Here is a 72089-nt window from a genome sequence, read left to right on the forward strand (position 1 = left end):
TTGAGGTCTGGAAGAATCATAGGAGCTAAACCAAAGCCGGAGGAAAGCACTTCCAACAACATTGTATCTAATCAAGTACCCACTTTAGCATTAGCCCTATCCAAGAGCTCAGCTCTAAGCTCATACTTCATGCACGATCCATCACAAGCCGACATCTCTAGTTCGGAAGACTTGATGAGATTTGACAGAAATCAGTGATAGCTCGAATCCCGAGGCCTCTATGGCCCCTAACTCTAGCTCAACCAGAACCTAATCCCCCACACCCTCAATCACAGCCAAGGTCACAGCTTAGGGAATCGCTTGCCAACATTATGGGGAGGTTTAGTTGCTTGACCTAGATATGGTAAACCAGGGTGCTTCAGGAGCTACACAATCCTCCCACAACATTTATACCAGGAAGCATGTGGAGTATTCCCATACCCACCTCATCGGTGATTCCTACAGGACCACATGTGTAGTTCTATGAGGGAGAGCCATCCTTCATTGAACCTTCGACCCAAGGATACCTAGCTATCAATTGTGGAATCCTACGATGCAAGGGATTGAAGAATTAGACTTTGGGGGGAACACACTACCACAAACAATGGCTCCTCGCCCCCCTCTGTACCCAGCTTGGGTAGGTGGCCCAAGAGACACTCTTTACCCCTTCACTCCACCCTATAGACTAATACTCAATGTGAGTATGCCTATGCCTATGCCATCAACGATGTAGCCACTAAGGCCAAGTCCACAACGAGTGCCAGTTCTAGGGCGGAGTGGGCCACCAATGCCATTTTTCCTTGACCAATAACTTTTTATAATCCACCTCTAGTGCTGCCTAACTATGGCACCATATGGGCCCACCCCACCAGTAAATCCTCCTGCACCACAAACAGGAAAGCAGGCCATTGATCAAATGGGTTTCTACTTAAATCACACAACAATAGACCATCTAGCTACATTAGGATGCGCCATCCCCATGCCACCCAAGGCAAGGTGAGAGAGCACACTTCTTTTCACCCACTATCATGCTTTGCCCATTAAAATTGGAGCATGGAGTGGTCAGAAAGAAAAGATCGAGTGATGCACATCATATGAAGTTCATGACATTGAAGAAGAGGAACAATTCACACATGGCCAGCCTATGCGCACATTAGAGTGCACTTTTTGGCATTGATTATCTAATGTATCAAACTACCCCAACGTCTTGAGGAACAATTCACACTTGCATGCCCAGCGTATGACAACATTAGAGTGCACTTTTTGGCATTTATTATCTAATGTACCATTCTACCCCAACCTCTTTATTGTCAACCGTAGAAATCCCCATATCCTACCCCAATCTGCCAAATGTATGAATCTACCCCAACTTATTGAGGAACAATTCAAACTCACATGCTCAGCCTATGCCAACATTAGAGTGCACTTTTTGGCATTGATTACCTAATGTACCAATCTACCCCAACTTCATGAGGTCAGCCATAGTAATTCCCATATCCTAGGTACCTTTTTATGTCTCTAATTTGAGCATAGACAAGAAATCATGACAAAATGCATGAGTTGAACCTTCTTATCACTTGGAGGAGACTATGTAATTTTCTCGCTAGGTCCCATAGGTCATGTCTCACTCGCCTCCTCTCAAGGATGCTAATATATCATCATCATCATCTCTCTCAAAATTTTGAAGTCCCAAATATTGAAGGTTTCTCAAAACAATCCATTTGGAATAGTTAGGACTACATATGAGGAAGAGGATTTGGGATGATAAGATGCTACACAAGAGAGGCTCTCTTCGAATAGGTATCTATAATGAAAGAAGATATATGATTACAAATGGACATGAGAAGGTATTTTTTCTAGCCTACTACTTTGCCCCTCTCCAATCTCTCATTAACAAAATTCATCATATCCCAAGTGAAGACCATTACTTTCATTTAAATAAAGACATTGGAAATTTTTTGGACCAAGGTGAGGTAATGTTAGCAAATGCCTTTAATGCCATAACACACTCAATTCAGATCTAGAAGATTCAGTCCTCCTTGAAGCTTGGGTTCCATTAATGGATCCCACGGGATATAGAGCATTCTCTGTTTCCCCTGATTCTCTGCCCAGACAAAACCGTGAAAGAGCTTGTCTATCTCTAGCCATTGAGTTTTGGAGAAGTGCCAAATGGAAGCTATGTAGGTGATCGAGGTGGCGAGGATGTGAGTTCCAGCTCAGGGCAACCCTCTCCACACCCTTAGCTTCCCCTTCATCTAGTCCAGAAATCACTCAAACCTGTGCCGCCTAGTCAAATGAATGCCCAGCGGGGCACCCATGTAACGAATAACTTTACCCTTTAGGACAGCATCCACCTCCAGAGCCGCGAGCTAGTAAGGTGCCAGATCATTGGAAGTGCTCAGAAGAAAGGTTTTTGCCTAGTTGCACTTGGAGACCGATGCGGTACAAAAGGTTTCCAAGATCTATAGGAGTTTTTAGACGTTGGGCATGTCTTCCTACACCATTACCATGGTGTCGTCTGCAAATAACTAATAAGCGATGTGCTCCCCCGAAGGTAGGGATAAACCTTTGATAGACCCTTCTACTGAGGCTGCTTTCATCAAAGAGATAAACGGGACTGGGGCCAAAGAGAAAAGCAGGGAGGCTAGGGGACAACCCCGTCTCACCGACCTTCTCAAGTCGAAGCGGCCGACAGCCCCCTATTTAGGCACAACACAACCGAGGCATTCCCAAAGAGACAGTTCACCTTGTTGATGAAGTCGAGCCTAGCTTTGGCTAAGACTCTGATGATGAAGTCCTAGTGCACTCTATCATAGGCCTTCTCTAGATCAATGCCAAAAAGGAGGAGCTTTTGACCAGATGTCCTGGCATAATCAATTGTTGTGGCCACATTAAGGATGTTCAAAGAAAGTCTCTCAGCCTCTGACAAACCCTGTTTGCTCCTTGTCAACCTCCGTGATCCGGATGGCTAGAGCTTTGGCAATAATTTTGTATGATGTGTTTAACATGGTTATCGGCCTCCAATCACCCACTTTAAGCCTAGTCTTTTTTTTGTGGGAAGAGTTTGACCAGCCCCGCATTTACATCCTGAGAGAGAGATCCCACCTCCATTGCCTGATTGGCCATGTTGGTCATGCCCTGTCTTACTAATCCCCAAAATGCACAGTAAAATTCTATCATCAAGCCGTTGGGCCCCGGAGACTTTTCATCTGACATTTCTAACAGCACCTCCTCTAACTCTTCTTGATTGAAGGGTATGCTAATTCAGCTGCGTTGGTATTCCGTGACACGAACTTCCAGCTTGCCTGTGGTGGCTACCATGCTCTCCTCCCACTCCATATCCTAGATTGCTGCTTCCCCTACAATCACCCCCAGCTCATTCAAGAAGACTTCTGCCATTCCAATCTTACTTGATGATGTTAGTGTTTACTCTTGATGAAGTATCATTCTCAATGATCCACCTCTTACATAGAGTACATGCGAATAACCTTTATCTCCCTTTGTGAAATATTTCCCTAGTTTTATGCCTAAATTGTCCAAATCTTATCACTTTTGTCATTCAAGAAAACTACTTGGACTTCAATGATGTTCTCTCTTGGATTTGATATTAATGCAAATTATTCAAATGCCTATATTTATAATATTTGAGCACTATTAAAAAGAATGTCAATCTTCTAGTCTTCCATTCACGTGAGGCATGCAGATCATGGAATTTTTCTCTGAACATTAAAGGAAGCAATCTTGTGAGACAAAAATTTTATTCTCTTTTCATCTTGGCTCTTCAAAAACAAGTCTTCAAAGGATGTCCATAATGATATCGAGATTAAATAAGACATAGGCCAAGCTTTATTGTATTAGGCTAACATCTATGAAAAACACTCGTCCTATATATGTAACATGTTTTTTCATGCTTAGGGTCTCCTTAGGTGAAGGTCACATAATGGAGAAACTTTCAATTGCTACATAAGGTATGAGTTTTGTTGTGAATGTTTCCTTTGTAATAACTATTTCTTGGCTCAAGGAGAGTTCGCCAACTCCTAGGCTAATACAACCTACTAAAACCAATCAATATTTAATTCAATAATCATTTGCATCTCTATCTAAGGTACTTTTAATTTGGAGTCAAATGAAGGTCTCATCAATACAAAATTTTTCAAGCTCTTAATCTCTTCATTTTCGAAGTTACCAACTTTGAGGTTTCAAAAAAAAAGATTAACATTAAAGATGATAATAGCTTTAGTTTACATGAAATATTGATAAGGGCATCACATTTGAAAACCCATCATGAACTATTGATAAGACCAAGCATTTGGAGACCCATCATAATTCAATTATACATGCAATCTTAAAGCTTTGCATTGATAATGCTTACATCAAGTGGATATCTTCATAGAAGGGTGTATGTGATCTACATAAATTCTTGCTAAGAGCATGATTCTAGCGAATTTGACCTATATATTCTTGGTTGTATGCTTGATCTATGCTCACATGTTAGCCATCGTGATTTCGGCCCTTTATTTTGATGTGATGCAGGACCAACCAAAGGTAACTAATTTAATCGTCATGACACAATCTCTAAACTAACAAAGCTTGGTGATGACTATGTTTGTTGTTGACTTCAACGTTTTGTGAACCCCTAGGTGCACATTGTGAATCACTTTCGGGTAAATCGGTCATCCATGTGCTTTCTATAAGTTAAGGAAAACATGATTCATCATATGATGGTGGATTGCCATTATTGAATTAAAAAACTAATTTCATTAGAGTATACTTTCAAGGGAATTTTATTGTATAGTACATCTTACAATATGAAAGATCTTGCTTCCCTTTAGGAGGTAAGAGAATAAGCTTTGCCTTAGGGTTGGTTACCACTGAAAGGAAAAAGAATTGTCGTGCGGGGCAACATCCAATCTACAACATTATTTAAACTTAGGCGCTCCTTCGAGGGAACCTCGACACCCATTTTATTTGATGCTTTAACTTCTTCCACTTATTAGTTTAATTGGGTTTTACAATATTCTTGTCCTATAATAAATTAAGAAATCGTGAACACCCAATTGTATGTGTGCTATACGATAAGATGGCATAAGTTTGGGTAATAGGAAAGAGACCCTAGTGGGAAACAACATGGAACTAGAGCCAACATTATAAAAGGGAAGCGTCATGATTTCACACTCCAAGATTAAGAGCGAAAGCTCACTAGGGGTGTGGAAACTCTTTTTCTAAGGAAATGTATTACCACGTTCCTACAATGGTACTAGTGACCATCTAAGTGCTCGGCTGGTCATGCCCTTCCTGGCCTCCCCTTCTTGGCACCCGGGACATGTTGGTATGTGAGAGTACAAGACTCAAGGTTCATAGTTGCAGAGTAGGACTATCATTGTGTAAGCATGTTCTCAATCAAAACCGAAGTTGTAAATTGTGCTTCTATAGCGTTGTTTTGTTGTTCGCTCGCCCTTTTTTAAAGGGGAAAAAAAAAACTCCTTTCATGAGCTCCATCCAATGCAGTAGCGACAGCCTACAGCCCCGTCATCTATTTTTATAAAGCATAAATTATTAAATGTGCGGTGTCGGTATCCTGAAAAATCTCAGTAAATTGACTGCCATTTAATTGCATTTTTGACTCGTCAACTTAGGCTTAAATAAGGGCAGCCGCTGCTAGCCAGCCCTAAAACAGTGATTGTTACTAAATAACGTTACATTAAGCGCAGCTACCACGCTCTGGAGTCTGGAGAGGGCACGCCGCTGGCCATATTAACCGTGCGATCATGCTTCCATCGACGGTCTGCCATCAAGATTCCTGTCGGGTGAATTATTGATCTACCATCCGACGGCCAATGAGCGCAGACGCAATCTCCACCGTCGATCCTCCACGGTGGAAGCTTTTCCATTCCCCGTAACACCCCGTTCAGTCAGCGGCCAATGAGAGCATTTTGCTTTAGTTGTAATCTGGTCGTTTTGATTAATATATAAGGAGACCTATTTCAATATATTTTTAAAAAAAGGACGCAGCTTTGCGGCCGTCAGATGACGATCATTCAGATGGATCATCTGACGGCCCCAAATCGGCACGCGCGGATTTACCTTCTTACATCCGGTCGCCGCGTATTAAGGGCGCACGTCAGGGCCATCCGACGGCCACGATGAGCCCCCGCAGAGCAATATTATTGAATACTCCGTATTATTTTTGATTCGCGCGCTGAAAAACAAGAGAGAGAAAAATCATTAAGGGGCTGGGGCCCAGGTGGGGCCCGCTTATGCCGAGTTTAAGGGAGCCGGGCGGGGATTGGCGCGTCTGGCACCGCCAGATAAGGATCCGACGGACACGAGCCACGTAGGCGTGTCAATGACGGCTGCCCCCTCAGCGGCGCTGTCCACTCGGGAACCGGCCGCACGGCTTGCCGGGGGACGCGTGTAAAAGAGCGGGCTCAGTGTATAACTGCCCCGTCTCGCCCGCCGCTTTTTGGGGAGTGGGCCCGTTGATTACCGCCCCCAAGTTTTAAGCGGGAGTCGGAAGTCCGGACGGCACGATTGGACTGTGAAGCCCGGGCTCCGGAGTCTTATTAACGCCTGCGCTTCCGTGCATCCCTTGCCGTCAACGTCTCGTCGCCGTTTTGCGCAGCCCGGACTCAGACTTGCCGCCAGCACGTGCATTCCCCGCTGGCCACCGGCAACTGGCCGTCAGCCTGTCGGCATCTCCCAGATACCGTCGTAAAAATAACATCCCCTCGCCCACAGATTTTTCAGCCGCGTGTAGGACCACTGGGAGTGGTCGCCACTGCCACTGGACAAAAATTGACCAAGAAATCATTGTCATTGGGTGTTTTCTTTTTCATTTACAAACGCGCTCGAAAAAATGGGGATATACACATAGGAATTTTGGGCCAATGACAAACCGAGGATCAATACTGATTTCTTTAGAAAAGGAAGGGCGGTGCTGAATTTGTCCCTGGTCGCCAACAACGTTCCCATATAATGAAAGAGCTTTGATAGACGTGATTTAGGAGAGGAGAGAAGGCTAGCTCTCCATTCGAGAGGAAAACGGGCGCTTAAAGGTTAATTGATTTCAAGGATGTTCCCACTTGAGCAAAAACGCAATGAACTTGGATAGAGGCCTTAGGCGGGCGTGAAGGAGCGTAGAGGAGCATTTTGGAGTGATGATCGTTGGATGCCTCCCTGCAACATATGGGACCTCTGTAAACGAAGAGTGCTCCACACATTCCGTACCCACGGGCAGTCCCAAAATAGATGTGTGATGGTCTCAGTAGAGGACCGACAAAATTTACATCTATCATCCACCTGAAGCCAGGGGACATGGCTACCCACTGGGAAGTGACCCCCAACAATTCTCCACATAAAAAAGTTAACCTTGCTGAAAGGAACGGCCTTCCAAGCCCGCTCAATTCTTCCCCTCCATAGGTGCTAAGGTGTTGGGCTTGGAGTTTATATCCAAAGGGGCTCTATGTTTGGCGCAAAGCTAGGCTCAGACAGAACTGAGCTATGGAATGTCATTAGATATGTGACATTACATAGGATATGGGTGGTTCGGTATGAGGTTTCATTTAATAGGACGTATGTTCTTTAATTGTTTTGTAAGCAAGTCGTTATGGATGTTGCTCTACAGTCTAGGTGGCTTTTGTTGCCGGTTGGCCTGATGAGGCACTTAGATCTCTCGGATGCAGGGCATCTTGTATGAAATGTCTCTTAGCAAATTTTGAGTAATATATGAGTAGACACTTTCAATTTAAAAAAAACATATGGGACCTCTGTAATGAATGATTTTCTTGACAACTCAGGAGCCTATTGGTATGAGAGGCTAGTGTCGATGTAGCATCGTACCACCCACTAGAGACTCATATTTTTCGTCTCTAGCGGGGTGGTGGAAAGCCAGCATGAAGCCCCATAAAAGATAGGGCAGGTCGTGGAATGGCTCTGGCGTGGTTGAAAAATGCCAATTCCTGGCATTTACACTCAGGCGGGAACGCCCTATCAGGAAGAAGAAGATTTGACATTGTCTGTGTGTAAGACAGGGAGAGAGATTACTCTAAACACATCCTTATTTCTAGCAAACATCTACTTACAAGTGGATGTGTTTAGAGTAATCTCTCTGCCGATCGCAGCGTGGGCTTAGGGTCTCCACCCATTTTGAGCCACATTTTGTAAAAAGCTAATATATCCGGCACCTTTGTTGTTCTTGTTTTTTTTTTTTTTTAAGAGAGGGAGAGAGACTTTTAAGGGCATGTTTCAACATAGGGGCATATGGTCCATTTGAATGCTGGAAGGCATGTTTGGAAGGTTCCCACGTGAGAGGAGTAGTGGGCAGGAAATTGCAGAGGGAGCCAACAGTGGCAGAATGAATCCATCACTTTTGTTGGATCCTTTGGGCCTCCTAGGTGCTACTTGCATGAAAGCTGAACCTCTAGCCTTGGGCAGAGCATCCATCCAATCTACTCTCTCTCACAAGTTCCACAAGCTCCAAGCGTAGGGGAAACAGGGTCAGACACAAGGAAGAATAACAGACCTCCATTTTTGCATGTGAACTGGAAAGGGGGTGGCGGTTTGGCAACCTCATAGCCACCAAAGGCCCTGAGGGGCAAGGGCACTTTCACCCCTGCATGGAAACAGGTCCTAACATCGGGGTACAACTGAGCCTCAATACCCCCAACAACAAGAATCACACAGGTTTTACAAAACAAGGATCACTTATATGTGGATTTTTTTACGTCAAGGTACAAACCAAGAGAGAGGACCTTGGCAACATGAAGGAGGGGGGGGAAGAGGCCTCTCCCCCTAAGAAAATGGCAAGGGGGCAGAGCTTGTCAAGCAATTTCTAAGGACTTTTCAACCATCTCAATGGCTTGCGGAGGTGGGTATATCTGATGGCGAATAAGGCTACAAGTCCATTGTGACCAGGGAATCAATGGCATCGAGAGGTGTTGAGACAATGTGACAATGACAAACACGAGTGACAACATGACAAGGTGCAAATTACCATTATGGTAGAGTTGAAATTGGGCGATGGAGATTTAAACTCCATTGACCCAAGCCTTTACGTGGTGACAAAAAGGGGCAAAACAGAGAGGAAGTGATGAAGGAGAGAAGACTTAGGAAAGACAAGTCATAGGAAAGGGGAGAGAGGTGCGTGCTTCGATAATGGACATAGGAACAAGAGAAGCCACAGAATGAGAATGAGAGAGAGAGAAAGAGAGAGAGAGAGAGAGAGAGAGAGAGAGAGAGCGAGAGAGAGAGAGAGAGAGAGAGAGAGAGAGACAGAGAGAGAGAGAGAAGCACGACATCACATTATCCCTATTTGCCCAATGTCACATCCCAATGTTGGTTTACCTATGCACCACAAAACTCTCTCTCCTTTGGTTTTTATTGGTCAAGCTAATCTCTAATGTAGGCTGCATTAAGTATCTACCATTTGCTCTTATTATTTCCCCTACAAGTATTTTTGGCACCTACCTTTTGGTGCATAGCAAGGCTATCCACATTCTTAATGCCATTTCTTTTATTTAACAAGAACTAGTCGACTTTTATTATTTACAATGCTGGTTAGGGTGTGATCTTTCAGCAGCAGAATGGAGGAGATTTGAGCGGCTACAAGTGATTATGGGCTCTAGGATGATTTGGAGTAAGCCCTCGGTCCCCCATCAGATAGTACATGCAGAGTTTGCCATGACCCCTCTCCAGGTTGATGCCAATTTTGTTCGATCTTGCTGAGATCTTGGGTCAGACTAGGTCTCTAAAAAGCCAGTGCTTGGGTGATCTAGCTCAGCACTTATGTCAATCTTGATCTGAGTTCTGTCTACTCTAGGAGTGTAGGCCTTGGGCTCTCAACCCCCACATTTGGCCAATTTTTGTAGGGGGAATTGTTAATATATTTGGCACTTTCTTGTTGGAAAAAAAAAAGGGCAAATTGCCCATGACCTCGAGCATATAGGTAAAGAAACTAAACTTAACCTATAGACAGACTAAGATCTTTCAAACACGTCCCAACCAACACATCCCTTCTTTCCACCACACGACTCATCTCCAACAACATGGACTTTGTTAAGGCCACTACAGTGTCTTCTCAATACCACACCCCCACCCCAACTTTGAAGGCAAGCTCATTGTGGACATACCACAAGGGCAGAAACACAGAGCACGCACAAAATGCCAACACACAATCAAGTTTGAAAGTAATCTGCTAACATCCCCCAACACCATCATCCTCCAGTTTGTTTTCAACGAGAACCTGCTCATCAGCCCTACTCTCCTAATTGTTGCAACTACTATACACCATATTCTTCTGATGATAGCACGCATCCACAACACATGCATGATATCTTCAATACATCCCCCACACAACACACACAACAGGTTAGCCACATCCCACTTCCTCATTAAATGGTATTAGCCCCCATATTCAATGGCATTAACCCTCAATCCCTCTTAGAGAATGTCTACCATGCCAATGCTAGCAATGTTTTGGTAGCACTTGCAATGCTGAGAGTCCCAATGGAGCGTTGGTAATGCAAATGTCCCCATGGCACGTACTACTAGGGTCTAGAGACCTTTGCTAAGTTTCAAGCCAATCTTTGAGCTTGTGTTCGCTAGTTTCCTCCAGCTTCAAGGCTCCTTGTTCGTTGTTTCTTCTTAGCTTTGCAATGCTAGGCATTTGATAGCAGCTAAAAAATTGGGCGCCACACACCCTCAATCTTGGCTGCAAGCAACTATAAAACAAGCTAAACATGGACATGGGTTCCAATCACAAGGGAAAAAAATGGAAGTCTAATGGCCTCTAGCATTGGGATTCAAGTCTTTCCCTACTCTTATCAATTATGTGCTTAGTCAATTGGAAGTTCACACAAACAACTATGATCAAGCTAAAAGTTCTACTTTGTAGCTCAAAAGGTCAAACAAAGATTGCAATCATTTCTTTTATTGAATGTGTTTGTACTAGTAAGATGGTCAGCACATCTCCATGGGCCTCCATTTTGTGGCCATCTAACCACCTGTTGAGGATGGTGCAAATTGCCTAGGGCATTAGGGGCAAACCCTAACCCTAACCCTTGTTCATGTTCATGTTCATGTTCAATACAACATAGTGTATAGGTAGCTATATCGTGCTCTCTCTCTCTCTCTCTCTCTGTCTCTCTCTCTCTCTCTCTCTCTCACTTCCACTATCATGGTATTGGAGCACCAAGCACTCCCAAGCCCTTACATCTTATTAAGGCACTTATTAAGGCACTAAGCCCTCCGTGTGCGAGGCATTCTTCAATCCTTGTTAGAGAGATTTTCATTGAAGGAGAGTCAAGCCCTTGCTCCGTCGAGGTGACAAGCCCTCTCTGTGAGGAACCTTCATCACTTCTCAAGCTCACATTGTACACAATGAAATAAAAACAAGTTTTATCAAAGTCTTGAGGATTGCAATGCCTAATTATAGGTGTTGTTAGATAGTAGGGCTACAAAGGTTGCAACACAACTACATTGTTTAAAGTACACTTGCTATGGATTATGGACTATTTATAAAAAAGGGCATCCCCCTTATATATACACTTTATTTATTTAAAAAAGATTATGGAGTAACAGGTAGTAGCATGGTTGATGGTGACACCTAGGATGTCCTTAACAACTACATAAGTGCTTCCTATGGATGGCAAACACTTCCTTTTTTGTGGTGTAGTTTCACTAGAGGTTGGAACTTGGCCTATGATGTGATAAGGCGATGTTTACATACCCAAAGAATGTGCTTTTTATGAAATGGTAACTAATCTATATCCTCTAAATCAATGGAACATTGGAAGTGCTACGAAGAATAATCCTAAATGTATTCTTCTTCTTCTACTTTTGTTTTATTTAAATGGAGAAGCTCTCCTAATGTTTAAAAAATGTTCCTCTTGGCTAAAAAGACGTGCATGACAATGGGTTCCTTTTTAAAAAAAGTTTTATAATGGCTAGGGTGTATGAGATCAAGCTTGGCCCATGACATGACTCATCCTCTCATTATCATTGATATTGACCCTTTTCCTCTTCTTGAAAGCTTGAAACTATCTCTAAGTAGCTACAATGCGTAGAAATGAATACTCATAATGATCACACGTCTTGATATCCTTCATATTTCATGGCTTGTCATTGTCTCCACTTTAAAAAGTTTATGCCCACCCAAGCCCCTAACACGATGAAGAAAATTTTCATCGCATGAGAAAACCATCATGCTTCAACTTCTCCTCCCTCTCATACAACCAGAAAAAATCAATAAAACCAACAATAAATGGCTTAGATATTCTACAAATAGTGGAAGATTATAGAGAAAACTTTGTGTGCATTAAGTGCTATGAAAACATCATCTTTAGTTGGCAATGCCTCAATTGGTTAGAAACTTGCCTTGATTTTGAAACTATTTATTGTCGTAAAAGCACCTCACAAAATTGGATCTAAGCATAGTTGTCATAATTAAAATGGCATGTTGCTTTCTTGTAAGGGCATGGTTAGTATGTAAAAAATAGTCCCTCAAGATTAATGTCCATGCATGAGAGTCCAAATGAGTATTTTTAGATGTGAGTGGGTGGGTGTGCATGTGCTACATGTGTGCACGCGCACGCGCACATGTGTGTGTGTGCGCGCACGTGTGTGTGCGAGTGAGTGAGTGTGTGCGTGCATGCATATGTGTGTGTGTGTGTGAGAGAGAGAGAGAGAGAGAGAGGTCAAAGCAACCAACATTATTGAAATAAATGCAAGAAAATAACCTTTTCTTGAATATACTTTGGTATATGTGCTCTTAGGTCACACTAGATGTACCATACATATTAAATTGAACTTATGGGCCTAAAAATTGCTTGGAAGAGCATTTGACTCCACATGGAAGATACACATGAATAAATGAGGGATGTGACACTACCTAAAGGGTTAGCCACTCTTATTTAGTGTAGATCTATCCGTCCATATCCTCATTAAGACAAATAAATCACCTAAAGTGACTCTAGTATGATGATGATGTTTTTTTTGTTGTGGAAATTGAAATTATTGTTTATCGTCGCAAAATTGAAAAAAAGGATGCAGAGTAGAATATTAGCCTCCAAAGGTAGGCTTGATCTTTAGTCCCGGGGCAAAGAATCTTGGCAAACTGTGCTAGCTCCATATTCCTCTTCATCGAGATTTTAGCTAGCCATTTTATCTCAATAATTTCCTCTTGATGACTTAGGGTCCTCTCAAAAACCACACTGTTTCGAAAGTTCCAGATCTTGGAGATGACCACTGCTCTTACCAGTAGCACATCATATGCACCGCTTTATTCAATCTCCCTCTGTCACCTAGGAGAGACACTTTCCATGATAGCCGAACGTTGATCCCATTCTTCTCAAGCCATTTGACAACCTTCTACCACAAACTACATGTGGCGGGACATTCCCAGAAAATATGAAAGTGGATTTCTCTTTTTGACTTGCACAACATGCAAAACGGAGATACTTTTGGATTCCATTTAGTAAGTCTATCTTTAACTAGCAATTTACCCACTACTACTCTACAGAGATGTAGATTGAGCTTATGGGAGGGGGTGGCTTTTTCTAAACTAGCCTAACTTATAAGGAGGATGCCCAGAGGGGCACGGAGGGAAGAATGCCTTCTAAGCTAGGCTCAGGAGGGGTCTAGGGACAATCCTAGGCCTAGGCAATAAATGATAAGGCCTAAAGAGGCATAGAGATCCTAAGGTCTATATGTAGATGGAAGGCATTTTGCCTACATAATGGCTACCGTTTTACTTAAAAATTCATAACATTTTATTTCAGCATTGAAAATTCAGATGCCAAAACCCCAATTCGCATTAAATTTCATAAATTAACATTAACATAAGCTAACATAAAGCAATTCTAATAAACTTTAGCTAACATAAAGAAATTCTTATTATCAGGTTCTCACTGCCCTATGGAGCCACATCGTTGTATGATCAAAGTGTGCAACCTTTTTCCACTTATTTTGAACCTCGCTAGTAATTGTTCTACTTCTATCATCCTTGAAATATTTAGCAAGCATACATGCAATGGCTTCCTTGGAGGCAACGCAAAGCCCCTATAACTCCTTGAGGGTCTAAACACCGTACTTGACAGCCAAGTTGCGCTTATACTATCAACTAGTTCGTCGACCACCATCCTCTCCCTCAAGGACAGTATGATGATGTTGTTATCATAATGCTTAGTATTTACCAAATAGTGGCAATAGTAAACTTAAAAAACAAATCAATAAGGGCACTAAATCACCACCCACCAAAAATATACGATCCTTTTCTAGGTAGCCTCATTTATGCATCTCATGAAGCTTTTCCAAATGCATTTCATCCTTGCTTATCAATGCAATGGCATAACCAAACAAACTATCATATACCCGATGTTTTATAAAGAAAAAGCCAAGGCCAAGCCATTAAACATGATGTTAAGTATTTGTCATGGGAATTTAAAGTGTATTTTGATAATCGATAATGCCACGACTTTAAAAAACTCACATAGTGCTATCATGTCTACTGACAATGAAAAAGACTAAATATCTAGCATATCTCATATGCCATGTAGCCTTACTTTGTATAATGATATAGCTCTCTCTCTCTCTCTCTCTCTCATATTCCTAGATTAGAAGATGCTATTCCTAATATGAATGGTGAAGAACTAATATTTAAAGGTGGCAATTATGGGATTTGGTTTCCCTTTGGAATTTCTTATTTAAAGGGTATTCTATTCTTAAAAAACAACTACATCAACCTACCCATGGTCATAGCTGAAGTAGATCCACTTCTTCCATTTGTATTTATTGAGAACTAACTATTTCCCACTTAGGTTCTCTCTTGTACACCTAATGTCATATTGCCTTTTTAGGCCTTTATGTAAGTTGGAATGGATTGATGTACCTAAATGCAACAATAATGTTGATGGAAAAATCGATTGATTTGGGTCATGAGTACTTCCATCCTTGATTAATTGGTGCCTAGTCAGTGACGTGAAGAGATGGCTGGTCTTTTTAATACCAAAGCTTTAAGTTCTTATTGCATAGTATTTGTGACGGGTTTATCTATAGTAAGATTGCATGTAACTCATCTTTATCACACTTTTTTATGATGAATTAAAAAGTGTTATATGTTAAATGGTTTAGCAATGATCTCATATTAGCATTTTGATAGATTGTAGCATAAGCATAGGTAATTATGGTTGAGGTCAAAAGCTATTGATTCTCCAATTTCTTATAATAGCAAACCTTAAAGTTACACAAATACAAGGGTTACAAGACATCCATGTTGCTTTCTAATGAAGCACATTTCTACCTATCACATATTACATCATTTGATCAGAATTTGTTGAGTCATGCTCCACTAGTCAAGGCATTTGTGCTTGGAGCATGTTTATCAACATTGTTTCCTTGTTCTATCTTAAATGATTTTATATTAAAATTGATTCGTGTTCCACGTGATATGAAAACACTTTATGATGGCTTAGGATAGAATTATTAACTTTTGTCATCCAAACAAAAGACTATATTGACTTTATTGCAATTAGTTATATTGGAAATCATCACAAAGATAAGGTGGAACAAATGAAGAAACTCGAGATGGAATTCAACAATATTATATGTGGCTCGTGTGCTTTCTTATTCACATAAATGTGGCACCCAAGACATATAACTAGTAGTGGTAGTGCATATGCAAAATATCTTTGTTTTTGTTATTGGCTTTGCTTTGCACATTGCCAAGCTTTAGGTGTTGTGTTATTTATAAGTACTCTCAACTAAGATGTATACATAATTCACCTTGCATTTGCCTTCGAAGTGTTGTTGTTATCTATTCAATAAATCTTTTATGGTGATTGTAAGATTGTGACCCCAACTATGCTTAACAAAAGATTGCTGAATTTATTATACATGGCTTTGTGATGTCATGATCATTGTAACAATGATAGAATAATATTTTGAGTTAGATAGTCCTAAAGAGGAACTTAAAATCTTCCTTATAGTATTATGCTTATATGCATTGACCTCTTACATCCCAATCTATTAGTCAAACTAGAATAGGTGGCCTATAAGAACATGAAAATTTTCTCATTTTTGCGCACAAAAATTTCCTACATACTTATGGCAAGGAGGTCCTTTAGATGTGAGAGAGGCACGATAGTATCCCTTTTAACATAAACCTACATTGTAAAATTTGCAATTGCATGCAATGCTAAACATAAAAGTGCAATATGCATATTATGCAAGCATGCTGTTAATGACTTTATTTACATTCATGGTTATCCATACAATCTCATAGACATTCATATTGGCCATATTGTATGCTTTAGACCACCATTGCTTATGCTTAGACAACATTAAAAAATGCACTTGCCTTTTACAAATAGGTAGTGTAAAACTTTTCAATTGAAAAAAATTAGGAGACAATGCTTGGTATGCATAGACAAGATAACGTAAACATATGTATCCTATAAGCTAAGATGCTGATCCCAATGAATACAAAGAGCCATTCCACTCACATCTTTGTGTGGAATGCACAATGCATCTGGATCCATGTGATGTCCAAGGATGCAGAGGGTATCATCATTAGGTGATTTTCCATAACCTCACAAGAAGTAGTACCCTTTTCTTTAATGTTCTTACTTCATTTTGTTCAAAGGAAACATGCATTTAAAGCATGAACTAAGTAAAGAGAATGTTAATGGCCATATGCTAGAATTTATTAATTTATTTTCCCCCACTTTGTGACAATGGGCATACTCGAACGTTACAATTACATGCAAAATTTGTTAATATATATGCCTATGTGCATGTATCCCTCAATGTCTTCTCACATGCCCATTCACTACATATGCACATTTTGATGCATATACACGCGTGGGAAATGTGAATGAGTGTGTGTGTGTGTGTGAGAGAGAGAAGAGAGAGAGGCCATTCAATGGTAGGCACAAGGACTACCACATATATCCTCACCTAAACTAATAACTCGTTACATAGGCAAGCCTATAGCTTAGTTTATAAGGAATGCTTGATAACACCAACAAAAAATGAGGGTTAGAATGATTAACTATTGGTGTTGAAATGGAAAGGATAGCATGGTGAGGTAGTTGGGATTTATTACATTGAAAGAAGCCTATGCTATTTGAATTGAATATAGCTTTATGCATATCCTTGAATTGAATGCACATAAGTTGTTTAATTTCACATGAGGAGGCTAGGCAATATATTATTTCATAGGGAAGCCTTAATAATGCATACACATCTTAAAGAATAGAGGTAGTGGTGTATGCCCTTCAAGCATGTGTGTCTCACATCACAAGAAAGACTTGTTGGGCTACACCTTATCTTTTCAATGACAAGACACATAGAAACGCTTCTATGAAGACAAATAAGTACTCAAGACTACCTCATTTCCACGTGAAGCATTTGATGAGTGACTCGTAGTCCCATTTAAGGGATCACACACCCTCCATTAGGAGACAGCTAGATTGACCTTGTACATTCTTGTTATACTCTATAAATTGAGTAGAGAGCTATGGATGTTAGTTCGAGGCCTTCTATATCTTGTTTTCCTTAAAACAGGGTGATGTTGTAGCATGGGATCAACACTCAAAAGCACTTGGTCTAGTCATACCTCAAGCATGTTGTGCATTGTAAAAAGGGCGATGTGACATCAATCATGTGCAAAAAAAGTATGAACATTTAAAGTTTTACACTTTTTATATAGAAGGAGCACAGTACATGAACCTATAAGGTTCAGTTCTAATGTTTTGTGTTGGGATGCATAAGTTAGAGTGCATGGGGGAGTACGCTTTGACAAAATGGAAGGAAGGCTCCAAGATGTAAAGCAAGAATTGATGGCACAACATTTGATCACACTAGCTAAAGAGAAACATCTCTTTAATAAAAATTGAGGAAGGCTCATGGGAGTTAGGTACTTGCATTGTAAACAAGTAAGAGCATCGAGGAGATCGCCTGCTTCACACAAAGTGTGTTCCAGTATCTAACGACAATTGCGTCAAATAGAGTGCTCAATTGGTGTGTGATCCTTGAGCTCACAACATGGAAGTTGGGTGGAAAGACTTTTGGTACTGTGTTAGCCTAGGGTAGAAGCAAGGGGATGCATGCCAAATGCGAGGGGCACATGAGAGAGGGGTGTACTAGGAATGTGTGTGAGAAGGAGAGCCTTAGGAAGGGCGGAATGCTTTTCTCGGAGTGAGGGACAAGCTGGCAAGGGGGTGCAGAGGGGTGGAGTGGATGGGAGTGAAGGTAGGGGCAAGTGGAGTGGGCCGGCAGGTTGGATGGCTGGCTGGCTAGCTAGCAAGCAAGCAAGCAAGCGATGAAACAAAGGGAAGAAGGAAGGAAGTGAAAGCGGGGGGAGGGACACAACGAGGCGAGGTATATTTAAATAGGGAGGATTGAGGAAGGAGGGGAGGAGAAGGAGACTTTGGGAGGCAAGAAATAAAGAATAAACATGATTAGGTGGTGGGATTGGGATGGGGATAAGGCAAGGAGTGGTGGCGATGATGATGGGAGGGATGGGGATGAGGGAGCAGAAAGCAAGAAAGGGTTAAACAAATTAGGGGCGGCGCTAAAAAAATGAAGGTGGGGGGGGAAGAACAAGGAGGGGGCAATGATTAGTGGGGTTAAAAGAGGGGTTAAGGGGGGGTTTAAGGTTAATGGAACAGTGCTGGAATTGGCGGGGTTGCCGGCCCGGGGGTGGACAGAAACCGGGGGGGCCGGTGGGGGGGGAGAGTGACCGGCGATAGGAGGTGGGATGGATACGGGCTCTGAGTGAGGGGGGTGGTTGAGTTTGCTGTACTCTCTTCTTTTGAGTCTCTCACTCTTTCTTCTTTCCTTTGTTTGTTTGCCTTGTTCATCTTGTTCTTCTCTTCCGCCATAGCCACACCTTCGCCATAGCTCTGAAGACCTTCGCCATCGCCATCTCCAAGCTTGCTCCTCCCCCCCTCCTCCCAGATCTCGCCATTTCCCATGTCCCTCTAGCCTCCTCCTTCCCCCATGTCTTTCTTCCGTGGCTTCTCCTCCCCCTCCCCCCCCCCTCCCCGCCCCCCCTCCATGCTCTCCGACCCCTCCCCCCTCCCCCGCCCCCCTCCCCTCCGCTTCTCCCCCATGCCTCACCCCGCCCTCGCTGGTAGCTCAGGTCAGTTCCCTGCTCTTATCGCTCCCTGCCGCGAGTTTTCTCCCTCATACCGTCGCTGAAATGGTTGCTTTGGTGTGTTGTTTCCGCAGGAGAGTACACCGAGGAGCTCTGGCATGCATGTGCTGGGTCTCTGGTCTCCGTGCCGCAGATGGGGCAGCGAGTGTTCTACTTCCCACAAGGGCACATGGAACAGGTCAGTAGAAGCACGCAGGTGTTTGTTTTCCTGGCGATTGCTGCATCTGTAGCTCTGGGTAGAAAGGGCTGGGACAGATCGACGAGCCACTTAGCTAGCTCTATAGGAAGTGGAACAGCTAGAGTCAGGAGCTGCTATGGTTGGAATTGGAGTCGGGAGAATCAGTCCATGGAGCTTATCGATCGTCTCTTCATCTCCTCTCTCCCATGTGGTGTTTGCGCAGGTCGCGGCCTCCACGCATCAAGGAAGCGATCAGCAGATGCCTCAGTACAACCTGCCTTCGCAAATCGCCTGCCGAGTCATGAATCTCACCCTTAGTGTGCGTAGTCTCCAAATCCTTTGTATTTGCGGTGAATAGCTACAGCTATGGTGCTGAAAGTCCGTCGTTCTGCCTGCAGGCTGAGCCTGATACCGATGAAGTCTACGCGCAACTGTCGCTCCTTCCCGAACTTGAGGTAGGACTCCCTTGTAACTTCCTCTACTCGCTCTTCGTCTTTGCTTGCTTTGCCCTTCGCATTCCTCAAATCTGAGCTTGCCATGCCAGGGCTCCGAAACTTCCAGTGAACAGGAAGAGCCGCCCCCCCAGCCCAAACGGTCCGTTCGTCTCTTCACGAAGATACTCACTGCGTCTGACACTAGTACTCACGGGGGTTTCTCCGTACTCCGGAAGCACGCCGAAGATTGTCTGCCTCCTTTGGTAAGAGTCCTTACCTCACGACGTCCACTGTGAAAAGTAGGAGCAGTTAGTTTCTATGAAACGTCAGGAGTTCCTCTTTGGTGTGCTTCTAGGCAACTTACCGGTGCCAGCGTGATGCCTTTCAGGATATGACCCAGGATCCCCCTAGCCAAGATCTGGTGGCCCGAGACCTCCATGGCCAGGAATGGAGGTTCCGTCACACCTACAGAGGTAAAGTCCCTTTATTGCGGAAACTTGTGGTCTTTTCCCTTTTGATCGGCATCTCAACGTCCGCTTCGATGAATTCCTGACCCTCAGGTCATCCCCGGAGGCACTTGCTCACCACGGGATGGAGCGTGTTCGTCAGCCAGAAGAGGCTAGTGGCTGGTGATGCGGTAATTTTTCTCCGGTAAGTCTGGGTCTTTGTTGTGTTGTTGTGAAACATGTGCTCACCTTCCACTTACATGTTGTACCATTACTTGCGGGCTTCCATCTCAGGGGTGAAAATGGGGAGCTGAGGGTGGGCATTCGACGAACCAAGCGCCAGCAGACTACCCAACCCTCTTCAGTTCTCACAAGTCACAGCATGCACATGGGTGTCGTGGCTACAGCCTCCCACGCGGTGTCGACGAGGACTATGTTCTCAGTATATTACAAACCAAGGCAAGTACTCTTAAAAATCGTTGTGAAGCTTAGCGGAACCTGCTTTCAGTTCCTAAGCTCCTACTTTTCCGGCACTAACTTAGGTTGCATGTCTGCTTTTGTACCCCACATGCGGTTTGATGGGCAGCTAAAACTGGGGTTGTGTACGCTGAAAGGCTTGACTTCCAGATTTTGCCAGTAGTTTAAACGGATTCGATTTGTGGGTAGTCACTGTTTGGGTGCAACGAAGGCTTGTGGGTAGTCACCCAGGTTTCTGGCACTGCTCATCTTTGCTTTGGCTGACAATTGATGGTGTACGCAGGGTAAGTCCTTCTGCATTCATTGTCCCGGTTGAGAAACTGGCAAAGGCAATGTCCAGGAACTTGTCGGTTGGTATGAAGTTCAAGATGAGATTTGAATCGGAGGATGCATCTGAGAGGAGGTATGTATCGGTAAGAGAGGAAGTCCTTGATGTAGTGTATAATGACGAGTCCGGAACTTGATGTAGGACATACTTGTGCAGCTACCCTGGTACCATCATTGGAATTGAGGACATGGACGCGAAATGCTGGCAGAACTCGAAGTGGCGCTCCTTGAAAGTGAACTGGGATGATATCACAATCAACGAGCGGCCAGATAGGGTCTCTCCATGGGAGATTGAGTTGTTTGTTTCGTCCCCGGCTGTAAACCCAACTCCAGCACCCAGGAGCAAGCGATTCCGCCCATCTCCAGTGTCGGAACTTGCCGGTCTCGGTATGGGTTCTTGTTTTTGTGACTGTTTTCTGTCCCTGCATTGTTGACTTGGGGGTTTCCCTTCATTCTGAAGCGTTGCTCGCTCTTCTAGGCTCCAATAAGGCAATGCTCGAATCGACCTTGTCCTCCAAGCTTCCGAGGGTCTTGCAAGGTCAAGAACTTCGGACTCTGGGAGCAGGCTCGATTGTGACCGAGGAAATGTCTAAGTCGCAGCTATGGAGCACGAAATGCGACGATTCTGATGGCCAGAGTAGGTTCCGGAATGTGGTTGCGGGAGAGAACTGGATGGTTCACGGGATGGCAGACTCTAGGCGGCAAGACATGTTTCGGGGAGGATCTGGATCTGCAGGATCTCAGGAGCGAATGGGAAACTATCCTGTTGACCTCTCCTCTCAGGGTATGGACGCTCAGCAACAGCTTAGACGATGTGTGAAGCAGCAGGATACGGGAAGCTCCCTGACTTCTGTTTTCCAGCTCTCAAGCCCCGGGACACGATTCTACTCTCCTTTCACATCCTCTGAGCATGCTGAGCTGAAGCTTTCGGTGGCATCTGGGCTTCCCCAGGGTAGCGGCAACCAGATCCAGGGCTCAGCGTGGCAAAACTCACCCCTGACTTGTGCTTCCTCCACCTCCGACCGCCCTTCGTCCTGGCTCATGTCATTGTTGCCTCCCACTCCTCAATCAGAGGTTTCTAGCCGACCCGACAACCCTCTCTCTACACCCTCTGCGACTCAATTGCATCAGCATGGTCTCAATCACTCTGGCCTCCCGTCGTTCTCGCCATGGGAGTCTCCCAAACAAGAAAAGGGTGCCTCTCAGCCAGTGGCTGAGAACAGTTGTAAGATTTTTGGGTTCTCTCTGACTGAAAGGCCACCGCATGCGGTGGCGAAATCGTCTAAAAGTGTGGGTTCGGTAGCCGAGGAAGAACAGGCCAAGGTTGAGGCCACATCTCAACCACCCGCTTTGTCGAGGGATCCGGAGGCTCCACACGCCACAAAGGCGGTCAAGTCGGATGCTTCTTCCGAGCAGGACAAGTCAGATCCTAAAGCATTGAAAGAGGTAGAATCGCGTAGCCAATCCAACCCAGCTGCAGTGAGAAGCTGCACAAAGGTAATAGTCATGATGCCGAGGGAGCAATAAATCCCCGATTCCACACTCCTCTAATCTTGATTACTTCTCTTGTGCTTGCAGGTTATCAAGAAGGGAAGCATGGTGGGTCGAGGCGTAGATCTCTCGAGGTTCGATTGCTACGAGAAATTGATCGAAGAGCTAGAAGCAATGTTCCATATTGAGGGCGAGCTTAATAACCCCGATAAGGGTTGGCAGGTCGCATACAGTGATAACGAAGGAGACATGATGCTTGTCGGAGATGATCCTTGGACGTAAGCTTAAGGATCTGTTATTCAATTTTGATGGGCGCTTGGCATTATTCTGATCTTGGGATGCTTTGCTGTCTTTTTGAGATGTTGAATGAATAGTGAACTTGTTTCTGCATACAGGGAATTCTGCAACATGGTTCGGAAAATTCATATATTTAGCCCTGAAGAGGTAAAAAGTGCTGGCCTTCCTGAAATGAAAACACAAGTCACTGCAGATGACGACCGTGCAAAAAAAGATCCTTCCAAGTCTTCGGATCACCACGACTCACCTGTGCCTGCTCTCCCAGGATGACCATGGTTGAATTTACTTCAGACAGTGATGGCTCTCTGCAAGCCTGAGAGCTTTAGCCGGAGGGGGTAAAAGATGCGTGCTCTGTGTCACGGACTGCTCTGGAGGAGTCTTACCAGCGCCGACTGCCTTGTCCTAGAGCTTACATGTTTGTAGCTCTGTTGCGTGCTCCCTGTTGTACATTGTCCCTAGGTCTAGGTAATCACTCGCTCTCTTTTTGTATCTGAGAAGCCTTTGTCCTTCGTGCCAGTTCGGTTCAGGTGGTAGATATGGCACTGAAAGGGGATGAACGCTCCCCAATTTTGCAGACCCTGCAAGGCAGGTTGTATTTTGCTGCAGTGTGAAGGCCTCCAGATCTTACTGTTGTATGTTGATATGGAAGAGTGATGGATTTGATTGCGGTTGGACACATTTGTATCTGGTGGGTGCTCTTACTGTGAACGTCAGTAAGAAAGTCCTGTCCAGAGAATGTACACAAGTTTTTATAGCCCCTAGTAAGGAATTAAATTTTTTGAGATAAGCTGAGGGAGAGAGAGAGTTGGGCCTCATCTTGTTGTGTGTTTTGAAGGATGGTCTGCTTGCAGCCTTTGTTCTAGTCGTTGGAGCTGTTTTCCATTGCATGCGGGATCCTCTCCTACTGCCCATCTCTAGTTTATGAGCTGTCTGTTTTTAATAGTGCATGCTCTTGTGGCTCTTTTGCTTCGTGCAACGGATCAGGAACTGGAAGGCTACGGCACTTGTGGACATCTATAATCTGAGTCTATGATATATGTATGCCTGTGTACACGTGGAATTCTATGAGTATTGATACACATACTACCTGGCAATAGTTATATTCATCTGCTCCCAACTCAGCATCAGCCGTTGGTATTCAGCACCGTTGGTACTCAGAAGGATATAAACTGACATGCACAAGTACATGTAGGTACATAGATTAAATATTTCACAGAGGTTTGTCCTGAGAAGAGACCTGGAGTAGAAAATGACCTATCAAGGACGGTAGGCTTTCATCTGCAGAGGTTTGTCCCAAGAACGCCTCGTAAAGTAGAAAATGACCATTAAAGCACAGCAGGCTTTAATCTGCATACTCTATTGGTGTAGCTGCATGCCCCTTTTAAATGTTTTCACCACATTCTGCACGGGTCCTTTGTAGGCATGGCCTTAGCCTAGAAGCTTAAAATATGCTCTCTATTTTGTACTCTGCATTCTGTGAGCCATCTGGTTTCAAAAAGAAGTGCTAAGCACTGAGACTAACTAGTGACTCGTTCAGCTGAAGGGTTTCAAAAGCTCGGGTGCTCTGAGCGTGTTATCACCTAACCTCACCATCATTTTCTTTGAAAACCATTAAAGGAGCTGTGGTGTAACAAGAATAAAGAATTGATTTTTCTGCTTCAAACTAGATGTGTTCCATTTATTAGCCGACTAAAATCATATCTTTCTTTTGGTAATCCTTCCACTCCAATTATTGGGTTTCTATCATTCAAACATATTTCCAACATGGTCTCCTGAATCTTTTTTAGAGACTACTCTAGTGGTTGTGTATATGACTGTTGAAGCCTATTGCGACTTGGAGGCAACTGTCCTGCATCCAGGGACTTTACAGAGCTTCCTCCCCCAACCATTTGCACTTTTGCCACTCTTATGTCATTCTCGCTCCGTTACTCTGCAAGAGCTCTGCGCGGGTTGGCCTAACGACAAGTTTTGTTTGGGGAGTGCTTCCCCTTCCAAGATGGGTTAACTATGCTAAGTTCAAAATGTAAGGCTACATAGCTTCATCAAAGCGAGTTTCCCCACTCTGACCATGTTTCAATTTAACACAATCATTTGTGTGGAAGATGTTTCCATTTCTTCCTCTTCAAGAAAAGCTTCAAAAGTTCCTTCAGGTGTTTTTCACATTGTATTTTCTAGATTGGTAAAATGGGAATTCTCAGTAAATTGACTGACAAAGAGGACTTTGCTCAAGTGCAGGTTATCTTCCATCAGCTTTCTCCAGGTTTGATTCTGCCATTGGGAGATATAAATGTGTTATCTTGTATGGCAGTTGATTAGAGGGCAAAATTGCTGGATTTCGTCTGTGCATCCCCAAAGCTGGTCATTTTCTACAGGCTGGTCCATGGAGCTGTCCAATGCTTGATTGAGTTGTCTACTTGAGTTGGAGTATGGTCATATAAGCTCTGCTGTAAGGCTTGGATTAAGCTTCCAAAATATTTGCAGGGCTATGCTCCCAAACCTTATTTGGAGCCCATGTTGAGCGAGCCGAGCTCACCTTTGTAGCTTGTTGATCTCTATTAGCAATCTTCCTATAGTGTATGAGGATCAATGAGACGTTGGAGCCTATATTGAGATAACAGTGTTAACCTTAGCTTGTCGATCTCTAGTAGTAATAGCAATCAGGCGAGTAACTCCCATCGATAGAAAAGTGCTAACCTTAGCTTGTTGATCTTTAGTAGTAATAGCATTTAGGTGAGTAATTCTTATCGATAGAAAAGCGGGAGAGAATCTTTAATTACTTTAAAAACAAAATGAGGAGTTCTTTGATTACTTCAAAAACTAAATGAGGGGAGATGGAACAGTCGGGAGATTTGCACTAATAGGATTTGATTAAATATATGTCCTATTGGCTCGCTCGTCTTCAAAAATTTGTAGCTTGCAGACCAGTCATGCTTTTGAGCTCGAGTGAATTGCAAAACATCTCTAATTTTGCAAAGATAATTCGTAAAGCTCTGCATGTCCCCTTGCGTCTATCCCTCGCTTTGGCTCTCTCGCTCCCTAATTGTAGGCTTGCTTTGTGGGATTGCCCTCTAATTAACCAAAGTCTCAATTTACGCCTCATCTCTCTCCCGCGGCGTGATTACTTGATACAAAATGTGGGGGCTTAATTCTAGTCATTTCTTAGAGTCAAAAGAACATGAGGAAAATGAAAATAGACGAATCAAAGCAAGATAAAGATATAAATACCAAAGGTGAGATCATAGTTTAAAACGGGAAAGAGGAAAGGTTGAGGGGAAGCATTAATTTTTGCCAACGGTGCCTTATGTAAGAGCAAGCCTCTGTTGGAAGAAAATTTTCATACTAAGAACTACATGGATGGAAGTGAAGGGGTTGAATTGGTAGGGCTCATTTTGATGTATGGGGTTGTTGGATCATATCATTTTGATAAAGCTCAACATAAGAGAATCCACAGTTATTGGAAAAAAAAGTAAAGCTATGATAGCATGGGAATAGCTCTCTTTTTATTCTCAAAACCCAAAACAAAGATCACATTCAAAATCCAAAACAAAGATCACATGCTTTTGTAGGGTTTGAAAAGACAAGAATGTTGACATATAGTTCGTGAAAAATGGAACAAGAGATGAGAAGTTAGGATCATTTTAGTAAGAGACTCCAAAATTATTCCAAATCCAAGTCTACCCTAATTTGCACATTGTAACATTTTCTTAGTAAATTGGAACATGGAAATGGACAGAGCTAAAAGAGACGCAGATTTTGATATATAGATTTCGACCAAAGCGGAGTAGAAAGTAAGAAGTTATGGTCGTTTTACGACAAGGTATCAAAGTCGCTCAGGAGCGACTTGAGCAATAGGAAAAGGCAATGATTTCTTTTATTGAAGAGGTTGCTTTCACAATACATATTGGATTGAGGTCGTCTTAAAGGGTAGAGAATGTCCTCAGAATAGATCCCAAAACAAGTCATGCATGAGCACCAATGGAGCTCTCGAGCGAAGAGGAAAAAAAATGAGAAAATGAAAAAAGAAGGGAAAAGATAATTCTTAGCCAGGAAAGCTTTCCAATGGGAGAGAATTACAAAGAAGAGAGGGGCCAAGGCTCAAGGGAAAGGAGAGGCATAGAAGGAGCTACATACAAAGGCAACGGCAAGGCCACAAGGAGAAAAATGAGATGCTTGAGAGAGAGGGGAGGGGCTTCTTTTATAGTGCAATTCTCACCTTTCTTCACCCTGTTACATTTGCTGGCGATTCTTTCACCTCTTCGTGACATAAGGGCATGAGGAGGATTTTAATAAGTGTCCTATCACAAGATGCTTCTTTATCGTTTTGAGTAGAAAAATCAATAGTCCTCCCACATGGAGCCCAAGAGGATACTCCTCTTTTCCATATGTCAATATCCTCCACATTCCACATAAGAATTCTAGAAGGATTTCTTTTGACTCCACACTCCACGTTTCCACATGTCCTCCACATGCTCTCCAGGTGCACTCCCTATTATTTTAGTACATTATTGAGTCAGTGTAGGCTTTTGGTCCACTCTAAATATATTACTCATTTCTATTTCCCAATTCCAAAGCAAATAATATATCTCCCAAATCATTCTATCCCTATACGAAGGTATTTATAATTCATACCCGTGGTATTTACAATGATGCACTCATAATCACATTTGTCATCATTTTCACTAATTATTCTAATTAGTGTCAAACCCACATTAATGATTACATGAAATAAATCAGTCGACATCAAAAGATTGTCAAGCAGTAACGAGAGTAGTCGTAAAGAGTCGTCTCTCGCCACCAACTTCTCCATCATGCTTCTCGGTTCTTTGTTTTCGTGGTTCGCTTTTGTCACCTTGTGGGCCTCATAAATCCTTCCACAGGTTTCAAAACAAAATATCATTTTTTGTTGTCACATTGTATCTCTCACCTCTGCCCTTTCACCCCTTCTCCCCTCGTTTCCCTTCCTTCCTTGACTCCCCCTCTTCCTCGTCTCTCCCTTCTGCGTGCCTCCCCTCTCCTCTTCCTCAGCCTCTCTCCTTCCTCGCTTCTTGCCTTTGTTCACCTTCCCTCTCTCCTTTCCTGGCCTCGCATCTCTGCTTGCCCTCTTATGCTTTATATCGTGTGCGAGGCAGCGGAGAAAATTTTGGAATGCAAGACGTAGATTTTTATCTTCTGCTAGATTTCCATTTGGTGACATGTGTAGCTTTGTTAAATCAACCACAATGCTTATCTTAATTTGATTTCGGCTTTTAATCAAACATAAGCATTATGTTAATGTGATCCACTGCTCCCGCGTAGTAATTACAAATGAGGAATAAACATCGTGGGGGCCTATTGGCTCGAAACTAGGACATTGAAATCCACGTACATGCTGATGGTTCCAAATGTGCAATAGGAAGTGTATTATGTCAACTTGGCTAAGTAGAATGGTGCACAAGGTGAATTGTTACACCATAGAAAGAGATCCTAATAATGATCTATAGTGATTCCTTTCTCTTCAATTGGTTTTTTTGCAATACATTGCCATTCTAAGAAATTTGTGTGGAGAGGTTTGTGGCATTTCATTTCGTGGTCCTATATTATCACCCTGAAGGTTGGGGTTGGAAAACCTGTGAATTAAGTGATAAGTTGTGTACCACATGGAGGTTGGGGTTGGAAAACTTGTGAATTAAGTGATAAGTTGTGTACCACAAGGATTTTTAGGTTGCTTTTATCGCAGCCTTGGGCAATCCTATCTTGCTACTGAATGGAGTACAAAGGTCTCCATGGTTTTATGCCTAGGAGGACACGATGGCAAGATTAGTTTTCACTTAGTGTAAGTATACTATCTAACATAACATGATAGTATACTATTTAACAATCCACAATCTTACGATAATTTATCTATTTATGGCTCTGAAGATGCATTTTTGTGCATGGGTTATGGCGACTAATTTTGCGGTGGTTGAAGAAAGCTCACATCGACTTTTACCATTAGGTGGAGATGGCTTTGTTGGGAGATAGGGGTCACCTTATTGAAATGCAGTATGCCCTTTGGTCCTTATTGCGAGATGAATCTACTCATAGCATATGACATTCTCTTTTGGCACCCAAACTTAGCTAGCTTTGAGGTTATTTTTTTGTACGAGGTTTTGGATGTTCTCTTTGGTTATAGATTTGTCTTGCACTAAAGATCCTTATGGATATTCCTATGATGTAGCTTTTATGTTGCTTGTACGCATTTGTAATGTTTTTTCTTTTTTTATATAAGTCTTTCATAAAAAAATAATATAATAATGGTCTACAGTGCGAAGAAATTTAGGCAATATCTGTTGGACATTGACTTTCTATTTTACACCTCATCACGTCTTGTATCTCATTAATCTACCATAGGTTAAATAACTAGATGCCTCGTATTACAAGAATTCAATTTCAAAATAGAGGTGCAAAAGAAATCTCAACTCTACATTTGCAACTCACATGTCACGATTAATGGCTAGAGAAGTGTTAGATGGAGTAGAAGATGACTTGCCAGTTGTAAATTGCATGTCATGATCGATGATAAGAGAAGAGTTAGATGGTGTAGAAGATGACTTGCTCAATGCAACTTTGTGTTAAGTAGATGTTTTTGATTGGTGTGCAAATGTAATTGGTATTTAATGTTAAAAAATCACCCCTTGAAACTAAGACTGGTGGGTGCAAGGAAATTAATTCTAAAAGCTAGGCTCCCTACCAATTGATTGTAGGTTAACTCTAGAAGATAGATAGGGGAGAAGATGTGTTATGTTGCATGTAATCATAACAACCATCAGAGAAGTCCATGAAGGAATAGAACACTAGCACTTTGTCGATGAAGCTACAAGCAAAGAAATCCTTATGACAAGATGTTGGTGACCACTCTTTGGGTGGACGCTTATGACTCTAAAAAGAGATGTGATGTATGGCAAAAATGGAGTAAACCCCAACAGTAGAACGTTAACCCTGATGATAGTTGTTGCACAAAAACCATTTGAAAAATGAGGAGTTGATTTTTTGGGACCCATACAACTAGTTATGACGGAAATATAAGCGTGATACATCATTGTGACTACAAATTACTTCACTTAGCGAGCCATTTTAAAAGAAGTGTGAAAAGATGGCAAAAGTTTCTTTTGTATATGAGAATGTGATTACAAGGTATGGATGCTCCATAGAAATTATGTCAAATAGAGTCACACATTTCATCAATGAGGTAATTAAATCACTTTTGATTGGATTTATGGTTATCCGTATAAGAAGCACAATCTACTATCCATATAAGAACTTTTGATCGGATTTATAGAAATTATGTCAAAATAGAGTCACACATTTCATCAATGAGGTAATTAAAGAACTTTTGATTGGATTTATGGTTATCCGTATAAGAAGCACAAGCTACTATCCATATAAGAACTTTTGACTGGATTTGTGGTTATCCATATAAGAAGCACAATCTACTATCCTCAAGGTAATAGACAAGTAAGTATATCAATAAAATGCGTTGCAATTTCCTCACCAAGATAGTGTAAAAAAATCGTTCTAATTTAAGGGTATATATCGAATCATGCTCAAGGGGTTATTATTGGATTTATGTCTTTTCAATTGGTGTACGGAATTGAAGCGCAATAGTCCCAATCGGACTTCTCATATTGAGCCTATGCATAGCAATACAAGAATGTATAGGAAATCACTAGTCCCTCCAAGAAAGGCTATACCAATTAGAGAAGCATACATGAGGTTAATAGTCTACCATGCCATGCCCGTAGAAAAAAAGAAGAAGGAAGGCATGGTTAATAGTAACCTCAAAGATAAAGAAATTAAGGAAGATGACCTAGGTTTACTCTACACTTCCAAGGTCCACAAGGGCAAGCTCAAATGTCTTGGTCAAAGAGTAAATAGCATGAAATCTATTGGAGTTGTACTACTACAGACTCTCAATGGAGACAATTCATCTCAATAATCAATGGGAGCAAACTAAAGCAATACTACATCAACACATAAGCCATCCATGAAGATTTGGGTGTCCTAAACCTTTCGTAGTTAATATTACATTGTCACACGGGCACTCATCTGCATATGTATGATTCGACACACGGTAGGTAGCTCCATGTGATTTTAACCTAGGACCATAGGCAAGGGTCCTAAATGCTCTATGAACTTTCCAACAACAAGCATCAGGAAGAATTCCCACCTTACTAGTCATGCATAGAGCACTCATGTTTTGAGCACCACGAGTAAAATTGCAGGAATAAAAGCCCAAAGAGAAAATATTTCAGCCCGAACTCATGGCACCCTCATTAAAAGAAAAGAGTAAAATATACTAGCCAATCACAAAAGAAACATGTGTTGGGACATGGTAGACTATAAAAAAGGTCACCAATCCATATATTTAGATGCAAAGATAAAGATAACTCAAATGATGGGAAAAAGGCCTACATCACCATTGTCATAAAACCAATATCCTCAACACCGACATCCTTCTTCATAACACCACCTGAAGAGAAGAAATGTCAGCCAAAAAACAACTGAAGATGATGGTGTTGGATGTTGATAGTGATGAAGAGATACAAGAGGAGAGATACCGCATTCCTAGAAGGACCTAGAGTTAGGAGAACTACCAACAAAGTTATCAACCTTTCAAAATTTAGAGTAGGATGATTTTAATATCCAAGATCCGAGAGGCAACAAGAATAGAAAAGATAATACAAGAGGAGAGATACCGCATGCCTAGGAGGACCTAGAGTCAGGAGAACTACCAACAAAGTTATCAACCTTTCAAAATTTAGAGCAGGATGATTTTATATCCAAGATCCGAGAGGCAACAAGAATAGAAAAGATAATACTTCTTGCATGGCCGAGAGCCTCTATGTATAACATTTCAGAAGATGCACACACAACCTTGAAGTCCAAGGGATTAGGAGACTTTCTAGACGAGAGGTTGGAAGCTCTCATGCCTACACCAATTATGACAAAATATATTACTTAATTCATAACATCATATCAAGGCAGAGAATCATGGGAGCATAAATATGGCATAGCGACTCACAATCAAAAATTCTATTTGATCTATGTCAACGATTTACCAATGTAGAAAGCATTTGCATTTCCAACTCCATAGGAAACTTATCCTTTGAGACATTTAAATGCAAGGTACTCAATTCAAATTGATTACCACCTAGAACAAGCGCAAAATGTATTGAAATGTGACAATATATATTCTAGATCTTGTATGCAAAGTAGCAACTAGCTTTGTGTTTGAGATACTAAACCACAAGAGGAAACAAAATCCCAACCCACTATAATTAGGAACTTCGTAGGAAAATGATGCAACTCAGTTTAAAATGGCTACCACAAGAGCCATCATAGATTGATACTAGGGAGCGAATAGAGGATGTAGTCACATCTCACATGGAATTAAGTAATGGACCAGACAACACACCTAGACAAGAAACACAAGTCAAGAATGTCATTGAACCTGTTATTCCATTAACACATCTGCACAACAAATATAGTGTTAGTCAAGATAGAGGATAAGATGCAACATCGATGCACAAGACCCAATAACATAACCAATACAAACAAACCAACCAATCCTACAATTTCAACAATTGTCAGAACTATTTGCTAATAAGAAGAAGAAGATGGGGGTGAGAGAGAGAGGAGTGCACACACAATATGCCTAACTATACATTACATGTACTGCAAACATGTTCACTGCTTAGGGTTAGGGTTCATTCTAATGAACCCTAGCACTATGGTGCAATTTAAATTATTCTCAACATGTGACCGGCCATTAGACACATAAATACATGGTATATGTTGGGACAAATTGGTGAAATGGGTCAATATCAAGGTCTATAGTTGTGAATGTGTGAACACGTGTGTGTCTATAGGTGTGCCTGAGTTAGGTGTGATGAGTTATTAGGTGTGATTGAATGAATCTAGAAGTGTGGTGTGTGATTGAGAGATTCATGGAGAAATTTATGGATCTAGACGCTCTCTTGAGCTCATACGTACATTGTATCTCTTGCCTATATATTGGCCATCTCTCTTAAGGATGAATAATATTCTTCCATCTTCTCGTGTCTCCATCACGTTTCCATTGCTACTCCAACATGTGGTATCAGAGCCATACTTCCCTCCTTGAACCTCCTTGAGCCATGTCATCATCTTCCTCTTCACCCTCCACCTTCTCCATTCTTCCCCCTTCTGCCCTGAAATTTCCCTGAGCTTGTTCATCCTCTTTTCTTGACCATTTCCAAATCCCTTCTAGCTAGAGACTCCCCTAGATAGGGCACACATTCTCACCATAGCATTTTTGAAAATTTTGCTTCTGTGCTGCCCGTGCCACCCTCTTCTTTGCCCGATGAACTTCTGATGCATATGACCTGTAGGAGTACAATTTCAACTAGCCCAAATAGGTATAGTTGGGCCATGCTATGAGCTAGCTCCAGCCCAAATATGAGCTCATTTGGTCCATTGAGCGAGGAGAAAATGTATTGAGCGAGGAGAAAATGTTAACAAACTAGCCAGATTACAACAGCTTTAGTCGGCAACATGATGTGGCATTGCACAAATCCTTGCTGGGGGATCTTCTCTGGTAATAGAGCTTTCATTCTTTTGAAAAAACCCTCTCAAAGTCATTTCTATTTGGGTAATTTCATCATCCAGCTTCTATCTATGTCTGCAAGCCTTTCCTTCATATCTTTGGACTTGAACAGTTGACCAGTCAATGTACAATTAGGGCTTATACCTTTGAAGATCATTTTACTGTGTTTTGATTGTGTTTGATAATTTTCATTCAGCCATAAGTCTTGGAAAGTTGAATTTTTTATTGATATTTTAGTTTGGCATATTTTCAAAGTGTATGTATGCAAAGAAATAGTCATCATCTGAGGGGATTTTTCGTGTCAAGAGGTACTATCTCTAAGAGAATAGAAATTGCCCAAATCAAGGGTAAGACCCTCTCATCTATCCTCATGGGTACTCAAGCCAAAGGTAAGATGGACACTAGAAGGATGCAAAATTCTCTCTCAAGCACAATGAAAAGCTTTGCAATGCCACGATGAAGGATAAACCATATATGATTCATGAGCCTCTCCAAAGCATTCGCATTTGGACATCAACTTGGACTCTTTCATCTACATCAACATGGTGGTCAAGAATATGCACCCTATTGAATATATCATTCTACATTCGTGGACCAGATGCAATGATAGCATGGCAATGATGCCGGAAGAGGATTGCTATCAAGGGGGGAATCTTCCCCACATTAAAATTTTTGTGTGTGGTCAATAAGGGTTCTCTGCCATGGGATGTCCCCTTTAAATGATTGTTAGTATTATCTGTGAGATTTACCTTGTCAGACCTCTCGGAACTTCCCATGCCATAGTCATTTTTCTATCTCCCAATTGTAAACCAAGAGATCAAATTCAGAGTGAGATCATGTTGGGTGAGGATGCCCAAATGAGTCTACTGGCTGATGCAACTAGAGTGAGTGCCAGTTTGTTGGGATCATGAGTGTTGTCACTAGAGGTGGGCAAGCCATGAAGTTTCCTATGGACTACTGCTAGGGTTGTGGTCATCGATTTGTGGGGGGTTATGTTGGGACAAATTAATGTAATGGGTCAATACTAAGGTCTATGGTTGGGAGTGTGATCACATGAGTGAGTGTCCGAACACATGTGTGTGTGTGTGTAGGTGGGCCTGAGTTAGGTGTGACTGATGATGTGTTAGTTACTAGGTGTGATTGAATGAATCTAGGAGTGTGGTGGGTGATTGAGAGATTCATGGAGAAATTTGTGGATCTAGATGCTCTCTTGAGCTCATAGGTACATTGTACCTCTTACCTATATATTGGCCATCTCTCTCATGAATGAATAAGCTTCTTCCATCTTCTCATGTCTCCCCATCATGTTTCCATTGCTGCTCCAATAGTATAAGCATTCTAATGCACAATTCCGTGGCATTGATCCACCATGCTCTTTTGAAAATGAAGAATGTGCATATATGGTACTTAATCTGAAAACAAAAGTGTCATAGATATCAACACATATACATATGATTAATCATATTGATGCACAATTCCTTGACACATGCACCATGCGTGGTAAAAAAATGAGCAAATGTGCACATATCTCCATACTCAAACACATATAATTATGCTATAACCATGTTGACACATAGTTTCTTATAATATATACACTGTCCATGGTCAAAATGAGAAAACATGCATGCCCCACCAAACAAACTATGTCGATCCCATATGAGTGCACGGTTTTATGTTTTGTTTATAACAAGTGGCATGCATATTCTCCCTAGCAGCCACAATTGTGGGAAGTACAGACCTATAAGATGCATCGAAGTTGCTTAATTGCTTCTCCAATGCTATATATTACTATGTATGGTCATCACTTTGCTATTTTATTTCTTCATTCAAATGTTTCATGATTTTTACAATGCACAGATTCATGGACTAGATTATGAACTAGGTTTTTCCTGTATGTCATAATCTATGCCAACAGATTTAGCATTAGGATTCTCAAGTAGTGAATCTTGACTCTTGTGAAGTTAAAACCACACATACTCTACTATCTTTTTCAAAGTATTAGCAATTTGATTCCAATGGTGTGAACTGCCCCTATGAATAAAGTTGTGAAATTTTAGGAATCATATTTTCTTTTCCCATGCATAGTTGAAAAATGAGAGAATATGCATGATCCACCATGCAAACAAAGCCAAACAAACCGTGGATGTAGTCCAAAGGAAAAAAGAGGATGTTGTTGGAAATTTCTCAAAGGAAGACATGCTCAACTATTCCCAAACATTATACACACACTCCTATGTGAAATAGATGCAAACATATTTGTCATGTGAGGAAGTTGGTAGCATATTCATAGATTAGGTGAAGGATGGCTTGCACCTTTTGCTAAGGGAAAGGAAATAGATACCTCCACTTATGATTGGAGCTTATCAAATAGATTGGCCCAGTTACTTGAGAACGCTTTTGTATGCTACTTAACTAAGGAACTATTGATGGCTTTCATAAAGAGTTACAAGGCAATTGGATCAAACCCATATAAAATGGAGGAAACAAGAATGAGCTCTCTAATTACCAAACTATCATGGTAATCTCTACCTTTGTAGAGTTGTATGACACAAATATGGAAAAGAAATCAGTCAATGAGTAGAGAAGCATGGAAAAAGGGCCATTGGTCAAGCCAGTTTCTAGTCAAGTCATTCAATATAAACCGTCTAGGTACATCGAGATGCACTTGACCATATATTATCATCCCCATGCCACCCAAGACTTCTTTGCACCTTAGAGCATGGAGTGGTCTAGAAACAAAATATTGAGTATGCACATTATGTGGAGGACATGACATTGAAGATGAGGAACATGCCTAACCTATGCCAACATTACAGTGTACTTTTTGACATTGGTTACCTAATGTAACAATCTAACCCAACTTCTTGAAGTCAACCATAGCAATCCCTATATCCTTCTCGTATTTAAGCATAGACAAATTATGACGAAAATGAGAATGAAAATCCTAGGTCTACACACATATATACAAAGGAAAAGCTTAGAAAAGAAGCTTTAATAGTAAACTACCATGTAAGATACTTTTATTTCATGTAAAGATATGAGAATCAAACTTCATCTTATGTCCCTCTGGACGACGTGCAGTGAGCCATGTTTATAGACTTAAAGAAAACTAGCTCCCATGCCATCCATGACTCTCTCAACCTTGAGATTCAAGTGAGACTAATCAGAAAGTATAAAAGTGAAACTTGAGGTAGACAACTCGTCACTACCCCTACGACCATGCAATTCCAAATCATGCATTATCAATTGCTACTGATATAAGCGGATAATATCTAGATAGTATTTTAGAAGTATTAATGCATAGTTAAGTGCTTACAGATAAGGGTCACCACCTATCGGGTGTACCTCTTAAATCTCATGCTTGGAAATGTATGAGGGCCATAATGTGATGTTTCTGCAATTATGAGTTTTGTATGAGAGATTTTGCTCTAGTAGTATGCATTTTACATTTCTGAATGACTTCCTTTTTCCGTATCCATTCATGTGCTCTTTGCAATTCAAATAGTGTTGTGAGTTTTTGGATTATATTGCAATGATGTTTCTCTGCATAATCCATAATGGTACGCTTACATTCCACATACGGTGTAGCATTACACTCCGAGCTTTGTTAGTCTAGAATGAACCCCAAAACACTGGCGATCCTATTGTTTGTGTACCTTGCTAACTCCAAGACCGAGGTTGCCAAAGAGATGAATCTTCGGGGCATAAGATGAAGGATAACAAGCATAGTATCAATTTGATCATGAGATTGATGAAGATTTGACACTGTGTAAATGAGAAGCATCTGCAAAGAGAATTTGATAATGTAGACGAAATGGAAAGCAATGGGTGACGGTCTCATGTCACATTCCATGGATTAGTCATCATCAAGATCCATCACTTTGCATATGTGATCGCAATAGCAGTGTTTGCAAGAACTAGATGTAGATTCATGTAGTGTTGACCCAACAATAAATGTAGCAAAACCCTCCAGGGTGGATGAAAATGTCCCAATGACATCTCAAGATGATCTAGCATGGCTTTACTGAAAGAACATATGTAGCGCGATTTGATTTTCATAATCAGAACTGTTGCGTTGGATTAGTGGTGGCAAACCAACCGTCGATGACAGTATGACCCACTTCAAGTTGGAGGGATTGGACAAAAGAATTCGGCCATAGAACTTGCAGACTAGGAAAATTGTTTGTGAGTAGCAGAGGGATTAGAACCCATAGTCGAAGATGTAGCCAAAGATTTCAACAATGATCAATAGTTTAGCAGTACCCACAGTAGTTTTTGGTATCTGAATCTAGTGTTAACCCAAGGAGGGGTCGGAACCATGTGCTAGACTAGGCCAAACAGAGGCTAAAGGAGAGGCTAGCACAAGAGCAAACATAGGTGGTACCATAAGATTTAGCAAGAACAAGTCATGAACTGAACCCATTTCGAGAGTTCAGTTTCAGAGTGTTGAATATTGCAAACCTATTCACTCTAGACAAGCAGAAAGATCTGGTAAGCCAGTTCAATACACAAACATTTCTAAATTCGATAGACCCAGTAATCCCAGTAAGTCAAGAGAACCCAGTTGCTCTATGGAATAAAGGAGCCTATATGAATCCCAAAATACAAATTAATCCAATTATTTACTCAACATTGAAAGCATCGCAAGTGCTAGCAATGCCAAAACTACTAGCAGTTCTAGCAATATCGCAAGTGCCAACAATGCTACAAGTACCAGCAGTGTTGAAAGTGCCACTGAGTGACATAAATGCTGCAAGTGCCAACAATGCCAGTAACAACACGAGTGCCAGTACCGACAGCACCACCAATTCCTCCAAACAACCTAATGAATCTGCATGCAACAAGTTTGAAGTGCAAGCTTGCATAGTTTGGGGGTTGAAAGAAAGTCAATACGGATAGCCACGTAGCACAGTTGAGACCAGATGGTAGGTGAGTGGCTTTGACACATGTTTGGGGATCTAAAAAATCTACAATAGTTTGCAGGCACCTTAAACGACAAAGCTATGAGTTGGTTTAGCCCATATGGCCTGGCACAGTTTACTGATTGTGAGGAGCTAAAGATAGCTTTCTTGCATAGGTTCCATAAGTAGAAAACACCAAATGACATTTGCAGAGAGTTGTGAGAGCTCCGTTAGAAGAATCTGATGGTGGAGATGGATGTGGCTGAAAGATCGAGACATTGGTAGAATACTTTTGCAAGGGATTAAGAGAAGAGATACACAAAACAGTAATGGATTGGAGATCTGAGGTGATAATGGCATTAATGACTTGATAGATGCAGCTAAAAGAGTGGAATGGTGATGTGGATCATTTAAAAGTTGATCCAAAGGTGGCAACAACTATATGATTATGATATAGATGAATCTGGCAATGATATAGATGATGACATGGAATCTGGAAGTGAAGAATCTGACAGTGATTAAGATGATGAGGATGGTAAGTCCAAAAAGAAGAGAAACATAAGAAGAAGAAGTTTAGCAAGAAAGAGAAAAAGGAATCCATAAAAGTGTAGAGGAAATCAAAGAAGAGAACAAGTGAGATAGAGAAACTCTTGGATGAGAAATTGAAGGGTTTAGGAGCAATGAAGCCAGCGTCTCAACCAAAATGCAAGATTGGCATGAAGAATCACCCAATCGGGGTTTGCTAGTATAATCTGAATGCTCAAATTAATCCGGCACAATAGGTACCTTGGCCACCAAAAATCAGTGCTAATCAAGTGACCATTAACCCAACACCGGCACAAAATATGGCTCAGATCTAGCAAAGAAACACGGAACCAGAGAGGCAACTGGCATTAGAGGGGAAATTGGAATCCACAAGTGGACCGGGGTCACAAAATTCTAGTACTGACAAAGACTGTAAGTATTGTTTGGAGAATGGGCATAGGCAGGGCCCAAATTGCCCACTATAGTGCAAACATATAATGGAGAGAGGATTAGAGATCATGCATTGGCCACCAAGACGGGGACATCATCCATAGGACCAACCACCAGCACAAACAAAGGTAGTTCTAATCGAAGAATGGGGAGACACATCTATATGCCAGACCAAATCCACAACTCATGTGTACGAGTGGTAGCAGTGTGACTGCTCGACATGCACAAAATAGGAAACAGGGTAAGTTGCAACCAACAGATTAAAAAAAAAAAGATCAATGTGTTCAATCCAAGGGCCCAGTTTGGGAAACCGCAAGATAATTGCCACCAAAGAAGGAAAATAATTTGAAGTGGAAAGAACAGGAAGAGGTACATATGTCAACATTGAAGCACATGGAGAGGATGTATGCTAATGATCAACATCAAGAGCGGAATTACGGCAAGATAGAACCACGTTTTCCAAAGCTAGTACAAAGCCAGGCAAGAATACAGAGGTCAGACCTATAGCCCAGAATCATTATAAAACTCTTGCATTGGAGAACTTTTTGGAAGGATTGTTGACATCCTTGAAGAAGGTGAAAGTAAAGATCTTGGTAGAGCACCTGTTATAGATGGTTCCTGAAGGTGATAACTGGATCCAAGGGTGGTACAATGTGGCATGATTGAGATGACAGTGGAATGTCCTGAAGACTAATGTGTTGATCTGTATTGCTTGTGAAACCTATGTCCAAGGAGATGATGTGCTCCATATCAGAGGTGAAAGCATCAGGGATCAATGATGGAATGGAATCGCCTAAAGAGCTGAATGCACTATGGCATATATCTTTGCATGCAGCTGGAGATGTGAGTGCCTCATGATGAAAACTTACATGCTAAAGAACTACATGATCATAATTGAACTTCTATTGAGTATCTGCATCATCTAGTGTGACTGTAAATGGAGTTAGATCCATGCATGAAAGTGATGGCTGTATGTCACTGAAATCAGACTATGCTGATGTAGATGAGACTTTCTCGTATTGAGGGCTTACTGTAAAATGTGCCTCATGTTGAGGGCTTACTGAAAAGTGTGCATGATAAAAAACTATAGGCTAATCCATGCTAACATTTGAAGGATCTGCATCTGATCTGTCAAAGCCAAAGAGAGCCTCGATCTATATCATAGACCGGTACATATCTTGTGGCAATATCCACTCACGGATCTCGTATGGAGTCATGATTGGTGTATCATCAATTGTGTGATGAGAATAACTCCATGATGGAGGCGGTCTGATGCTTTGTGTAAGAGGCTTATCCGTGTACTGGTGAGAGTATCTACCCATGAGAACACTATGTGAAAGTTGCCACTCGGGGCTTATGCTTGAGAGCTGCCGCCACTAGGGGGCTTATGTTGAACCTGTAAATCCAAACCAAGTCATGTGGAAGAATAACCGTGTGCCAAGGATCAAGCCTATAACATGATGGTGACAATTGCGTGTCGGGAGTAGCCAAGAGGCTGTAGAAGGCTAATGTATGTGTGTAGGAGAAAATCGTCAACAGATATGATTGTAGATGGGTGGCATGTGTGTGGAAGAAGAATGCAACAATCTTGATTTCGAGAAGGAGAACTCTACCAAGTGTCACACTATGTGATGAACTACCAAAGCCCACGACTGAGTGTTGAGATATCGAGCTCCACTCGTGATATGCCAGGGTGACCGTTGTGCATTTATGTCACCGACTTGTTAGCTGCAAATGCAGTTGGTACACCGCCCATGAATAATAGTTGGATGACAGCTATCTTTATGTACTCTAGTTACTGGCTCAGTTAGTATGCCACCTTAGTTAGCTGAGTTTGGTTTGAGACCCACATATAGGGTTCACATATTCTTTTGTACTTAGAGTTCTTTTGGATTTCACAACTAAGAAGAGCAAAACTGCTTTCAGCCTCCACCTTTGTGTATATTCCCCCATTGTGTATGTGAGAAAGCCGCAAGTGAGACTCCTTCCTTCTCTCCCACTCTCTTCACATGGTATTAGAGCTCGGTTCGTGGTAAGGAGCTCAAGAAAGCAAACCAAGTTTGTAGTAGCCTAGTAAGAGGATCAGTGTTGCTTTCCTTTTTTCTTCGAGTTTGGGAGCAAATCTCTGCAGGTAGCACAGTCGAAAAGTGCAAGAGTGCACTGTCTCAGATTGGGACGCCCTTTGCGGTGTGGCGAGAGGGCAGTATATGCTACAGGGTCATTTTGGGGCCTGTTTTGGTGGCAAAAGTTTTTCGCAGGCACTCAAGAAAGTGCCTTGTTTTTGCTTGCGACCACTGTTCCATAGGTCTGTGAAAAGTTATCGCAAAAATGACATCGTATGCTCGTGCAAAGAGATATTGGGAGTGACAGAATCATTCTTATTGCCTGTTCATGCATAACCATCACTAGGAAGTGACTAGTCAAATACTACTCTCGTCAGTTTTGCAGATTTGCCCTTGTGAGGCAGAAGTTGTGATTTTTTGCAGTGACAGAATATTTTGCAGTGTTCTGTAATGGCGTCTGATGCTCTTTCATAGATTGTCACTGAAAAGCTTGACAAGAACAACTTCCAAGCATGGAAGTTTAGAATGACGAATTTCCTTAAGGGAAAAGGCTATTGGAAGTTCATTAATGGAGTTGAACAAGAACCAGTTATTCCTAATGTTCCCAATCAACAAGAGTTGCAGGCATTTAAAGGCCGGCATGAGAGAGCCAGAAAAGTGATGTATTGGCTGTCTATCACTATTTTAGATTATATGATTGTGCATATTCAGGATGCAAGCACGCCGAAGGAGGCATGGGATACTTTGACAGAAATGTATAGCACAAATACGCAAGCCAGGAAAATGCAGCTCAAGTAGGAGTTGCATAATGTGCAGAGAGAAAATATGAGCATCAATGACCACCACATGAAGGTGAAAAGATTGCAGATGCACTTGCTTCTATTGGGTCACCAATGGAAGATGATGATTTAGTTTCTATGACCTTGAATGGTCCAGGAAAGGACTATGCTCAATTTCGGACATCCATTGCCGTCCGTGAGAATTTTCCTGATTTTGAGTAGTAGATTGCTCTTCTAATTTCTGAAGAGCAGAGAAATGGTGGTGCATATTCTTTAGGAGGAACTTTAAAAGAAGCTATCTTCTACTCAAATGCTGGAAGAGGTAGAGGCAGAGGTAAAGCAGGCAGATTTGGAGGCTGTGGCAGAAATAAGAATATGCAGCAAATTCAAGAGAACCAGTCCTATGGAGGAGGACGTGGTAACTTTAGAGGTAGGGGGAGCCAAAGAGGTCATGGTGGATGGCAGAGAGGCCAAAATGCAAACAACAATGTTGAATGCTGCTACTATGGTAAAATGGACCATATGGTTAAAGATTGCTAAAAAAGCAGAATGACATCATGACTGGAAAATTGTAGCAAGGCAATTATGCATCCTTTAGTAAACAGGGTGATCGCAGAAATGAGCATCTGTTTATTGTGTAGCACATGACCCATTGTGTGACAAGTGTAGAAGAAAGCAATGATGTGTTGTATGTTGACTCAGGTGCATCAAACCACATGACAGGTCATGCAAAATAGATGCAGGATGCAAGGAAAATGGAACGACTAAGATTTGTGGAGACTGGTGATGATACTACACATCCTATTGTGCAAATTGGTAAAATTCCTTTGTCTATGCAGGATGGGAAAAAGAAATACCTGTCTGATGTATTTCATGTCCTGAATATCACCAAGAACCTAGTTTCTGTTGGTCAAATGGTTGAGTAGGGCTTGCAAGTCAGATTTAATCCTCATGGATGCTTTGTTGAGGATATAAAAAATAAAGGTTGCTTGATAGCAAAAGGGAAGAAGAAGGGCAGGATGTTTACCTTGGATGTGGACATGCCTAAATTGAGTGCAGCAATGTTTGCACATGGGACCGGTGTAGTTGCAGATATTGATATCTGACATAAACGCATTGGTCATGTTAATGTAAGCGACTTAAATTAACGCAGGCCCAAAATATTATTGTAGGATTACCTAAGTTCAAGGTTGCAGAAATGCATAAGGTATGTGAAGCTTGTCAATTTGGAAAACAGGCAAGGAAACCATTTCCTAGACATGTTCAAGAGAGTAAGAGGCCATTGGAATGAATCCACTCTGATGTGTGGACTACTAAAGTTACATCTATTAGAGGCTGTCAATATTTTATCACTTTTATTGATGACTACACTTGAAAAGTTTGGGTGTATTTTATGAAAAAGAAAAGTGAAGTGTTTGGGCATTTTAAAGCTTTTAAAGCTATGGTTGAAAAAGAAACAGGCCTACAAATAAAATGCCTAAGGTCAGATGGAGGGGGAGATTACCTCTCAAATGAGTTTGCAAGGTTCCTTGAGAAGCATGGCATAAAGCAGCAATATTCATGCAGTCATACCCCACAACAAAATGGACTTGCAGAAAGGAAAAACAGGTAGATTGGAGAGGTATCTTGTGCCATGCTCAACGAAAAAGACCTGCCAAATTATTATTGGGCTGAAGTAGTTGCTACAGCACTCTACATAATGAACAGGACTCCCACTATAGCAATACATGGCATGATGCTAGAGGAGAGGTATACTAGTAGGAAACCAGATATTTCTCATTTGAAAGTTTTTGGTTGCATTGCCTATGTTCATGTCCTAGATGAGTTGAGATCCAAGTTGGATCCCAAAGCTGAGAAGTGCATCTTTATTGGTTATTCTCTGTAGCAGAAAGGGTATAGATGCTATAACCCTTCTACTCGTAAGTTTACAGTGAGCAGAGATGTTGTTTTTGATGAGATGAGCAGCTGGTATAACCAATAAATGTGATTGATGATGTAGATGCACAAAATGGTAATGCTACATAGAATTCATAGTAGCAATAACAAAATATTAGTGGACCTGTAGTGTGCTCTAGTAGTGGCTCACATACTTCGCCATGGACAGGCAGATTGAGATCAGGAGGATCTCCTCAAAGCAATGCATATAGTGGTATGCAAGTATCACGAAAAGAAAAAGAGAAAGTAGATCAGCCCATGCTTGATGTGAATGCAGGTCACTCTTATGTGGATGGTGAATCCAGTGGCTCAGAACATAGCCTTCATGATGAGTTGGGTATTCCTTCTATTGTTACACCTGGAGTAAGGAAGACAAGGGATGTTTTGAGAGCACCTGGTAGTGAGCCTATTTTGCACAGGTCTACCAAAGCTAGGTATCCTGTGGATAGGCTGAAATATGATGGATTTATAGCCATTCACTATGCCTATATGGTTAAAGTGATACATGAACCAAAACCGACTTCTTTTGAGCGAGCCATGGGAAAAGAAAAATGGGGGAAAGCCATGGATGAAGAAATGGATGCCTTGGAAGTAAATGCTACATGGGAATTGGTGCCTTTGCCTAAAGAAAAGAATGCAATTGGCTGCAAGTGGGTTTATAAGGTGAAGCACAATGCAGATAGTTCTGTGAATTGATATAAGGCAAGATCAATTGTCAAGGGGTATGCACAGACATATGGCATGAATTATGAAGAAACATTTAGTTCGGTTGCAAGGATGGCAACTGTAAGAGCAGTCATTGCTATGGCTGCATCAAAGGGATGGTCTTAACATCAGATGGATGTAAAGAATGCTTTCTTGCATGGTGATTTGCAAGAAGAGGTCTCTATGGAGCAGCCACCAGGTTATGTTCATGCTGTTCATCTTGAGTTTGTTTGCAGGTTGAAGAAAGCCTTGTATGGCTTGAAGCAAGCACTCAGAGCATGGTAAGACAAGATAGGACAGTTTCTTGTCACTATTGGCTTTTAGATTTCCAAGGCAGATTTCTCACTTTATGTGAGAAAAACAGATAAAGGCATTATGCTGCTTGTCATTTATGTTGATGATTTGATCATCATAGGTGATAGTGATGAAGATATCATTCATGTGAAAATGCTATTGAAGTAGAAGTTTGAGATGAAGGATTTGGGAGAGTTGCATTACTTCTTGGGCATTGAGGTGATTAGATCCACAAGTGGGATATGGCTCTTGCAGAGGCAGTATGGATTGGACATGCTATCCAAATATGGGATGACAGGATGTAAGCCTATTTCAGTTCCTTTGGGGCAGAATGTGAAGTTGAGCATAGATGCAGGTGAGCTTCTGGAAGACCTACTATGTATAGACGCATAGTAGGAAGTTTGATTTATATGACTATTACCAGGCTAGATTTGAGCTATGCTATTGAGTTGGTAAGTCAATTTATGTAGGCTCTAAGGAAACCGCATTTGGATGCGGCTAGACGCATACTGAGGTATGTGAAGTCCACATTGTAGTATGGACTATTTTATGAGACTAGGGTTTAGATACAGTTGCATGGATACACTGATGCTGATTGGGCTGGTAGTATCTCTGATAGACGATCTACAAGTGGATATATGTTCTTTTTTCGGATTGCTACAGTCACTTGGAGCAGTAAGAAACAGTCTACAGTTGCCTTATCGAGCACAGAGGCTGAGTACAGGGGTGCAGCAATGGCTGCATGTGAGGTAGCTTGGTTGCATAAGATACTTTATGATATGCATCAGTCTACAAATGGGCTAGTTGCCATTTATTGTGACAACATGAGTAGTATACACTTGGCAAATAACCCAGTCTATCATGCTAGAACAAATCACATTGAGGTGCATTATCACTATGTGTGGGAGAAGGTTCTAGTAGTTTTTATTGATGTAGTTTATGTCAGCACAAAGGATCATGTAGCTGACATATTCAAGAAGGCATTGGGTGTAGAGAAGCTGTGCAAGTTCAGAGACCGGCTTTGTGTGTATGAATTGGGATTGAGCTAGAGGGGGAGTGTTGAGATATCGAGCTCCACTCGTGATATGCCAGGGTGACCATTGTGCATTTATGTCATCGACTTGTTAGCTGCAGATGTGGTTGGTACACCGCCCATGAAGAATAGCTGGATGACAACTATCTTTATGTACTCTAGTTAGTGGCTCAGTTAGTATGCCACCTAGGTTTGCTGAGTTTGGTTTGAGATCCGCATATAGGGTTCATCTATTCCTTTTGTACTTAGAGAGTTCTTTTGGCTTTCACAACTAAGAAGAGGAAAACTGTTTTCAGCCTCCACCTTTGTGTGTATTCCCCCATTGTGTATGTGAGAAAGCTACAAGTGAAACTCCTTACTTCTCTCCCACTCTCTTCACATGGTATTAGAGCTGGGTTCGTGGTAAGGAGCTCAAGAAAGCAAACCAAGTTCATGGTGTCTTGATAAGAGGATCAGTGTTGCTTTCCTTTTTCAACTTTGGGAGCAAATCTCTGCAGGTAGCACAGCTGGAAAGTGCAAGAGTACACTGTCTCAGATTGGGATGGCCTTCGCGGTACGGCGAGAGGGCAGTATATGCTGTAGGATAGGGCAAAGCCTTGGGTGACATTATTTTTTTGATTCGAGGTCATTTTGGGGCCTGTTTTGGTGGCAGAAGTTTTTCGCAGGCACTTAGAAAAGTGCCCTGTTTTTTCCTGTGCGACCGCTGTTCCACAGGTCAGTGAAAAGTTGCCATAGAAATTGCATCATATGCGTGTGCGTAGAGATATTGGGGGTGACAGAATCATTCTTATTTCCTGTTCATGCATAATCGTCACTAGGAAGTGACTGTGTGGTCAAATACCACTTTCGTCAGTTTTGCAGATTTGCCCTTGTGAGGCAGAAGTTGTGTTTTTTATAATGACATAATATTTTATAGTGTTCTGTAATGTCGTCTGATGCTCTTTCACAAATTGTCACTGAAAAGCTTGACAAGAACAACTTCCAAGCATGGAAGTTTAGAATGACGAATTTCCTTAAGGGAAAAGGCTATTGGGAGTTCATTACTGGAGCTGAATAAGAACCAGCTATTCCTAATGTTCCCAATCAACAGGAGTTGCAGGCATTTAAAGGATGGCATGAGAGAGCTAGAAAAGTTATGTTAGACAGATTCTATGATTGTGCATATTCAAGATGCAAGCATGCCGAAGGAGGCATGGGATACTTTGACAAAAATGTACATCACAAATATGCAAGCTAGGAAAATGCAGCTCAAGCAGGAGTTGCATAATGTGCAAAGAGAAAATATGAGCATCAACGACTACCACATGAAGGTGAAGAAGATTGCAGATGCACTTGCTTCGATTGGGTCACCAGTGGAAGATGATGATTTAGTTTCTGTGACCTTGAATGGTCTAGGAAAGGATTATGCACAATTCTGGACATCCATTGCCATTTGTGAAAAATTTCCTGATTTTGAGGCGTTGATTGCTCTTTTAATTTCTAGAAGAGGTAGAGGCAGAGGTAGAGCAGGCCGATCTAGAAGCCGAGGCAGAAATCAAAATATGCAGCAAATTCAGGAAAACTAGTCCTATGGAGGAGGACGTGGTAACCTTAGAGGCAGGGGGAGCCAAAGAGGTTGTGGTGGATGGCAAAGAGGCCAAAATGCAAAGAGCAATGTTGAATGATACTACTATGGTAAAATGGGTCATATGGCTAAAGAATGCTATAAAAACCAGAAGGCTATCAGGAATAGAAAATTGCAGCAAGGCAATTATGCATCCTCTAGTAGACAGGGTGATGACAGACATGAGCATCTGTTTATGTTGCAACACATGACCAATTCTGTGACAAGTGCAGAAAAAAGCAATGATGTGTGGTATGTTGAGTCAGGTGCATCAAACCACATGACAGGTCATGCAAAATGGATGCAAGATGCAAGGAAAATGGAAGGACAAGGATTTGTGGAGACTGGTGATGATACTGCACATCCTATTGTGGAGATTGGTAAAATTCCTTTGTCTATGCAGGATGGGAAAAAGAAATACCTGTCTGATGTATTTCATGTCCCGAATATGACCAAGAACCTAGTTTCTGTTGGTTAGATGGTTGAGCAGGGCTTGTAGGTCAGATTTGATCCTCATGGATGCTTTGTTGAGGATATGAAAAATAAAGGTCGCTTGATAGCAAAAGGGAAGAAGAAGGGCAGGATGTTTACGTTGGATGTGGACATGCCTGAATTGAGTGCAACAATGTTTGCACATGGGACCAGTGTAGTTGCAGATATTGATATCTGGCATAAACGCATTGGTCATGTTAATGTACAACGACTTAAATTAATGCAGGCCCAAAATATTGTTGTAGGATTTCCTAAGTTCAAGGTTGCAAAAATGGATAAGATATGTGAAGCCTATCAATTTGGAAAACAAGCAAGGAAACCATTTCCTAGACATGTTCAAGAGAGTAAGAGGCCATTGGAATGAATCCACTCTGATGTGTGGACTACTAAAGCTGCATCTATTGGAGGCTGTAATTATTTTGTCACTTTTATTGATGACTACAACAGAAAAGTTGGGTGTATTTTATGAAGAAGAAAAGTGAAGTGTTGGGCATTTCAAAGCTTTAAAGCTATGGTTGAAAAAGAAACAGGCTTGCAAATAAAATGCCTAAGGTCAGATGGAGGGGGAGAGTACCTCTCAAATGAGTTTGTAAGGTTCTTGCAAGAGCATGGCATAAAGCAGCAATATTCATGGAGTCATACCCCACTGCAAAATGGACTTGCAGAGAGGAAAAATAGGCATATTGAAGAGGTATCTCATGCCATGCTCAATGAAAAAGACCTGCTAGATTATTTTTGGGCTGAAGCAATTGTACAGCAGTGTACATAATGAACAGGACTCCCACTGCAACAATACATGGCATGACGCCAGAGGAGAGGTATACTGGTAGGAAACCAGGTATTTATCATTTGAAAGTTTTTGGTTACATTGCCTATGTTCATGTGCTAGATGAGTTGAGATCCAAGTTGGATCCAAAAGTTCAGAAGTGCATCTTCATTGGTTATTCTCTGCAGCAGAAAGGGTATACTAGATGCTATAACCCTTCTACTCGTAAGTTTATAGTGAGTAGAGATGTTGTTTTTGATGAGATGAGCAAGTGATATAAACCAATAAATGTGATTGATGATGTAGATGCACAAAATGGTAATGCTGCACATAATTTACAGTAGTAATCACAAAATATTAGTGGACCTCTAGTGTCCTCTAGAAGTGGTTCACATACTTCACTATGGACAGGTAGATTGAGATCAGGAGAATCTCCTCAAAGTAATGCAGATAGTGATATGTAAGTATCACACAAAGGAAAAGAGAAAGTAGATCACCCATGTTTGATGTGAATGCAGGTCAGTATTATGTGGATGGTGAATCCAGTGGCTCAAAACAGAGCCTTGATGATGAGTTGGGTATTCCTTCTATTGTTACACCTAGAGTAAGGAAGACAAGGGATGTTTTGAGAGCACCTGGTAGTGAGCCTATTTTGTGTAGGTCTACCAGAGTTAAGTATCGTGTGGATAGGTTGAAATATGATGGATTTACAGCCATTCACTCTGCCTATATGGTCAAAGTGATGCATGAACCAGAACCCACTTCTTTTGAGCAAGCCATGGGAAAAGAAAAATGGGAGAAAGCCATGGATGAATGGATGCCTTGGAAGCAAATGCTACATGGGAATTGGTGCCTTTGCCTAAAGACAAGAATGCAATTGGCTACAAGTGGGTTTATAAGGTGAAACACAATGCAGATGGTGACCGTTGTGCATTTATGTCACCGACTTGTTAGATGCAGATGCGGTTGGTACACCGCCAATGAATAATAGCTGGATGACAGCTATCTTTATGTACTCTAGTTAGTGGCTCAGTTAGTATGCCACCTAGGTTAGCTAAGTTTGGTTTGAGACCCACATATAGGTTTTATCTATTCCTTTTGTACATAGAGAGTTCTTTTGGCTTTCACAACTAAGAAGAGGAAAACTGTTTTCAGCCTCCATCTTTGTGTGTATTCCCCCATTGTGTATGTGAGAAAGCTGCAAGTGAGACTTTTTACTTCTCTCCCACTCTCTTCACATGGGTCACACTCTCGCAACTGGACCTTAGTAGGCCTTCATATTGATTTAACATATCTTCAGGTCATCTAACGGAATCGAACCTAACCAAACCAAAAGGATCTCCTCACGGATGGTAGGTTGGGTCAAGGGAAGATCTTATAGAATATTCCTTTGGTGCACACAGTTGGGGCTCTGTGACTCGAACCGGTGCTCTATTATTTATGAAAGCATCGAGCGAACCAAGAATGCCATCCATGCTTGGTAGACTGTGTAACCGGAGCACATGGGTTTAACGTATCCCAACCTTTGTGCTACTAGTTTGTGCACCCAGACAGACTCCACTACATTTACATAAGCCCACGGCTATGCTTGGGCGAGGAAGACAATGGAGATAGCTACTACGGTCCCTCCCAAAGATCTCTACACTTATGACATTCTTTGACTTTATCCTAACTCCTACTTATCTTATGTTTTGACATTAGACAAACTCAAGAATCCTATGCTCTCCATTCATAGGATTGACTCAAGCACAGAGACATTCCACACATCCATTAGTTGACCAAACTCATGCATGCTGGACACGAACACAAAGAACGATAGAGACGACTTGACTCATGTAGGAGAAGTTCACTTGTTGAAAGTAGAGGACCTTCTGTGAGATGCAGAAGCTTAGAGCACACAATGGTGCCCTCACACTCTCCCTAGCTACTCTCCCCCAGCCTTGATTCTGCACACTGAAGCTCACAAGCATATGCCTCCTGATGCCATGCCTTTGATAGCCACGTCATAGCTTGGCTCTCCTCTCAAATTTAGCAACTGTGATTCCTTCTTGTCGCTTGATGATCTCATACTCAGCAGCCTTTTCTGATTGCCGATGCTATGCTTTGTAGGTGGGGACTATGACTATTGGTTGTCCATCTACTACCATGTCTGTTGGATGCATGCCACGTGCTGGTTATCGATTTGCTATGAAGGCTCAAGTCTAGTCATTAGTTCCATTGGCACTGGTTAGAGGTGGAACTTAATTGTCCATATCTGATTTGTTGGTTGGAGACACCTCCCTCGTTCAAGTCATCTCACTGATTGGTACTGTCAATCCAGTTGGGCCACTCACCTATCACCATGTCGCCACACTACTCCCCACATAGATCCACCTCAAGGGCTAGACTACTTGTGGGGTAGTTTTAGTGCAATGAGATCCTCCCTGCATGATTCGTGCCAATCTATCACCCGTGAGCACCTCTGACATGCCCATGTCATTGCCACATTGTTGTTGCTGGCCATTGCTACTGTTGCTAACTCAGTCCTACACCATCCATCCTTCATGTTGCCATGTCACATTGGGTCGGCCACATTGTTTTATGGCACTCTATCTACGTGCCATGTGGCTTCGCTTGCCCATCGACTAGGGCTTTGTTAGCCCATGTAGTAAATGCATGCGTCCTCCTTTGCCATTGGCTGATACCTCTGAGTGGCTTGCCTTCATGTGATTCCATTGGTCGGCTTAATCCAAAGGGCACCCCGTGTCCCCATAGAGGGTGCCACAGTGCCCTAATGCCTGATTGGTCGATTCACCACATAGTTGGATTCATCAATCTGGGTCGTTGATGTAGTTTGGATCCAAGGGTCCCCAACCTTATCGATGGGGAGGGTGTCCCCGCTGCCGTTACACGGGGGGTTGTGGGTGGAGGGGGGGGAAGGGGAGGGGGGTTGAGGGTGGTGGTGGAAGGGGTGGGGGGTAGGTGGCACTGGTGGTGGTGGTGGTGGAAGGGGGGGGTGAGGGTGGGTGGGGAGGGGGGGGTGTTGGTGGGAGGTGGTGGCCTTTGAGTGATATGCTCTTGATAGTTTGTGGTGTTTTGTTCTTCACACATATTTGGATATGCCTACTTGTTATTTTAGATGCTAGTCTCTCGAGCAATGGTGCTAAATGTTGGCTCTTTCCCATGGTTTCCCCAAGAAGAACATGGTGTTCTAGGTATGCAAGGTTCCAAGGCTTTTTGTCACCAACAGATATATTGGTGTAATTGTTCGAGTATGACCTTGGGTTGTATTCCAGTGAGAGACATAGGCTTAAGTGTGGGAAGCTAACATTGCACATGATTGTGTGAAAGGAACATTCATCAACATGGTTAGGGTAATGAAGGTTGTCGCCTCCATCGAGGGTTGAAAGGCTTAGAAAGATTTAAGCGTTAGAAAGAGGTTCAGGGTTTAGAAGGGGTTCCAAGGTTCAAAAAGAGCTTTAAGGTTCAGAAGAGGTGCTAGGGTTTAGAAGGGGTTTAAGGGTTAGAAGAAGAATCCAAGGTTCAGAGTAAAGTACATGGTGGAGAACTCATCTCCCTCATAGATCCTAAAGGTTAAGGGTTGAGGAACTAATCTAAGAGGGTAAGGGTTTAGGGGAAGCATAGGAGTGGGAGAGGAAGAAGGTGTAAGGGCATGGGGGTGGAGGAGAGAGAGGAGAAGGGAGGAGGAGAGGGAGAGGAGGAGTTGCAAGGTTGGAGGAGATGGGAGTGAGAGGCAAGCTTAGGACATGCTTTTGGATGTCGAGTACAAGGGAGCATGGACACTTGGAGACAATTGCTTAGAACACCAATGTAGAACTCAACACAATGCCCCAAAGAGTTGGGCTTCATTCCATTATGGGGTATTTATACAAGTTGGAGAGCTTCTCTTTTAGAATGTAGGAATTGAAATATTTTCTCTCTCTACATGTAGAACTTACATCTAGTATGCGCATATAGAAGTTGCATGTAGGAACTACATGTAGGAATCATATGTGGGAGTCACATGTTGCATGTAGGAATTGTATGTAGAACTTGCATGTAGAACATGCATGCTGGATTACTAAGAGAGATTATTCCTAGCCTTATGCAAGTACTAGTGGAGCTTTGATGCTACTCTAGACACACATTCTATGCTACTTAAGTCCATGTTGACATAGAGTCAACACATGCCAAGAATGTTAATGTACTCAATCCAAATGAATCTGCATTAAACCTGAGTTAGAACTTTTTTAGGATTGTTGGAGCCCGCCATCTTCCAAAAACATCAGACTTAGGCAATTTTGTCTAATACAAAACTCCATTCTTTGGGGGTTTGATAACAACGAACTAAAGTAACTATGCATTGTGAAAGGAGATCTACAAGTGATTCAAGATATTATCACCACATGACATAAAACACTTCTCTCTCATTGCTTAAAGGGAAAGAAGGAAATGGATACAACATTGCACCCAAAAAAATAGTAATGGAAATGTAATGCACAAGATCGATAACAATTGGCATTGTATTCATCAGATAAGCTACTACAAGAACATCACATTATGTATTCCCCTCCTCAATCGGTCTCTTACATTCTTGCTATATCCGACTCCGCGGTTGGTATTTCACTTATAACTTCTAACTGGTAATACTCTTGACCATTTCAATGCTAAAGTCGGGTTACTTATTTTACCCCTTGACACTTTGTTTAATAGTTTGGCTTGTGGGATAGTTGGTATAATGGGATAGTTTCAATCTCTTGACTCTGACTCCTTTCATCATTTAATACTATTTCCTTTGTTGTTTAGTGTCATGGTCATCTACATCACTTGCTACCTAATGGAAATGGCCTTGGTAAGCTTAATGCACTACCTGACCTTTGGGCATCTCATACACCTTGTGTATTGGCATGTTTGTACTGCTTCCTTCTTTGTTGAGTCCCTCATTAATCGGCTCCCTTTTTCTTTCATGGGGGAGCTCCCTTGCCCCTTTAGTCTACATGGTTGCCTTTGGCCATAGTTGGATGAGTTCATGTTGGATTTTTGCCTCCCAAAACATTCAAAGTTACTTCATGTTGTCGAGCAATGAGCTTTTGTGTCACGTGGCCACCCCTTGAATCTTTGAAGCATAGTCAAGTCTAAGTTTGATGGCCTTTTTCCGTGCCTACTCAATGGTTATGGGAAATACTAGTGAGATGGGGGGAGGAGGATGGGTTCCCCAAAACCCCTTCCTTCATGTGCTACCTCCCTTTGTGCTTGTTCTCAGGTCTGCCTTGGTGATGGGGGTCTTTGGTGTTGACATTGACCAATCTTGTGGTTGCGGTTCTTGTTGCTTGGAAGGGAGGAGAGGGAAAATACAATTTCATTTAAATTATTTTTTAAAAACCATTAAAAAATATTTTGAGGCATAGGAAAAGATTGTGCCCATCAGATATGCTTTGCATGGTCGATCGAGCATTAAATACCATTTTTGCCTTAGTGTCATGCACATCCATAAAAAAACATGCTGCTAGTTATGTTATCCGATCAAGTACTTATGGGATGGGCATGCCACTTTGCATGTAAGTCAATTCCACCTAAATAGGAGATGGTTGGCTTGGTAGTTCTTCACCCCAGCATGCACAAGCATGTCCTATGCTCCCCAACTTTGAGTCTTGCTACTTTATTATTGAATTTGGTGGCAACAATTTTCACCCAACTGCCTTATTGTCCTACCATTGACTTTAATGCTTTTTGGACCGATGCCTATGGGACACATGTGTCCAGTGTTTTTGGTTGCACTTATTCTACAAAAAATTATCAAGGTTCATGGACTTACTTGACACATGCCCCTATACTTGTAGCCATGATGTGGGGGTTAAAGGTCACTGTGCCTTAACCCCACTTATGTACAATACTCAAACACATATATAAATGAATGAAAAAGAAGATTAGGGTGGTTCTGCACCCACCAAAACTTGTGGCTCTCTGTCTTTCTCTCTCCTTCTTCCATTCTTGCTTCCGTTGAGAGCACTCTCAACTGGTATCAGAGCTCGGGTGATCTAGCTGAGCGTGCGTGAATGCTTGGAAGCTCAGCAGCTCTGTGGGAGGAAGGAGAAGCTTTGTGGGAAGCTTTGTGGGTGACTTTACTTGCATCCGAGTGTGCAGAGACCTTGGAGGAACATTTGGAAAAGTCACTTTGGCTTTGCGAAGTGGTTTTGAGAGCCTGTTAAGAGCTTTCAAAGAAAAAGTCATTTTTTGAGCTTTTCCCTGTTTCGTTCGATGACAGAGACTCCATATTGACTTGTAGAGGCAACTATTGCTTGCTTTTGGTGTCCACATTACTTCAGGAGCCTAGAAACACCTTTATTCTTGAATCCAGGATCATTTCATTGGATTTCTGACTCACTGTGTCAATTTCTGCGTTTTTTGCCCGGGTGTTAGAACTCAAGTTTGGAGCAACCATTTGCAGATCTGTCAGTTCCGGTGGACTCAAGAGGTCCTAAAACTTCTATGTTGCTCATCATTCGCACTCGGGTAGAGTTTACAAACAGCTCTGTTTCAAAACACGTTTTTCAGTCCGTGTGTTGGACCCAGTGATTGAGACCACGGTTTCCAAAACCGTCTGTCCCATTGCGTTCCAGATGCCCAAAAACCCCTACCTATCAGTTCTTGCACGATTTGGTGGAGGATTTTCAGACTTATAGATCTCTGTGTATTCGATTTCGTCTCTCTGTTATGCATTTTTCATACTAAGGTTTTGAAACCTTAGATTTATGCCACATGGCAGTGGATAAGTGTTGACTCCCATTTCTCACTCATCGGTTGGGATTTTGGAGTTCTGGCAGAAGAGAGATATTTGCAGATTTTCTTGCTGAGTCCGATTATGCAATGGCGCCCATGTTTTGAGGCATCTCAGGTTCTATTTTCAGTAGCGCTCATTACCGTGGGACTATGATTTCTTGAGCATACCTTATGCATATCACTCTGGTTGCAGTTTGAGCAGTGTGCGCTCATTTGTGGTATGCATTGGGTTGCAGTGGATGATTTATAGGCCATTTGGATGCATTGCGGTCCTTGTTGGATGCGCTGATAGGCCCAAATTGCCTTGTGGGATGCTATTTTTTTATGGACGCTTTGCACATGGATGCTATTTTATGCTGAGGGACAGCTTTGAAACATTGCAGGTGATGCACTGATAGTGCTATGCTCTCTTGGATGAGATATAATTGATGCATATGCCAGTGGACGGTGTTTATGCTTGAGTCATTTGGCACTTATTGGCATTTTCTTTTGGGCCAGATTTGCTCATATGGATGCATAGTGTATGCACATGAGTCAGATGCATCTTTTGATGCTTTGAGCTTTGAATTTTGGTGATATTTCACTCTATTGTGGCATACACATTTGGGTGCACCTAGTATTTGGTGTGATTCTCTCTTGCAGGCACTAGCATTTGGGATTTTGCTTTATTTGCATCATGGCATCCTCTGCCATGTCTGAAAAGGAGTTTTTCAGCATTAAAAAGTTTGATGGGACAAACTTTTCTTTGTGGAAAGAACAAATAAGGGATGTGCTTATTCAAAAGAAGCAGATTAAACCCTTGGCAGGGATTGAAGCTAAGCCTGCAAATATGTCTGAGGATGATTGGAATGAGTTGGATGCATTAGCAAAGTCTACTATTAGACTTCATCTTGCAGAGTCAGTTTATTTCACAGTAGTAAATGAGCAGACTACGGAAGATTTGTGGAAGAAACTGTGTGCCACTTATGAGAAGGAAACTGCCTCTAATAAAGTTTACCTCATGAAGAGGTTGTTTAAGCTGCAGATGAAGGAAGGGGTCTCCATTGCTTCTCACTTGAATGAATTCAATATTATTTTCAGCCAGCTTCAGGCTCAAAAAATGAATTTTGATGCGGAGACTAAGTCAATATTTCTCTTATGTTCATTGCCATCCTCATGGGATACCTTCCGTACAGCTGTCAGTAACTCTGCACCTAGTGGAGTACTGAAATTTGATGATGTTGTGGGTAGCTTGTTGGCCGAGGAGATTAGACGGAAGTCTATGGATGGCAACAAGCAGGATGCAGCCTTAAATGTGCAAAGGGGCAGATCACAGTTTAGGGGGAAGTCCCAAGAAAGAGGGAAGTCTCGTAGCAAATCCAAGGCACGGAACATTGAGTGTTACCATTGTGGCAAGAAGGGCCATATGAAAAAGGATTGCTACAAGCTGAAAAGAGAGCAAAAGGATAAGAAAAAGAATGCAAATTGGGGTGCAAATCAAAAGGAAGAGAGTCCAAGGGAGGACAAAGGAAAAGTGAAGATCGAGGAGATCAATGCGGTCACACATGATAGTGACAATGATGTTCTTTTCATGTCTACTTTATCTGCAGAGTTGCTTACCACTTCAGATGATGCATATTTCCAGGATTGGATTTTGGATTCTGGTGCTTCATTCCATGTTACTCCCCATAGGGAATGGTTCTCCACTTATGATAGTGGAAAGACAGGTTGTGTGCATCTTGGAAATGACTATGCATGTGACATAGTGGGAGCAGGTGACATAAAGTTTTCTTTTGCAAATGGGTCTGCATTTGTTTTGAAACATGTGAGACATGTGCCTAAGATGACCAAGAGTCTTATTTCAGTGGGTCAGTTAGATGATGCTAGTTTTCACACCACTTTTGGCTTTCAAAGTTGGAAAATTCAAAAGGGCTCTATGCTTTTGGCTAGGGGTGCCAAGTGTGGGACTTTGTATCCCTTACATGTATCAGGGGTATTTGATCATGTTGTTGCAATAACCGAGCAGCCAAGCACTTCTTTGTGGCATTGCAGGTTGGGGCACATGAGCCAAAATGGAATGAAACTCTTATGCCGTTTGGGTTATGTACTGCATTTGAGTTTCTCTGATTTTGAATTTTGTGAGCACTGTCTCTATGGGAAGCAGACTAAATCAGCCCATAAAAGAAGGGGAAAGAAAGAGTTTGAAAAGCTTGATTTGGTGCATTCAGACGTATGTGGTCCCATGCCTACACGGTCATTAGGCGGGGCTGAATACTATGTGACATTCATTGATGATGCAACTAGGAAAGTGTGGGCTTATGCTATAGCTCGGAAGAGTGATGTGTTCCAGGTATTTCAGAAATGGCTGGCCTTGGTTGAGAATCAGTCAGGTAGAACGCTTAAATGCCTACGGACTGACAATGGTGGAGAGTATCTCTCTCATGACTTTCAGCATTTCTGTGATACTCATGGGATTAAGAGGGAGCTTACATCCCCTCGTACTCCAGAGCAAAATCCAGTTGCAGAAAATATGAACCGTACCATTCAAGAAAGGTTGCAATGCATGCTTTCCAATGCAAGTCTTTTTGGTGGTTTTTGGGCTGAGGCAATGAAGACTGCAGTGCATGTGATCAATAGATCACCTAGTAAGAGTTTGGATGGTGGTATTCCTGAAGAGGCATGGAGTGGAAAGAAGCCCTCTTACTCTCATTTGCGTATATTTGGGTGTGAGGCATATGCACATGTGCCAAAAGAGCTTCGAAAGAAGCTAGATCCTAAGTCTAGGAAATGCATCTTTCTAGGTTATGGTGAAAGTGGAGAGATGGGCTATCGTCTCTGGGATCCAGAAGCAAAGAAGATCATATGCAGCCATGATGTGGTCTTCAATGAGAAGAAGATGCATAAGGCACCCATGAGGGATGTGGAAATGAGGAGAATCACTTTCCAGGATGTGAATCCACCTGCCTATGTTGATAGACAACAAGCTGTCCATGCACCAAATGTGCAAGAAATGGTACCACCAAGTACTCCCACAGGTATACAATCAAGGGTAGATGATGGATCATCTATTGGTGGAAATGATGAGCCAAATGTGGCTGATATGCAAGTGGGACAGCAAGCTGAAATGCCATTGAGAAGATCATTTAGAGTGTCTAGACCGCCTGATAGGTTTGTTCCAGCGGTAGACTATGTGATGCTTACTGATTGCAGGGAGCCTTCTTGCTATAGAGAGGCTATGATGCGTGAGGATCAACGCAAGTGGGAGTATGCTATGCAATCAGAGAGATGAGTTCACTTATGAAGAATAAGACTTGGGACTTGGTTTCTTTGCCACATGGAAAGAAAGCATTGCCATGTAAATGGGTCTACAAAATGAAGGTCACAGGTGATGATGTGCCTAGGTACAAGGCCCGTTTGGTTGCTAAGGGTTCAAGCAAGAGAAGGGTGTGGACTTTGATGAGATATTCTCTCCGGTTGTGAAGATGACCACACTTAGATGCATGCTTGGACTAGTGGCATCAGAGGATATGGAGCTTATGCAGATGGATGTCAAGACAGCTTTCTTGCATGGGGATTTGCATGAGGAAATTTACATGGTGCAGCCGGAAGGCTTTGAAGAAAAGGGCAAAGAGCATTTAGTTTGCAAGCTAAAGAAGAGTCTCTATGGTCTTAAGCAAGCGCCTAGAGAATGGTATCAAAAGTTTGATGCTTTCATTCGGTCGCAGGGTTTTAGAAGGAGTGAAATTGATCACTATCTCTACACTAAAAGGGCTAAGGATAATAGCCTGATAATCTTGGCACTATATGTGGATGATATGCTATTGGCTAGCAAGAATACTTATGAGCTAGATGCATTAAAGGCCAAGTTGCATGAGGCCTTTGATATGAAGGATTTGGGATTTGCAGGTCATATTCTTGGTATGCGCATCACGCGTGATCGGAGTAGAAAACTCCTTTGGCTTTCACAAAAAGAGTATGTTACAAAAGTATTGCAGTGGGCAGTGAGTACTCCATTGCCTCCATATGTGAAACTGAGTCATACAGATAGTCCCAAATCAGATGAGGAGAGGGCCATGATGGCCAAGGTTCCTTATGCATCAACGGTTGGGAGTCTTGTGTATGCTATGATAGCTACTAGACCAGACATTGCATTTGGCAGTGGAAGTTATTAGCTGGTATATGGCTAATCCAGGAAAGAGGCATTGGGAGGCAGTTAAGTGCATCATGAGGTACATGAAGGGTACCAAGGAGATGTGCATCTGCTTTGCTAAAGGAGACATTCATGTACTTGGGTACACAGATTCAGACTATGCAGGACATGTGGATAGTAGGAGATCCACTTCTGGTTATGTGTTCACCTTTGCAGGTGGTGCAGTGTCGTGGATGTCTCGCGCACAAAAGTGCGTTGCTTTGTCTACCACAGAGGCTGAGTATGTTGCAGCCACAGAGGGTTGCAAGGAGGCTATATGGCTTGATCGGCTAGTGGGAGATTTGGGGATTCATACAGGTGTACCAACATTGCATAGTGATTCCATGAGTGCTATTCAGCTAGCACGGAATCCGGTCTTTCATGCAAAGACCAAACACATTGAGGTCAGGTACCATTTCATCAGGGAGGTACTTGAGGACAAGCGCATAGAGCTTGTCAAGGTTCATACAGATGATAACCCTGCAGATATGCTGACGAAGAGTCTACCTAGTCAGCGGTTTGAGTATTGTCGTGTATTGATGGGCATTGGATAGTATGCTCACTGGTTGTTCTCCCTTAAAGGCACATTGTCCTTTAAGTGGGAGGTTGTGGGGGTTAAAGGTCACTGTGCCTTAACCCTAGTTATGTACAATACTCAAACACATATATAAATGAATGAAAAAGAAGATTAGGGTGGTTCTGCACCCACCAAAACTTGTGGCTCTCTGTCTTTCTCTCTCCTTCTTCCATTCTTGCTTCCGTTGAGAGCACTCTCACATGATCCATCATTAAAGAGATCATCATAATTATTCATTTGTGGGTTGGGTGAAATGATATCTTTATTTGGCGGCTTTAGGATCTTTTCTACGTCTCCTTCATTGATGATGAATGTGCATCCCTTGTGCAAAAATTCTCATCATGATTTGAGAGGCATATTGTAGTCAAATGTGCTAGCCTATGTAGGTCATAAAATTGTCACAATCTAATGAGGTCAATCTAGCTAAGTGAAGCATTGGGCCATTGATGAGTTGCTGAAAGGTCAAGGTACAAGTCTTATGGTTTTTTTGACTTCATCTTCTTACTAGTGGCCCTGTCAGCCTTAGGGAACCATCTCTTTTTCTATTGTCTTACCTTATGGTGCTAGTTGGCTTTAAATCAGGGTTTGGGTAGGGAGGCTTGGAAGCTATGGAGATAAAAGGGCGGGCACTCTTATAGGACTTAGAGATTTGAAAAATTAGAGGAATCTCCTCTCCCTTCAGAGGTTAATATAGGTCGGGTTTTAGGGTTTGCATGCCCCCCCATGAGTAGTTCATATGAGCCATTTATTGATAGCTCACAATGCCTTGTCACCTCTCTCTACTATAATTAGGTTGTACATGGCAAGATCATGATGTAATGAAATTGTACTTGTCTTGGGGCCTGTGCCTAATGTGAGCACTTGATTTCATCATAAGTTTGCATTTGATGGGTAATTCTCTCTTTGTCTCATTCCTTCCATTCATTCCTTAGGATTTTATCTCTTGGGTCTATTTGAGTGAAAAGACCTATGGCCACCCTCTCTTATTGTGCTCATTGTGCTACTCTAGTCATGTTTCATGTTTTGGTCAATCCCTACTATAGGGCATCAATTATTGTGTTAGGTGCTATATTGAGTGTAAGAGACTAGATTCATAGTATTTTTCAACCTCTAAAAACTGCGGCTTCTAGTCCTTCTAGAGTCAACCTCCAAACACTCGGGATTTGAGTCCTTCCAGATCATTATCTAGCCCATGAAGCTTCACATATTGTTACCTTCTTGAGGAACTGCGGGGGAACTATAAGGTCTTCTTCTCCCCAGTCATGAAGCACCTTGGAACCCTTCAACCATGGTCAACCTAGCATTGTGGTTACCATCCTTTGGTCTACATCTTGACCACATTGAAGGGAGTTATAGTGAAGTATGATCCATTGATTTTGATGCAAACAAAATTTAGCATGCCCTTAGGCATGACCAATATTTGATCTAACATCTGAATTTTAATGGGAAGGGCTCCAAGCTTTTGAGTTTTAGCCTCTTTTGGACTTTGTTTCATATGATATTGATGCCCCAACCTTTGTTGACTAGCATACCCTTCACTATATAACTTTGGGCCTCATCATCTCTTGCAGGTACCTCCTCATCCCAGATTGCTATTTTGGTCACTTAGATGCTCGATGCCAAGAGTGCAAATTTGGTTCGTTAATAATCAAGTTTTGGAAGAAGTTTGTGCAATGGGTAGAAAGCTCCATCAGTTAACCAATTGAAATCGTCATGTCCAACCTACAAAAGTCCTCCTAGGTAGTGTTGATTTGTGCTTGCTCTCCTAGCCTTTTGGCCACCTCTTTAATTGGTTGTGGTCTTGTCCTTGCTTGCTCACGGATTTCCCTTTGGGTTGTTGATCTGACCCTTCTACCACATGACAAATCCCCTATTTTAGTAGCAAAATTATCTAAGTTCTTTAAAATTCCATGAGAGAGTTGGACCTATGTCATTGCCAAGACACACCCTATCTTCGCTCACTTTTCCTTATTCACTTTTTGGTAATCCTCCATAATCAAGTTCTCTCTCTCCACCAACATAAGTGAGATCACCAATGAAATATTCCACACAAGTCAAAAGTTTCCTAGGACTCCTTGAATGGAATAGTCCACATTACATGCATGTGTAAATGCTTGGTTTTTGAAACTCTATTCACTCTTGAAAAAAACCCATGTTTTGGTGTGTTTGCAAAAACATCTCATGACTCTCTCTTACATCCCACCAATCCAACAAAATCTAAAGAGTAAGTAGGGAGTAAGTAGGGAGTAAGTACATCACTTTATTTAAAATGAATTAAATTCCAAAAGAAATCAGTCTTTGCTTATAGAAATCAATAGGAGAAGCCAAAATAGACAACATATTATCATGGTCCCAATTAGGTAAACTTTCCTCTAGATCTGATGCAACAAATCGGCTAAATTTTTATTAAATTCACAATTTGATGCATGAAATTTTACTAAGTGGTTCAAAAGGTCATGATAATCATCTAAATTATTTGCCATTCTTTTTGATATGTAACATGACTCCATTTGGATTTTGTAAATAAAAAGATACACTACGTCAAAATTCTCATGTTTTGAGCCAAAACAGGGAGTGCATTAATGCACTCCCTCTCTCATGTTAGGATGCCTAAATTCGCATGTTTTGGTCCAAAAGAGGGAGTGCATTAACATGCTCCTTATTTTGGCCCAAAACGTGAGAACTTCGACCTTGTATCTTTTGATTTACAAATCCAAATGGGGTCATGTTACATATCAAAATGAATGGCAATGCATGATTTAGATTATCATGACCTTTTGCACCATTTAGTAAAATTCATGCATCAAAATGTGAATTTAATGGAAATTTTGCCAGTTTCTTACACCAAATTTAGAGCAAGGCTGCTTAGAATAGGAAGCATGTTAGAACTCTACTATACATTGAGACAAAAACAATCAAATATTTTCTATGAAAATTTTTTTGATGAAAATATATAGAACACTTTTATCAAGATGTACTTTCAATATCATGCTATGATCATGTTCAATGTTGAAGTTTTATTGAATGATGCACTTCAACTATATACTACTTGTTGGCAGCCAAAGCATTTCTGTGCAAGTTTCATCTCATGAGAATAAATAACACTATCAATAATATACACTTGCAAGCTTTTGTTATAATCATATTTAAAATTGTGGTGATACTATAAAGCTTTATTAACAATGAGTACATACATATAGTGAGGTTATATTTTTCTCAAGTGATTCACTTCAACTATATAGTACTTGTTGCTCTACTGATAGCCAAACCACTTCTATTTAAGTTCATCTCATGAGAATATAGAACACTATTACTCATGTGCACTTGCAATATAATGTTATAATCATGTTCAATGTTGAGGAAGCACTATAATCTTTATTAATGATGAGTACATACATATAATGGTTTATCACTAGCTAATTTGGTCTTGCTCGCTCGATATCGCTCGCTTGATTGACTACCTCGTGCTCATCCATGTTTTGCCTTGAGTCAATGTTTGCTTGGGCCTGGACATTTTTGGTGAGGTTTAGGGAATTTTTTGCATATGGGTATCTTGCCTGACCCATAACTTATGCATTTCTCAACAAAATTTGACAAAATTTGTCTTCAACTTGTAATACACATTCCAATCTTAAACATGAGACCAATAACATGTGGAATAAAGATTTGGAATGAGATTGTTAAAGAATTAAATGTGCTATGTTGCATGTGAAGCATGCATCTTGAACAATTTAGGATATAACAATTTATTCATTTCGAGCGATATCTGGAAAGTTTGTGCCTGCCCCCAAGTGAGTACATATAGAGGGGAGGGATGGAGGAGGAGCCTAAACAAGGAAAGAGAAAGTGGCAAGAGTAGAGAGGGGAGACTACAAGGTAGTGGAGTGTAGAGCACGATGGTGAAAGGGGGGGGCATAATAGAGTCTTCCGCTACAAGATGATCCCTACAACCAACCTAAAAACAATGCGAATGCAGACAATGATAAATTAAACTTGATAATTCCTAACAGCAATGCAAATGCATCTCTCTCTCTCTCTCTCTCTCTCTCTCTGTAGGCAACATTTGACCCAAACACTTACCTTTTTTGGCGATGTGAATTTTCTATGTAAAATTACATTCAATATGTAATTAGCTCCATGTCGAAAAGGTGTTTAATTTGCAAGTTAGGAATTTTAGAAATTAGATGAGCTGGTAGAATGTCTCTTGGGAGACGCTAAAAACTAGTAGTAGAAATTCGATTATGTCCCTTGGGAGAAAGAGTACATGAGCTTCTCCTTAACGAAATGACACACCTAATTGAGAACCTTAGATTTGGTTTGAGGAACCTTCAACAGAGGAGTATTTCATAAGGATGTTCATATTGGGCTTAAGGAGTCTCTCATTTTGACTTAAGTGAAAGCTAACCTTAGGGATTTTAGTAAGATAGTGAGTCAATAGAAGTGTTCTCTGTCCATGGGTTAGTTCTCTTTAGCTCATCTCCTAATGCATGCAACATTGGCTAAGGGCAGTGTGCCGTTCTTTTTTGGGGCTAACCACCCCACTCATAATATATATATATATCCTTATTTTTTGTAAAAAGGGTAGAAATTCAATTTTTTGTTATTCTAAGTACCTTAAATGAATCTTACTAGGTCCCCACGATGATCGCGTAATCAATTTATAGAGGAAAACATGGGCGCCGAATTAACCTAATGTTGTTTTTGTAGAATCGATCGATTAAGGTAAGGTTGGAGCAAAAATTAAGCGAAGGTGGTGATTCCATCTTTGCTATCATGAATGTTCGAGGTTATGATTTTGAGCAATATCTGGAAAATCCGTGTTTACCCTCGAGTGAGTACATATAAAGGGGAGGGATCGAGGAGGAACCTCAGCATGGAAAGAGAGTGTGGCACGAGCGGAGAGGGGAGACTTGCGAGGCAGTGGAGAGTAGAGCACATCGGCGAAAAGAGGGGGGGCAAAGCAGAGTCTTCCGCTACTAGAGGATGATCCCTGCAATCAACCTAAAAACAATGCGAATGCAAACAATGATAAATTAAGCTTAATAAATGCATCTCTCTCTAGGTAGCGGGCCATGTGAATTGTCTATGTAAAATTACATTCAATCTCAAGGTGTTTAGTTTGTAAGTTACGAATTTCAAAAATAAGACGAGCCATTATGATGACGATAGTAATACTAGGAATGTCTCTAGTCAGCATGTATACTTAGCCCCTTAAGTGGACAAAAACATAAACATCCCTAGACTCTCTCTCTCTCACTTTCTCTCTCTCTCTCTCTCTCTCACACACACACACACACACACATGAGCGCGCAAGTAACAGCAAAAGTGCAGGATGACAACACACAACAAAGAGAGATTTCAATTTACTCTTCATCTATTGGCAAAGTCCCACATGATCAATTTTAGAAGACAAGCGACTCCTCCCACCAACTCATAATAAGGCCCTCATTCCGCCTTGGTTTGTTCACCAGGAGTCAGCACTTGGCTTTCAGTGGGAACAGGCGCTTCACTGCTCGTGGGAGCAACTTCCTTGACGTCTGCAGTGGTAGAATTGCCGCCATCGCTTTCCAGTTTCTTCCCAGCTGCGCTCCTTGCAGACGATGGTGGCTGAGATTTGCTCTTGTTTTTGCCTTTGGGTGGCTTTCTCAGTGGCTTCTTGTTGCCCAACACCAGCTTGAACCTTGCGGCTGCCTCGTTGTACTCCGAGTAGAAGTCCCGCTTTCTGTGGTGCTCCGTAGAGGGCTTTTCAACCTGCGTCACGAGCAGCGTCTTAGCAATTACCGTAAGTACACATATTTTAACGCGTTACATTAAAACCCTCAAAGAGCATTTAGGACAAATTTGCGTCCTGGTCTAGAGTTCGTATTTCTTTACCAGATTTCGGTCGTAGATGTATGTGATATGTGTGACACCCTTCGGTGGACGTTTGGGAATTATGTACCCTGCATTTATCCTCTTCCAGAGGTTCTGCGAGCAACGGTTGTAACAGTAAGAGAAAATCTTCTATAATCGCATTTTACGAATGGAATCTAGGACTTTCAGAGATAGACCAGAGAGAGATTTGTGTAAATTTGGGGATCCTCCACGGCTGTTGCGCTGCCCCTAGGTCGAAAAACTGACGCGGAACGGCTGGGAGGAGCTTCTTTTCCATCTGCACTACCCTGATGCGAATGTTTCAAGGCAATGTGATCCTTTGCAAGCGTCCGATCAGCAGGCAAATGATGCAAGAACTCGTCCTGTGATCTGCAGAATCAAAAGGAAAATCTTTTTCACCGTTATCGAAAAAAGCGCAAGTCTGTTCCCTGACTCATCATGTGAAGACCAAATCCGAGCACGACACTGCGCCGATTCTACAGGCGCCCACAATGATGCCTGAGAAAATGGATGCGTTACCGGTTCTCTTTCCACTGAAGCTCCTTGATAAAGGCGGTATTCTCAGGTTGCTCTGGCACAACAGGAAGAGGTGCCATGGACAAAACTGCATCCCATCACGCACACAATCGTCGCAAGTGCAAAGAGACGTCGGTTGGTCGTGCTAATAGATCTACCAGTCAAATTTTGGTTTGACCTTACTTAGGTTTACCCCGGTCCCCAACTTTACATCTCCAACGTCTTCATGATGGAACCATCCTTTCCTCATGAAAATCTTCCATTGACAATTCATTTTCCAAAAGCTTAGTTCTCCAAGCTAATTTTATAACTCGGGTTTGTATGTGAAACCTCGTTGATGATGGTGATGAACACTCATGTATGTGAAACTTCAACTTTTTGATGATGTTGTTATTGACATGAAAGAGGTGTACATATTTAACCCTTTACATTTGTTTATACACAATAAAATTGGTAGCTAGCGACATTGCACACATGGTAATATTAGGAAAAGGTTCACTAGAGCTTGCTTGAAATTCTCAACTTTTGTTTTTTTATGGTAGCAACTTCTTAGTTTCCAACCACATTGAGCTAAAGGCATTGCATGCATTCAAATCAGCTAAGGTCGATTTGCTTACGTGCTAGTTAATCTTGTGAATCCTTTTGTGTTTATTTCCCATGTTTATGATGTGCTATATATTGAATGTGCATGATAGGTGCTTCCATTGCACAAAATTGTTATGTCATGTCTACCATGAATTTTAATAGCAAATTCGTATTTTGGTTTTATTTATTAAAGATAATTAGAAATACATATTATTAAACACACACACACACAATTGTCAGTCTGTAGGCATTTAAGCATTCTACCTCACTGATTTTTAGCCAAAGCCAGCCATTTTTGAAATACCTATAACATATCGCTCTTTCGAGCTATAGCATAAGCCCATACTTTTCTAGTTGCATTGTCAATGAATGTCACATAGTATTTAGCCCCGCTTAATGACCATGTAGGCATGGGACCACATACATATGAATGTAGAGCAAGCTTTTCAAGCTCTTTCTATCCCCTTCTTTTATAGTCTTATTTTGTCTGCTTCCTGTAGAGACAGTGATCACAAAGCTCAAAGTAAAAAAAACTCAAATGCGGTACATATCCAAAATGCCATAAGAGTTTCATTCCATTCCTGCTTATGTGCCCCAACCGGCAATGCCACAAAGAAGTACTTGGTTGCTCAGTTATTGCAACAACATGATTAGATTGACAAAACATGTGTGCCTCAGGATCTATGGAGCGCTCTAAGGTGGATGAAACCTGTGTGGAAACATGATGAAGAGAGTGCTCATGACATGTATCTCAAGTCAATTAGGTTCCAAGATAGATTAGCTTGGACTCATAAAGAGAATCTTGAGATAGTGCAAAGTGCTTGATTGATATTACTTCAAATGAACCTCCCTTTTATAGGTGAGGGTACTTACATCCATTTGCTTGCTCACATGTGGGATATCTCCTCCATGCCATGTGGCAGCTTATCCTTTGCTCATACCTTTGCTCTACATGTGCTCATGGCACCACAACTCTCAACACCTCCCCTTGGTGCCATAATCCTTTGGCTACTACAAGGTGGTCAGATGTGAGTTACAAATCCATCACCTCCCCTTAGTGCATACATTGCTACTTAAGGTGGTCAAGTGTGGCTTTTACATGTCAATACCTCCCCTGGGTGCTTTCATAGCTACTCTCAGGTGGTCAGGTTTGATTACAAACATATAGGCAAGGTTTTTGTTTCTCAATGCTTCACGTCGATGGCGTTTGCTTCTTCGCTTGATGTAATTTGATGCATGATGCTATGTGCCTTGATGCTTTGTGTGGATGCCATGCTTCATGCTATGGTCATCTCATACACTTGTGCTTTTGGCATGCTTATGACAATGATGTGTGCATTCATGCTTTGCTTTTCCATTTGTTGCAAAGGTCTTACCAATTGATTACTTTCAATATTGGCAGTGTCTAATTGCATACAATAATTCTGATCTGACAAGCGCGTAGAGCTTGAAAAGACGATCACTTTTCCTTTTTGGAGCATGTCCAAATTCTTCCTGGATTGGAAGTTATGGCTTGTTGAAGGTTTTTGTGAAGAAGAGGGGGCCTTGATGATGTGGCATAGACATTCATATGCTGCTTGCAGAACTGTGCTTGGCAAGGGGCCCTATGCCACGTGGTAGGAACTTAACCTAACTCCAATAACCTAACCATAGTAACTTTACTCTAGCCAATAACTTAACCCAAGGTTACATTCACCTTACCATGGTCCAACTGAACCTAACCATAAACTTTAACCAAAGTCTTTGAACTCAAGGTTAGCTAAACTCAACCATGGTCCCAACAGCTAAACTACACCTAACTATAAACTTAACCAAGGTTGCACTTAACCACAGTTAAAGCTCTTATCTGCCACGTGTCCTTATCCTCTGCACACCCTGGGTCAGATGAACTTAACCAAGGTTCATTCTTATCCTCCATGTGTCTTTTCTGAGACCTTGGAGAAGATGAGAAGCGGAGGCATCGCAGCTGCAGCGAAGATGGCATCGAAGCGACGGATTCGTCCGGGAAGGCTGGTTGTAGAGAACCTGTGCTGGAGGTTGTTGAGAGTTCACGCTCAACATCATGTGATCATGTGTGCATAGCACCATCACGTGATCATATGTGCATAGCACTAACCTTATAGAGTGCTATAAAGGAAAGGGTTAGATCCCCTAACCCTAACCCTAAAAGGGTTTGTATATATTCTATTTTTTCAACTAATTCTAGTGTACAGTTAGTCATTTGTGGTGTGCTCTCTAGCTGTGCCCTCTCTCCTCATCTCCACTCTTCTCCTCTCCCCTCTTCATATTTTGTCATGGTATCAGAGCTCCCTTGTCTTCCGTTGAGACATTGAGATTCTTGAGAGTGTGAGAGAGATTGTGAGATTGAGAGTTCTCTTGAGTGATTGTGAGATCTTTCCCTTCACTTCCATTGAGAGAAATTTCCGTCATTGAGAAGAAATTTCCGTCCATTCTTCTTTCTTTGAGTTCATTCTTGAGAGATTTTAGTTCCTTCCTTTGAGTGTTTCTTGAGTTGAGAGAGAGAGCCCATGAGATAGTTTCTGAGTTTATTGAGAGAAAGATATGCTCTAGCTTGATTCTAGGGAGTGTGAGGGAGAGAAGTTAGATCTGTAGCTTCTCGGCCAACAACCCTCCTTCAACGGGCTCTTCAACTACGGCCTTCTCTTCAACAGCTTCTCCAAGCCTTTCCAAATGAGCTCTTCCACCAGCAAGTAGCGAAGGATATACGGTAAAGCCCAGCTTCGACTTCTCGCCAACGCCATCGTAGCTCCTTACGAGCCTCGTAGCAACAACGAATAGCCTCCTTCGAAGCAGCGCAGCCCAATGGCAGACGATAGAATCCATTAACTTTGGAATTGTTGGGAGGCGGCACGAACAGAGGCCTTCCAGCGACACGCTCTCCTTCGAAAAACTCCCAACGTCCGGCTCTGCTCGCAACGCCTCGACGACAGAAAAGCAGCAACGAGACGCCTCCATCCGAAAGGAGCTCCTTCAACGCAGCTCCTTCAACGCAGCAACGATCACGGGCGATAAGCCACGCTCCAAAAGTCTACAAGCGAGCTCCTAAGCCTCTTCCACAACTAAGGCGACCCTGCAATAGAGCTCTCCAGTGCGCAACGCGGCTCCTCCATCGACTCTGACGCAGCCTACACAGCCTTCGCCATCGCACGACTGCTCCATAGCTTTCCGACAAAGCTCGACTCCTTCAACGACAAAAGCTGCTCCTTCTTCGAAAAGACGCCTCGAATAGCTGTCTCCAAGCTCTACATCGGCTCTCATCGACTCGACAACCTTCCATGACAGCACGCCTCACCAAGTCCGTCGTCGAAATCCGTCATCATCTTCTTTTGCTTCACAAAGGTTCAGAGACCTTAGAAGTTGACACGTGGCAGATAGAATTTGACCCATGTTAGGTTAATCGTTAACCTTGGGTTTGGTCTTTGGTTAAAATTTAGCCACGTGGCAATCTTATCTGGCCACATCAGCAGGCTCCAGCATCTGCCACGTCATCATCTTATCCAGTGACACGTCATCAGGCCACGTCACCTGCCACGTCATCTGGCCACGTCATCAGTGACACGTCATCAGCCACATCATCTAGCCACATCATCAGTGACACGTCATCAACCACGTCATCTGGCCACGTCATCAGCCATGTCACCTGCCACGTCATCTGGCCACGTCATCAGTGACACGTCATCTGTGCCACGTCACCTGCCACGTCATCTGTGCCACGTCACTTGTGCCACGTCATCAGTGCCACGTCATCAGTGACACCTCAGCACTGCCACCTCAGCACAGAGCTTCACTGGCACACCTCTTGCTAAGCACAGTGCCACATCATCACTGCATGTGACTCACAGTGACACATCATCATTGAGCACCATTTGCACTCCTTTTGTCCCTCCACCTAGATCAAGTCATATCTCTTGATCCAGGAAGAATTTGAGGGTGCTCCAAAAAGGAAAGTCGCTCGATTTTTTGTGCTCTACGCGCTCGTTACATCACGCGCACATTTCGGCGCAAGTTACACTCACATTTGAGCCTCGCCGACAAAACCACTTCCTTCACGCACATTTGCCTCTACATCGACGCATCTGACCCAGCACTTAAAAAGAACAAAGGAAAAGGAATTATTTGCTGCTCTTTCATCGATCGACGGTTGGTTTAGATCTAGATCAGAGTAGACTAGATCGCCATAGAGGGGACGCTTTGAATTCCCCAAGTTGCCAATCTAAGCCATGCCTGAAATTCCCGACTAGTACCTACTCGGAGTCAGTCCATACGCTCACATCCGATTTCACATCATTACATTACCTGAAACCTTACGTTCATCAGTTCAGTGAGCAGACTTCAGAGTTCAGAGGCATTGCAGATTGATTCAGTGGGCAGATAGCACTTGATTTCACACACACATGCCACCATTGTAAAGCCTATTTGGCTATCTCACGGCATCGTGCACATCATTTTTTCAGCCTTGTAAAGCCTCTTGGCTATTCCCGGCATCATTGCCACAAGCCTTGTAACACAGGTCAGATCTTATTTACTGCAGTTCTATCTTCACCGACGGTACAGAGATTTCACTTGGCATCTTCAGTGTATTTGCAGTTGATTCATACAGAGTTTTCCAGGAAACTTTTTGAGTACATTGTTTGCACCATGTCGACTAGCAACCTCAA

At 42.0% G+C, this 72089-nt stretch overlaps 2 protein-coding genes across 2 annotated transcripts; one reads left to right on the forward strand and one right to left on the reverse strand.

Annotated features, from left to right (window-relative positions):
• Positions 1-18805: 18805 nt before the first annotated feature.
• Positions 18806-23569, forward strand: LOC147893160 (auxin response factor 7-like). Its single transcript, XM_087386884.1, has 13 exons — positions 18806-19117; positions 19207-19310; positions 19534-19629; positions 19709-19765; positions 19855-20007; positions 20133-20217; positions 20305-20395; positions 20485-20649; positions 20951-21070; positions 21152-21381; positions 21473-22491; positions 22573-22763; positions 22881-23569. Exons 1-13 carry the CDS (start codon positions 18976-18978, stop codon positions 23050-23052), a joined length of 2625 nt encoding a protein of 874 aa, XP_087243010.1. The 5' UTR covers positions 18806-18975; the 3' UTR covers positions 23053-23569.
• A 42240-nt stretch (positions 23570-65809) lies between these two features.
• Positions 65810-67027, reverse strand: LOC147893161 (uncharacterized). The gene is made up of 4 exons (XM_087387772.1): positions 66829-67027; positions 66486-66678; positions 66310-66402; positions 65810-66186 (listed from the first exon to the last, which is right to left on the reverse strand). The coding sequence occupies exons 1-4, from the start codon at positions 66903-66905 to the stop codon at positions 65881-65883; spliced, it is 669 nt and encodes a 222-aa protein (XP_087243898.1). The 5' UTR covers positions 66906-67027; the 3' UTR covers positions 65810-65880.
• Positions 67028-72089: the final 5062 nt, after the last annotated feature.

The sequence above is a fragment of the Dipteris shenzhenensis genome, chromosome 16 (genome assembly GCF_047967505.1).
Source record: "Dipteris shenzhenensis isolate YYH24624 ecotype China chromosome 16, Dip_SZ_1.0, whole genome shotgun sequence".
Taxonomy (NCBI): Eukaryota; Viridiplantae; Streptophyta; class Polypodiopsida; order Gleicheniales; family Dipteridaceae; genus Dipteris; species Dipteris shenzhenensis.

Coding starts and splice junctions, on each gene's coding strand:
- LOC147893160 (XM_087386884.1), top strand. CDS start 18,976: ATGTCTTTCTTCCGTGGCTTCTCCTCCCCCTCCCCCCCCCCTCCCCGC. Junction 20,218..20,304: donor GTTCCGTCACACCTACAGAG/GTAAAGTCCCTT, acceptor CCTGACCCTCAG/GTCATCCCCGGAGGCACTTG. Junction 20,650..20,950: donor TCAGTATATTACAAACCAAG/GCAAGTACTCTT, acceptor TGGTGTACGCAG/GGTAAGTCCTTCTGCATTCA.
- LOC147893161 (XM_087387772.1), bottom strand. CDS start 66,905: ATGGCACCTCTTCCTGTTGTGCCAGAGCAACCTGAGAATACCGCCTTT. Junction 66,679..66,828: donor CTTCAGTGGAAAGAGAACCG/GTAACGCATCCA, acceptor TTGATTCTGCAG/ATCACAGGACGAGTTCTTGC. Junction 66,187..66,309: donor ACATCTACGACCGAAATCTG/GTAAAGAAATAC, acceptor CTCGTGACGCAG/GTTGAAAAGCCCTCTACGGA.